We start from the raw sequence: 72089 nt of genomic DNA on the forward strand, positions 1-72089 counted from the left end.
GGCCTCGCGGTTTACCAACGTACATGCTATACCAATTTTCGTAAATTCTTCCATTCTCATGGATAATCCAAACTCATTCATAAACTGCCTTATTAGCTAGCCTCCTTACACATCAACACTCAATTTCCTACCACAAGCCATGTGTAAGAGTCAAAGAAAGCAAACAAATAAGTATCAAAGAAAGCGGCGTGTTGGAGTCTTACCTCAAAGAAGATTCTACACGAGCACACCTTTAGCCCATTGCCCATGTACGCAACACCTGCAATATACATATGGGCTCTCCCTATAATGGGTACACCTTTAGTTGTACAACACCTACAATATACACACGGGCTCTGCATGCATAATAGACACATCTAGCAAGGATAGGAAGAATCAACAATCTCAGGAACGTGCACGAAGCCTTATTGTGGACAATTTCTAGATGGGCATACAATGGCTGGTGGCATGGCCCATGTTATGACCTATCATCTAGATTCTTCTCTAATCAGCAAGACCCTTCCATTTCCTCCTCTTCAAACACACCAATCATGAGTCTAAATAGCCTCCTCCATCCCCAATGGTTGACAACGCCAAATCCCTCAAGCAATGGAGATGTCTATCTCTATTGTGAATTTGGGCAAAGTCAGCATCAACATCTCTCAGCCTCTTAAAAAAAGAGACATCAAGTAAATATCAAGGAAAGCAGCCCAAAAGAGTCAAAGAAAGCAATTAAAATGGAGAAATCTTTGAGTTTGGAGGAGTACACACATAGGGCACACCTTCACCCATTTTCCATGCACATCACCTTCAAATTTCACTATGGGCATCACATTTTCTTTACCTCTTGCACCTCACGACATGCATGGACAATTGCACCTGCACAATTGACCTCGTCAATGCCAACCCTCCAGGCACATATTCGGACATACGGGGACCATGGTGAGTGTAAGGGTGGCCCATGGTACAACCGATCGCCTCAAAATCCATCCACCTTTCTTGCAAGAAGTTTCAAATCAACTCCTTCACTAGACAATAGTATTACTAACTACAACGTTGTTCACAACACTATGAACAATGTATTGCGCTAAGTCAGAATCCTAAATCCACCTTGCATGTCACTTTAATGGCTAAAAAAGGCATGAATATTAAGCATATTTTGCACACAACAAAGCCCCAAGTTATATAAGGATACATATCAAATGAAAGAAAACCATGACCTTGCATGCACCATGTAACTTATTATTTACTACATATTATTAAAGGTTTAAGTTCTTTATCCATATTGTTAATAGAAAATCTTCCCTTAGCTATTCTATATCATGCAAAGAAGAGAAACACTTGCGTCTTAATGATAATCTATCAAGGAAAAAAGTGATAAAAAAGGATTGTGAGGAGGTGTCATTTTTCACAATGTCCAGACTTCTATAAAACACTCTTCTTTTAAGGTACATTTTAGAAACTATCAAGTGCATCATCAACTTCTGAAAAAAAAACTTAGTTGTCAAATTAATCAGTAACAAACCTGAAAAAAAAACTTAGAAGTTGTCAAATTAATCAGTAACAAACCTTCTGACATTCTTGCTTCCATTATATTATTAACACTTATGATGCCCTTAAACATCCTTAAGGTTCAACCCTTGTTTGCATTGATAATCTTCATGAAAGGAGAAAGCAAGGAGCACCTTGTGAGTTAAGATGTTGAGGGTTTGGGAGACGGAAGCAAAGAAAGAGAAATATAAAGAGAAGGCCATAGATGTTACATAACTTAAAAACACAAAGATGGGTTAAGGGAGAAAGGAACACCTTGTGATGTGGGATGTGAGGAATTTGGGAGAAGGAAGCAAGGATGACAAACCCTCCGAGAATATTATAGATGCTACAGAACTTGAAAATATAGAGATGGAAGGAGGAAGCAAGGAGCACCTCATGAGTTGGGCTATGGATTCATGGGGAGGAGAAAGCAAGGTGGGGAAACCTTAGGATAAGCGAATGGATGTTGTAGAAATTTAAAGCATATAGATGAGAGATTTAGGCCACAAAAACACATAGATGGAAGCTTGGTAGGAGATTATGGGACTTAATTGTGGTTATGAGGACCAAAAAAGCTTGAGATCATAGATAGGCATGAAGAGGCTTTTGGAGGGATTTATGAAACCTTCTAGAAGGAAAAGCAAAAAGTTAAAAAATTTTAGGACACGTTGCTAATGTGAGATCCGGCCCATAAGAAGACTGATTTGAAAAGGTAATTAGGGAGAGTGACAAAGGCAGAGAGAGAGAGAGAGAGGTGGAGCGGGTAAGCTAGGGAGGACTAGAGGGACAAACTCATACTCTTCTAGACTGTAGGAAACACGCTAAAAAAATTAGGCCAATGAGCTTTATAGTACTAGTGCATGTGCACTCCACCTCTCCTCCCACTAGTCCACCACAAATCCCTTTCCATTAGTAAAGGAATTAAGAATTAAGCAAACATGCCTTTTTAGCATCCATATTCCCCATAATGAATTAACTTTTATATTTCTTAAGCCTTTTCTCACTAGGCCATGCGAGTGTAAGTGGCATGAGAGTGTTGACTTCTAGTTCTAGTTCACTTTTCTCATGTTACAAGCTTCATGCCTAGGGTGTTTAGACATGCTTTAGATGTTTATAAAAAATCAAAGATGCTTTTTACAATTAAAATGAAGAGATGAACAAGGCAAACACATCTTCTAGTTCTAGTTCAATTTTTCATAGACTTGGCCTTAATTGTCAATTTTCTCATGTTACAAGCTTCGTGCCCAAGTTGTTTAGACATGCTATACATATTCACACAAAGCAAAGATGCTTTTTACAATTAAAATCATGAGGTGAACAAGGTAAATACGTCCCTGTGGACCTAAGCTAGTCATTGTGGATAGAGCACTGCCAATCTTAATCCAAGTGATGAAGTGACGTTAGCAGATGCAAGTCTATGTGTTGGAGCACTTCATATAAACCAAAGTGTTTATTGGACCAAGGAAGATCTCTTTCTTGTGATTGTATTCTAACCAATTTTGCCCCTCCCAAAGAGTATTGATATAATTCAAAATGTAACTCCCTTTAATGAACCCTTTCTAGTCCTCTCATAAGATCTTTCATCCAATCCCTAAGTCTCAATGCCAAGACCTTGGCAATGATCTTGTCGGAGACATTGAGAACAAAATCTTTCATCCAATCCCGAAGTCTCAATGCCAAGGCTTTGGCAATGATCTTGTAGGAGACATTGAGAAAACAAAGAGCTCCCCAATTGCTTATAGATTACTTACTATCTCCTTTCTCTAGGAGTATAATATCCCCAAAATGCAACCCTTTACAAAGCTCGATATTCTTCAAACTTCAGAACGAACACCCTCCCCAAGCACTAGTATTTGTCAAAATTGGGCTTAATTATACACGATTTCAAGACGAGTTATTTAATGTTCCAACAAGGTATATGCTTGATACAAAAATGCCAAGTGTTAAAAATTACCAAAAATTGTGAGAAAAAAACAACCAAGCGCATAAGAACATGGAACTATTTTTTTGTGTGATTTATGCTTCCTAAATTGGTCTCTTGTTTGTCCTGCATACTTAGGAGCCATACAATTTGGGTATAGTCAAGGTCTTTCATGGGAGATTTCCTACATATCTTATTGTTGCTCAAGTTGTTGGTACCAATTCGGCACCCCTAGGACTTCCACCAGGCTTTGATACCAATGTAACATGCAGAAGAACTGCCTGTTTTAAGAACTGTGCAAAAATGCGACAATCAACATAGTGTTATCAAATCCATTTCATTGGGCCATGCAACATGGACGCAATTTTTTTAATATTGCCACCACAATCATCTACAACCTTTGCCGTGTAATCATACCCCTTTACGTATATGTTTTTTAAGGGTTGCCATATATAACAATATATTAAAAAATTGAGTATCCCCAAGTGTTGCATTATTTTTGTCATTTTAAAATGTCATGATCAAACCAGCCTATGATCCCTTTTCAACTAATTAAATCACAATTTGGAAGTGCAGATAGCTATGATCCATCTCACAAAGCAAACCATTACCCTGCTTTGCCAATCATTCTAATTTGGTTTGCACCCACAACCAGAACACACCAACATTACCCTGCCCCACAATGCCATTTGCATGCACACACTGGTGCAAGGCTTTGGAGAAACGCATCTGAGCACACACCAAAAAGCTATAAAAGCTGTGAAAAGTCATTACTTTATAACCAGCGATTCCAAAAGGTCCACTAGCTTTTTTCTACTATTTAAGAATAAGCCAGCATAATACAGACTGCTATAATGCAACTTCTTCTCATCAGGGTTTGTTTGATGAGCAAATCTCTTTCCACAAGCTTTCCATTGCCAAGACAACCGTAACCAACCAGTGTGCGCAGGATGACCAAAAATTTGAGACTGCACAATCATTTCACTCTCATATAATGTCCTAGGAAAGTGACCTTTTATAACCAAGAATGCCAAAAAGTGCATAGTATTTACGAAATTTTATTGCAATCACCAGTGAGCCTTCATATCTACACATGTTTTGCAATTACGGCCTTTGGTTAGCACAGCCTCCCACTCCTCACCTCTTAACTAGGACTTCTTGCTTTCTGCAATTTGGGACATGAACAAATAAATCAATAATAAAAAGTCTGTCATGGCAGTGAATGGAAACAAGATAAGACTTTCTGCCTACAGAGAGAGAGAGAGAGAGAGAGAGAGAGAGAGAGAGATTGTAACTAGATGCTAGATTCTTTTCTTTAGCAACCTTTCTATGTGGTTTCTTAGCACGAAAGAACTATCCTTTTATGAAGGCAGGCCAAAAAAAGAAATTATTTCAGCAAAATTAATTAGAAACGTACAGGTGAACGTGATAAGGAGTGGGATCTAGACGGCGGGCTGCGGCTCACGCTCCGTCGGCTGCTATGCCCTTTTGATCTCTGCAATCATCATCTCAACTTCATGCACACTCGAGCGTACAAAAATTTACTTGTTCAACTTAAGGAAAGAGCATATAAACTAATCCACTACAACATTATAAAATGTCTTTACCTTGGGAGATGGCGACCTTGACACAGACCTGGAACAAGATTATATGATTAATTGGGAGAAGAACAGAACTTGCAGCTGCCTTCACCTTTTTTAGTGTATGGCAAGAGCTAGCCACCAGAATTTTTCCATTTACCTGGAAGTTGACACAGAACGTGAACGGGAACGTGGCGAGAGAGAGCGCCCACGAGATCGGGACCGAGACCTTGACCTTGATCGGGAAACAGATGGGCCCCGGCTATCAGAACGGCTGAAAATGTGGCAAAAGAAATCCATCATTTCGAACTCCAAGCTAGCTTACTTCACAAACACCAGAAAGCTAGCTTACTTCACAAACACCAGATGGCCAGCCTCTAAAGTGCAAGCAAGATCCAACGACAGAATGTGTCCGGGTAGCGGGCGACCCCCTAAGGATAGCTTGCAAGACCTCCATTACTGAACCCGACCTCAGTTTCTATGGTTCTGGATGGCACCTTCGTCCAACAGAAAAGCTGCGAGGTCCAATGGTGGAGGTTAAGTCCAGGTCGTGAGCGGTTGTGAACAATCCCCTTGAGGGTGTCCATGACCTCATGGACAGCAGGCCCGGATGCAACCTCAATTTCTGAACCTGCTCTTAGTTTCTATTTAAGACAAGTATCCACACTTCCTGCACACACACACATCCATGCACACAAAATGCCACTGCTAGAAACTATGCACACAGGCACCGAAAAAAACTAAACAGCACTAAAGAAATGCAAGTAATGGTCGGGTCTTTAAGCTAATCATTTCTAAACCTAAAGTGAGGATGTGCTGAATAAAGCTTACCTTCGGCTAGGGCTGCCTGAGTAGCTTCTCTGTGAAGCCCCTCCTCTATCTTCATGTACCTGAAAGTGCCCATTAAATTAGCTTCAAGGATCTGTATGATAACACATTAGTGTAAGTAGATTATCTCCTCTTCTAGAAGCAGATCACAATATAATCGCATACCAAAGACCCAAAAAGGAACTGACCCGAATGAAAGCACGGGAATATCGATTGCGGAACTCTGAATCATCAAGCTTTCGAATCTGGGTCACACACGAAAGGCATCGTTCAACTCAAGGCCACCCTTGCCCAAAGTGGAGGTAAAGCATTCTGCCCATTCAAAAAGAAGCACCACAACCAAACACCACCCCCCCCCCCCCCCCCCCGCACATGGTGGCCCCCTAGAAAAAAAGGTTAAAAACAAAATAATTTACTTACTGCATATTTCATGTCTTCGTAGTTTGTGTAATCCACTAGCCCCTTGGTGCCTGTACACAGTTCAATCTCCTTAGCATTTACGGAAGAATTAAAAAGGAATTAATAAATGATGCACCATCTGTTTCAAGCAATGTTGAGTCTTTTACATTTATTGCATCATGTATACTGTACAGGAACCTTCCCTATAGTATTGTACATACTGTATAGGTTAGGGGGCTAAGTATGAGAATGGTATGCAACTAACACTTGTTGACACAACTTACAGTAAAACAGATCCTTCAGTCGTATTCTGACTTCACTACCTCTATCCACAACCAACAACAGGAGCATCATCCGACTTCATGGAATCTTCCTCGTAATCCATGTTTGGGTAACATCCTGAGCGACCTAAACACACAAGTATCATGATGCATGGAAGGTGGTCTCAGTAAGCATTTCTGTTTTGCTTTCCGTGAATTCACAAGAACTAGGTTTCCTCGTAATCCATGTTTGGGTAACATCCTGAGCGACCTAAACACACAAGTATCATGATGCATGGAAGGTGGTCTCAGTAAGCATTTCTGTTTTGCTTTCCGTGAATTCACAAGAACTAGGTTTTCTTTACGCTTTTGTGCTAAGGTTGATTTGATGCATACTCGTTGAAGGCTTATCTCTACGCTACGCCTAAGTTTTCATCTCGGGAAAAAAGTTTATGCTTTTCAGGATTTTGCTGACATGTTGGGGTACATGGTTCTGAGAGAGGGGGAAAGACGTGAGAATCACGCATGTAAGTGATGTAAAGCAAAAAACCTCAAGAGAACCTTATTCCTCTCGCGTTTGCTTAAGCTCAAACGCCCTACTCTTGACATGTACAGGTTGTGTGTAGGCAAGGGGTGAGTTGGTGAGTTGGTGGCCTCAAAACCGTGGCAAGAGGGCCGAATGCAGCCTCCGCAGTGGCTTGTGTAGGCGGAAGATGGTGTGATGTGAAGAAAAGCATAACATGCCAGCTTCTTACAGGGCAGCAACATGCAGATGTGCAGCTGAGCATTGGGAGAGAGTGAACCAGGGTGGCCAGCAGAGGGGCGAGCAATCAAATCATGCACATGATGTGTGCAGGCGTTCGGGTATGGACTGGACATGGGGACTGCTGGGCGCTACCTGCAGGGAGAGAAAAGCACAAGTTGCAATTATTAATGATGTTTCAAAAAAAAGCATGCATGTTGTTTTTCTAAGAAACCTTCTAAAACAGGCCGATTATAGCTAACTTTGGGGGCGCCTGTTTTTTAATAGAAAAAAGCAGCATGGGCTGGGCTTTTTTTAATGGAAAAAACTAGAGGCTGACTCCTTTGTTAAAGCATGGGACAAAAGCGCCGAGAGGCGGATTTTGCAACCATGGGTAAGTTTTTCCTTGCCATTATTTTCAGATTTTCACATGTGAAGTATGTTTGTTCCTCCCGCTTTTTTGTGATTTCCAGAATCAGCATGTATTTTATTATGACACGCTAGCAGTAGAAGGATCCCTTTTCTCCTTATTCATGGCAAAGATTACCTCCCTTACTTTCTGAGATGATCTTTTTTGATCATGAGAAAGAACAGATCGCTGCTAGGGAACTCCGCCAGGATGTTTAGGAAGTAACAACGGGAGATTCAGCATCTGGTGCGCTGAGAGGGAGTGTTAGCACATTCATCCCCAGTTTCTGCCCATGTTTGGTGTCCTTTTGGTCCCTTTTGCATGGTCCTTGATTGTGGGCTAGCTACCCCTTATTTACATATTTTTCTGGGATTTTTCAAAGCCTGGATGCATTTTCCCAGTCAGCCAACTGTCAGAATATGCAGCGGAGATGATGACCAAATCTGGGAACACAAGAGCAAAAACGCAGGCAAAAAGACAGCACAAGAGAGAGACAGATGTAGGCGTGTAACTCTGCTCTATATACACAAGAAGATCCCGAGATATGATACAAATAAGGCATGGGGGCTGAGGACCTATATATACCTCCCTGGAAGGGCAGTCGGCCAGCACTAAAAGTGTCCACGACTGAGAAAAGAGGTCCACGACTGCATAAATGCAGTCGGCCAGCTATCTGATGCCCACGACTGGTAAAAGGCAGTCGGCCAGCAGCCCTGAAGCCCACGACTGATGAAGATCCAGTCGGCCAGCACTGGGGTGCTCCCGACATCATCTGGCAGCCCTCCCAAGCCTCAGAAAAATGGGAAAAAGTAGGGGGAAAATACGGAGAGTGAGGAAAAATGGGAAAACACCTCATAAGGGCGGGCACACCCACAACAAAGGCCCTGGTGTATAAATCTAGACAGGAGATGACTTCTAACACCCCCTCTCAGCTCCTGGCTGTGTGACCAACCACTGGGAGCTGGGGTGCAGCCTGAGCAAATCCTGAGAGAGCGACTTCGTGAAGAGGTCCACTGTACTGTCCTCCGTCGAACAGAACCCCAGCAAGATGTCATCAGCAACGATTTGTTCACGAACAAAGTGCCTCGGGATGACCATGGGTTCCTCCAGTGGAAGCCCAAACCTGCAATGTAACCTCCTCCTGCTCCGTAAAACTGCTCCTGGGCCATAAGTAGATCTCCTCGTGTCCGGATCTCCTCCCCAAACCGAGTCACTCCAACCGTGGAGTCGGACTCCATCCAACAATCCCCCTCCTGTGTAAAAGAGTCTCTGATCCTTCGCATGCCGCAGAAACCACAGGAAACGCAATCCTGCCTCCCAAAGAGACATCTGCAACCAAGAGCTCAACTGCCTCATCAGGAAGCTCCCGTCCAATCCGGTGTCCATCAACCAGATCAATGAACCATACAGCTTCTGAGTCACAGAGACATCACACTGCTCACAAGGATCAACACCTGTTACGGTGCACAAGCAAGTCCTGAAAACCTGATGAAACCTGTCAACCACCCCCTCTGAATCCGGAACCACAAAGCCTGGAGAAACCACCTCCTTCTGCAAGTAAGCACCTGCCACCTGCCTGGCTTTCCGAAAGGTCCCCGTGGAAAGAACATCCTCAACTACTGGAAGTTCTATGTCCCGAACACGACGAGACATCAGAGCATAAGTGACCTGTTCAGCTTCCTCTGACTCACGAACACAAGAACTACCAACCTCAGTACTGGAAAGTTCCTGCCAACTGCTGCCATCTACTGGTAAGCTATCCACCACCTGGTCTCGGAAAGCCCGTACCTGCAGCGTATCCACACTTGAGTAGCCATTACCAAACTGCCACTCATCACAATCCTGAGGACCTGGGAGAGAGAGTGCTGAAAGCCTGTAGACTCCATTCTCCACTCCGCCTTCCCAAACCACTTGGCCTGTTGCTTTGTCCCGGAGAGCAACAAAATGCTCATCAAACTCCACCCGTACGCCAGTCTTGCAAACCTGATGCACTGACAACATATGAAAACCAAGAGCCGGAACATACAACACCTGGGAGGAATGCTTCCCCCCTCTGCCATCGGGAACTATCTCCATCCTGCCCTCACTGTGAACTGGGATAGTGGACGTATCCCCAGTAAGAATATGACCAGAACACCTGCAGAGATCCTGTAAACTGGAACGGAAAGGAGTCATGTGCCTGGAAGCACCACTATCGAGAATCCACTCCCGAGTATCCGTTGCGGAGAGTCCTCCAATCTCCTCCCTGCCTGAAGAAAATGAAGCATCGGTGTCCATCACCTCCAGGTGCACAAAAGCCGGAGTCTTCATGATTGCTGAGGAGTCTTCACCCTTCTCGGTCTTCCGCTTGGGACACTGCCTCCAGTAGTGGCCTTTCTCGCCACAATCATTACAGGTCCTCTCTGCCTTTAGTTTCTCGCGGTCAGCGTCGGACATCTTCTCAAAAGACTTCTCCGATGAAGCCTTCCCCTTGCCCGAGTTACGGCCTTTCGACCATTGGCCAGTAAAGGCCTCCGAACCTCCACCCTAAGGAGGGTTCGTGAATCGTTCCTCCTGGTCCAGGACCATGGGCACAAGCTCCTCCCACGTGATGGTGCTGAGCCTGCCACTGGTAATCAAAGAGGAGTAGAATGCTGAGTACGAAGAGGGCAAATGTGACAGCAACGTGATGGCCATGTCCTCTGACGATATCTCCTTCCCAGCTTGGAGAACTTCCTGCTGAAGAGCCTGCAGCTTGTTAATATGCTCCCGCATCGTCGACGACTTTGCAGGGCTCATAACCCGCATCTGTACTTCCAAGGAAATCCTCTTCATGGACGATACCCTGTTATAAAGTGAGGCCAAATGCTGCCATATACCTCTGGCCAGCGTCATGTGCTTTACATGATTGATTACCTGTGGTGTGCAGTTGAGGAAAATAAACGAACGGACCCTGGCGTTGACGCGATCCCACATCTGCGTCTGGGCCTCCCGGTCCTTTCGGGTTGACGGTAACTCCCCTTCCTCTACTTCCGGCCGTGGAACACCAACCACGACGAAGTCGGCGAGATCGTAGGACTCCAGAACGGATTCCATCATCACCTTCCATATGCCGTAGTTGCTCCCGTCCAACTGACGGTCCACCGGAAACGTGGGGAGTGTCGGGATCTTCACATGTCTCTCGGCCATCTCAAACAGATCTGCCATAGCAGGGATGTACTCTGAAAAGGGTGGGTGGGTGGGAACAAAGAAGAACTGATACTTGCAAGTGGCTGTCCAGCAAATCAGCCCGCCTTCCTCTTGCTTCTCCTCTTCCCGATCAGCCCAAAACAGTCCACCAATCAGCCACAAAACAGCCCCCCTCTTGCTCACACCAATCCCAAGACCTATCTAGAGCCTAGGCTCTGATACCATGTCAGAATATGCAGCGGAGATGATGACCAAATCTGGGAACACAAGAGCAAAAACGCAGGCAAAAAAACAGCACAAGAGAGAGACAGATGTAGGCGTGTAACTCTGCTCTATATACACAAGAAGATCCCGAGATATGATACAAATAAGGCATGGGGGCTGAGGACCTATATATACCTCCCTGGAAGGGCAGTCGGCCAGCACTAAAAGTGTCCACGACTGAGAAAAGAGGTCCACGACTGCATAAATGCAGTCGGCCAGCTATCTGATGCCCACGACTGGTAAAAGGCAGTCGGCCAGCAGCCCTGAAGCCCACGACTGATGAAGATCCAGTCGGCCAGCACTGGGGTGCTCCCGACATCATCTGGCAGCCCTCCCAAGCCTCAGAAAAATGGGAAAAAATAGGGGAAAAATACGGAGAAAGGGGGAAAAATGGGAAAACACCTCATAAGGGCGGGCACACCCACAACAAAGGCCCTGGTGTATAAATCTAGACAGGAGATGACTTCTAACACCAACTTTATCATGCCTAGTCGCCTAGTTGTAGCATGTCCAGTCGGCCAGCCCTTTCTACCTATAAATAGGTGGGCTGGCCTCTCACTTATTCATCTTGCCTAGTCTATCTTTTGCTCCCTCACTTATGAGACTACTTCTGTCTCTTGCTTGGGACTCTCTCACTTCAGTATATTCAGCATAGTTGCTCCATATCTCTCTCTTGCACTCTCTACTCAGCACACTCTAGTGCTCATTTGCTTCCACTCTGTGCACTCTTTCACCTGACCCTCCAAAAACACATTCCTCCAAAAATAATGTGGGCCCCCCCCTCCAAAAGGCCACGACTCTCAAACAAAAGCTTTTTTTAACTTTTAAGGTTTTTAAAAACCTTTGTTCCCTCTTATGGTTTTAATAAAACCTTAGTCCCCTCCACACATGGGGTTGTTTTAATAAAACCCTTGCCCCTAGGATCACCTTGACCCCAAGTATGAACATTCAAAATATGTCTTACACACCATGCCCACACATATGCTGCACAAATTCAGAGGGTCATGACAATTCCCAACTGGATGGATCCGGGGAGTGTCAACGCTTTACTCTATCGCCGCCCACAGTCAAGTCCAAATTTAGTGGGCCCTATCTGAGGTCTTCTCCTACAACCTCTAGAGGGAAGCGAGACTCCTACACACTCCTCTCTTGCTCTCAAAAAGTGATGAATCTGTCTCGGGCCACACTATGCAAAAGCAATCCTGTTGGGAAAATCGGAGTTCATGTGTTGAACAGCTCTTAGAGGTGTAACTGTGTAAGTATGTGTGAACAGGGGCTTAAAGCCCCTAGTGTGTTTGTGTGTGCCAGCAGTGATGCCATTGGTTTAGCCAAGTGTCATTGTCCCAAGAGTAGAGTGTTGAGAGAGAGAAGGCATTCAACCTATAAAAAGGCAATGTACTTTGAAGGTTGACATATAAATCGTAAGCATTTCATTGTACGTGCAATACTCTCTTGAGCTTCGTTCTCTTTCTCTCTCTACTTCTCTCTCTCCATCTACATGACAGTCATGGATATCTGCTTTCATTCTCCTTAGCTTAGGCTTCTGTAACACTAAGCCTAAAGACTACAATTGGTATCAGAGGCTACCGCCTTTCTGTGCATCCGCACCTTCTAGCCGTCCTCACGCTTCTCATTCGTCTGTCTACCCAGCCCGCACTCGCTCAACACCTTCTTCGCCGTCGTCCCTGGGCGGCACTAGTGCCCACAAATGCTGCACTGCCGCCCAGCCTGACTACCATTCGGCCAAAGCTTGTGATAGCGCCATCCAACCCAGCCGGCTATCTTGGGAAGGAGAGGGAGGAGGAGGTGGGGGAGAGTTTGGGCTGAGCCACAAGAAGCACCGCTTACTAATGATGCTTTCCCAGCGACAACCAGTTTTCAGCCCGTTGGGAGTTCTTTCCATATGAAATTTGTTTGAGACCTCTTAAACGAGTTCAGCTCGTCACAACCTCTTCGGCATCCTCTTTGGCGGTCCAAACTACCTCTGTGCCGAGCCCACCTCGTCGTCCATGCTCGTCGTCTACTACATGCCTTATAAAATGCTCACTCTGCCTTCCATGTGGCTCCGTCTGCAACAACCCTCAGTCACATGGCTACCACCACATCTACATATAGCACTCAAGACTCCTGATATGTTGCACGTACAACCTCTCCAACGGATGCTTCCACGCCTTTTTGATATGATGCTTCTACACCATCTAGTTGCTTCTGCTACATTCAGAGATGTCATTAGTACATGTCCAAAATGAAGGGGAAAAGCAATCAAGTGCACTTTCTGCAATTGAAGATTCTAGAAACTGAAGATTCTTATGTGTGGTCAAGCCCCATTTGCAAGCTTGATTGTGATATGTTGCATCATGTCAGGAATGGCCATTGGGATCTTTTACATCACGTGGTGCTAGTGAGCCCAAATCACCTTAAGTATGAAGGCATATTCCTCACGACACCACCCTAACTCCGTAGGGGGGATTGTTGGGAATATCGGAGTTCATGGGTTTAACACCTCTTAGAGATAAAAGTGTGCAACTCTGTGAAAAGGGCTTATAGCCACTAGTGTGTTTGTGTGTGTAAGCAATGATGTCACTAGTTTAGCCAAGTCTCATTGTACCATGAGTAAAGTATTGAGAAAAAAAAGGCATTCAGCCTATTAAAAGGAATTGAACTTTGAAGGTTAACATATCTATCATAAGCATTACATTGTAGGTACAATAAAATCTCTCTCTTTAGCTTTGTTCTCTTTCTCTCTCTACCCCCCTCTCTCTATCTACACCACAACCATGGATTGCTAAACTCGCGAAACTCAAGATACAGAAGACGGTGTGAGCATTTGTGTGACAGGATCCTCCAATACGAATACTTCCGCTGCATGTTACATTGGTATCAGATTCAGCTTGTCCACACACACCGTATCCTAGCGTGAGGGCATCCTTGGATGGTCAGATTGCGTTCTCGCACGATCACCGACTTCAACATCATGTCTACAAAGGAGAGTACCCAACCATCAGCCGGAAGAAGTCTCCCCCGAAGGAGACCTTGCTCTTCTGACTACAACAGACACCACAGCTCTTCTTAGAGCTCAGAACTAGCTGCCCATGGACCGTCTCCAACTCTTGGAGGCAGCAGCAGCACGTCCTCCTCCGCCTCCAGCAGCCCCCAACTACATCTCCCTCTTCTTTTAGATGGAACAACAAAGGAGAGAAGACGAGGCCCGAAGGAGAGAAGAAAAAGCAGAAGCAAAAGCAGAAGCACGAAAGCAACAAGAAAAAGAAGAACGACGGGACTATGAGGAAGCCCAACGCAGGATCGACGAAGACCGGCGTCAGGCTGAACTCGTCGCTCAGGAGCACCAACGAGAGCTCGATCGAGAACGTATCTTACTCGAGCACCAAAGGGAAAAGGAGGCCAGCAGTCCGCAGCATCAACTACCATCATTCGCAATCAACCAAATTTCAGTAAGTATGATGGTAAGTGTGATTATTTGGCAGTTCATCAATTTATTCATCAATTTACTGCTCATTTTCCATTAGCTAGGATCACGGATTCTCAAGATAGAGTCCATATAGCGGCTCCCCATCTCACTGGTGAGGCAGTCACTTGGTGGCAACATTGGTCTAATCTTTGTACAGACCAGACCACAGGTGGCACAGCTTTTAGCTGGGATACATTTGACCATGACCTGAAGACCAGATTCCTCCTGCCCCAGTACATGACCGGTCAAGCAGATGAGTTCTATGGACTCAGACAGAACGGATCCCCAGTGCTTCAGTTTTTCGGCAAGGTTATTACTTTAGCACAGCAATTAGAGCTCTCTGTGCAAGCCAAGATGGAGCAATTCATTCGTGGATTGGATCCTAACATTCGGTTCACAGTTTGTAACTTTGAACCCAGTACATATGACCGGGCTTTGACTCTCACTCAGAATGAAGAAATGAAGATGAACGGAGACAAGCCCAAGCAGTCATCACAGTCCTGTACCAAACCCCAACCGGGGAAGGGTAATTCGTCTTCTAAAGACACTAAGACAAACAACAGTCCTAGCTCTAGTTCAGGGGGTAAGGAAACCAAGCCTAAGAAAACCCCGGAGGAAAAGACTCAAGCAGGCATCACTAAAGGCTATCTTTCTCCAGAGGAGCAAAGACAGTATCACTCAGAAAACCGATGTTTTTTCTGTCATACCATTGGGCATGGTAAGAGAGATTGTCCAAAAAGGCAAGCGGAGCAAGTCTCCAAAGAGCCTTCTGCCACAGTTGCCGCCGTATCCCCCGCTCCTCCAGACCCGCTTGCTACCACCAATGCGGTTCAAATCTTACCTTCTATGCATCCCATGCCATCCGTCGTACTTGATGCTAAGCAGGAGGGTGAGGCGACAACCACACAGAAAAGCCTGATTCGAGCTTATGGCTCTGCCAAGGACCGACATTTCATAATCCTTTTTGACATGGGCAGTTCTGAGGACGCCATCTCTCCCCAGTTGGCTACCAACATGAGCTGTACCTTAGTGCCCTATCATTTGGAGGTAGATGGGTTTACACCTGGTCTCCGCACCCACATATCTCAATGGGCACAAAAGTTTTCTTTTCAAGTTCAAAAGGCCTCATTCCAACAAGATTTCATTCTCTCTCCTCTTTTAAGATGTGACATGATCTTAGGAATCCAGTGGTTCCGTCAGTATGAACCTATTCCCAATTGGGGGCAGGACACCTTTATTATCTCTAAAGGTTTTCATAAGCCTGTCATGATTCAGGGGGATAGGAGCATTCTTGGCATTCCTATGATTTCGCATCTCCAGGCCTGATAAGCTATCCGCAAGGGAGCAAAAGGAGTATTGTCTCTAAAGGTTTTCATAAGCTTGTCATGATTCGGACGGATAGGAGCATTCTTGGCATTCCTATGATTTCTCATCTCCAGGCCCGATAAGCTATCCGCAAGGGAGTAAAAGAAGCATTGATTTATACTCAGACAGCTTCTATCTCATCGATAACCACTGTCTCATCTTCTTCAGTCCCTCAGTTGGCAGATCTCCTTTCTCATTCAGACATTTTTAAGGATGATCTCCCACCCAGTATCCCACCCTCTCGTCCTGTGGATCATCATATCGATTTGGTCCCTAGGACAGAACCTCCTAGCAAGTTTCCCTCTTGTCTCTTGAAGACTTTCAAGGGCAAGCTAGAACAACAGTCAGTTCTTGAACATTTGAAACATGTTCCTTATGGACGCATTTTCACAGTCACCTCATACCACCAAGCACTTAAGTGGCTCCCAACAATGCGAAGTGCTCAGTGGAGTGATCAGCACACTAGACAGGGTCAACTCTTCCACCAGGTTGGAGTAATGATCAAGTACATCTCTGGTCAGTATAACCCAGTAGCAAATGTTCTTAGTAGCAAGACCAACATCCAGACCAATCAAGAGTCTACCATTCTCAACATCTCTGAAAAAGACTTAAATAGCATAGAAGATCAGTATGTCGATTCCGTTGAGTTTGGTACTCAACCCAATTTGGCCCTCAATTTTGAGTCTGGCCATTATTCAGTTTCACATAAGTTTAGACGAGATGTCCACTTCAAGGAAGGGGATTGGGTCTATCTACGTATCATGAAACAAAGATTGAAACAAGTGGGCAAACGTTGTCCCAAGCTTTCATTCCGTAGTTTTGGACCTTTCCCAATAGTTAAGAAGTTGAGTGATGTCTCCATGAAGTTAAAGTTGCCTACCAGTTGGACAATGCATGATATTTTCCATGTTTCTTGGCTAAAACCATATGTTGGACCATAAGTGTTTGATGTTTCAGATGAACAGCAACCAAACATGGTAGACGAAGCAGAAGTCATCAAGCCCGAGCAAATCCTTCTTCATCGTTGGAAGCATGGTTTCGGTCGACGGATCCGTCAATTCTATACGAAATTCCGAGATCGAGGTACCAACGAAGCTATATTGCTAGACGAGGAATTCTTTCAAAAGTACCCCCAGTTGTTGGCGGACTACTTGGAAGCCAAGAACCTGTCGCCAAGCTAAGCAGGAGGGAATGTGACATGCACTCTGCACTATAGTGCATGGTGACAAACTGGCTCATCATCATTAGTGCAACATTGTAACAATATTAGTACCATTCAGGATGATATTTGTCGTACGCCGCGACCCCATTGCAATCCTCAGTCCACGATAAGTCATGCACGAGCTACGTAGGTCATTCTCAGCCATAGCAAGTCAATCAGTCAGTCTAACTCCTTTAACCCACTTAAAGAGACGCATTCATCCATATACACTCAGTAGAAACCTTAGGGTTTGCATTAGAAAGCATCCTGCATATTGCACATCATTCATGCATAGCATCTAGACCATTGCAGAAACCCCAGATATCATCGAGTATTTATCAAGATATTTACTAGAACTTTTCTGGTATTTTTTCCATCATTTTCAGCATTTTTCACATCATTTATGCATGTATGTTGGACATGAGCAGTCGGCCAGCTCAGTAGCCAGCCGACTGGCTCCTTGTGTCCATATAAATAGAGTCTTTGCATAATCATTCACTCATTCAATCATATTCAGCAATCAGCATTCAGGCGCATCAGTCTTCAGCCTTGCATTCACTTCAGCCCTACGCGTTTTGGAGAAGCGTGTCATCCTACAGCTAGAGGAGCATCAACGCTTGTGCATTCAGCCCTCCATCAGCAAACGCGGCAGTTCTCAACATTCAACCATCAGTAAACCTTGCGTTTTCTGCATCCATACAGTTTTCAGCATTCATCATATCATCGTTTTGCTCCAACCACTTGGTGAAGGTAAAACGCAGCATTCATATTCATTTACAGCATTCATACTCAGTCTAGAACAGTCCCAAACAGCCCCTCTCTCAGCCCTAGCTTTGCATCCCTCCCTCATACCATTGGGAAGAGTGCATAAGCTCGAGATTGGACATCTTTGGTGTTTCTACAGCAATGTACAATTGAGCCCAACACTTGGTCTTCAGAGGTCTTGCGTTTGGCTTATCGTCAGTCACACCGTCAATCTCTTTAAAGATAATAAAGCAAATACTATCTCGGTAACGGGATAGAGGGCCCTTCAGTGGGTAATTCAGGACCCCATACAGAGTACAGTTCTCATATCTCTCTGAAGTTTGAAGTATTAAAGTGGACTGCTAAACTCACGATACAGAAGACGGTGTGAGCATTTGTGTGACAGGATCCTCCAATACGAATAATCCCACTGCATGTTAGAACATGTAGTCATGAAATATTTATGGTTTAGCTTCCTATGTATGTGTACGCTAGTTGTATCTATGAGATCCTAGCTACAAAGAAGCATGTTAGGCATTTGATGGACCTTGGAGAACCAAATGCATTACATAATGCCATGGACATTTGATGGATCTTCGAGAGCCAAATGCCATAGCTTTTGTAAATTTCAAGTACATGTAAATAGATGCGGTTTCTTCCAAAATATGTGTTCAAATGTATACTTTTGTATGCATGTCGTATTTTTATTTGCATGTATTGTTTTGTTTGCGTAGACAATGCCTGGATTTTATTGCATGAGAAGCTCATGGATTTGGAGACGCCTGGATTGCACCCATGGGTTAGTATGTTGCATAATCTATCATCAGTTAACTTGTATTGATGGGTTGGTACAGGAATAGTTGCTATTTTGAAGACAATCCACACTTATGCGAATTTTCTATCTCCATACATGCATGCATGACAATTTAGCTATGTATGGTTGATGATCTTCTCCATGATGAGAAACCCGCATGCATGCAACATTCATGGTCAGGGACACGATGCATGTGACATGCATGGCTAGAAACTTCCAGAAACCCCCATGCATACAACACGCAAGCTTTTCCAGCTACATGCATGCATCATGCAATACTTTAACTTTTCATGCACCTAAAAGTGTGCAAGGCAAGTTTACTTTTCTTAAAGTAAAGCATGCAAGCTCACTTTTCCCCAAAAGAAAGGCATGTAAGTTAACTCAAAAGAAAAAAACTAAACTTTTTCTCATCTTTAAGCTACACGAGTTGCTCTTTCAATTATAGCCATTCTTGTTCATCCAAAAGTTAAGCTCAAACCTCTCCCTACCACAACTTTTTATGAGCAATATCTTCCACTCCTTCTCTTCATCTAGGCACCTCCTCCTAGGCTGAATACAGCTCTATATATTCAGAATCTCAGCCCCTTTTCAACACACTTCTTGGCCTTTGTTTATTGCTCTATCGAGTGCACTTATTGTAGAGTATTTTTCCAACCATACCATAGTTTTTTCTCTCTCCAAAACACTAAGAAGCTGGTTGAATTCTGATTTTTTTGAGAATTGAAAGTCTCCGTTCAAGCTAGAAGAAGAAGACTATTCCCAAAGATTGAAGTTGTGGAAGAATCATCTTGGCTCTAGTTGCTCCAAGTTCTATGCGGGAGAACCCTTGCGAAGTGCTGGGCATTCTTCTAAGGCTAATTTTCAGCCACTAGGTGGTTGATCTTATTGAAGTTACGCTACATTTCCAGAAACCAGGATTGCTAGGCAATCTCGGTGAAGGGTGTTGAGCACCATATTGCTAGGTTGTAGTTGGGCTACTTGTGGGCAAGTAAAGTTTTTGTAAGTTGTTTTCATGTTCAATCATTTTGGAAGAAAGAGTGGTGTATGGTGGCTGGGCCAAGCCACCATTTTTATGTACTTGTGAAATTCTTACTCCCTTAAGGCAATACATATCCTTCAAGGGGGGGGAGGGAACCAACCCATCTTCTGCTCCCTAGTGCAATATCATTTCTTTTCAGTAATTCCAAATTGTATAATCAATTGTTATGGCTATGTATGCGGGATCTGGCAGAGATCAAAGTATGATGATCTCATGATTTCAGTACTAAATTCTGTATAACCATGCACCCGTTTGTGTGATAGTGGTATCAGGGGTCCAGTTCTCCTACTTTGCATAAATCTTTTTACGATACTGGATAAGACCATGAAGGAGTCATTATTCGTGAGGGGGGTTGGGATTCTAAGGTAGCCCTCGTCTTATTGTCACACTCCGAAAGGAGGTACCAACGGTTTTGGTGGCAGTGAGCGTGTTGGAAAGACCTTGTGGCCCTCCTGTCCGTGTAGGGGAACTATTGAACCCTTGCGGTCTATTCCGTATCACATTTAGACGCGAGTAGAGACTGGTCTTGGGTGTACAGAATTGTGTTGCAAGCAAAGCATTGTTTTGGACGGCTTTGACGGTATTTTCTTTTTTTTGAGTTGTGTTCCCTTACTCTGCTGAGGGGAGGGCAACTCCAACAGCCACCATGAGCAATTCTCCACATCACAGTGAGGCTATGTTGCAACAACTACAGTCTGAAGTGGCTGAATTGAAGTCTATTTTGGCCATCCCAGAAATTCAGCATACTCTTGAGTCTCTAAAGAAGAGGCATAGAGAACCAACACTTCATGCCTCTCAAGAAGCCTCTTCAAGATCCCATACCCACTCTCACTCTCATGCCCATAAACATACTCCGTCACCTAGCCACAGTTCTTCTCCTCGTAAAAGCCATTCTCGCTATCATAAAAGCCATGCCGAATCCAAAGCCCGTTCTCCTTCTCCCACTAAAAAGCCCTCAAAGAGATTGAAGACTTTCAAGGCTAGGGATAAAGATGTTAAGTTTGAATCTTATAATGGTAAACGGGATAAAGCTCTTTCTTTTATTAGACAGTTTGAGATTGCATTTGTGAATGGCAATTTTGTAACTCCCTTTATGAAGATTTGTTAATGAGGAGAAGATGTGAAAGTTTGAAAGTGGTCTCCAACCTATTATTAGGATGAGCCTGAAACTCTATCCTAATAATACCTTACAACACATGGCAATTATTGCCGAAACTTTGCATTCAAAGGGCACCCGCAGAGAGCAAGAGTTTAGCTCGTACAAAGCTAAACAGAGGGAAAATCAAGAGTTGTCCAAGGGTGGACAACAAGCTAGAAGTGCAGAAACAAAGCAAAAAAAGAACGGGTTTGACAAAAAGAAGCCGAGGGATAGGAGCAAATCAAACCGCCTTAGTTCTGAACAACTTAAGGAGTACCGTGAGTAAGATAGATGCTTCCAATGTGGTAGCAAAGACCACATGACGAGAAAATGTCCTCAAATTCTTAATGATGAAGCCACCCATGCAGCCCCACCCTCTTCTAATGCAGTACCAGATATTCGAGGCAACCTCAGCTGATCCAAATAGCTCCACTTTGTTAAAGTGCTTGGGATAAATTGCAAGATAAAAATGCTTTGTTTTTGTTTGATCCGGGTTCTACTGACAATTTCATTTCTATTGAGATGGCAAAAGCACTTAAATTTTATACTGAGCGGTTGGGTTTGAGTATGCATGCAAAGTCTACTTTTGAAGGATTGAATGCACATGTAACGCTAGGGGTTGGCAAGGTTCGCATTCAAATTAGAAACCACGGTGATCATGAGGAGTTCCTCAAAGGTCCCACCTCTTCGGGATATGATGTTTTACTTGGCATGCCTTGGCATTTTTGCATGCTTCCAGTACAAGACTTTAAAAAGACGCTTACACTTACTCATAAGGACAAGCAGTATTGTATTCATGTATGCACTACTGTTTCAACTATTTCCATTGTAGGCCATATTGCCATTAAAAAGTAAATAAAGAAGACTATTTGTTCTTACTTGGTTTTTATCAAAGAAAATTTCAAATTAAGTCTAAAGATAAAAGCATGTCACATCTAGACAACACTAGGGCAGATTTTTTATATCATTATGAAGATTGTTTTGCAGATGCCTTGCCTGGGCAACTTCCCAGGCAGCATCCAAAGAATCATTGCATTGATTTGATTCCTGGGAGCTCACCTCCAAATCAACCCCCTTATAGGGTAAGTGCAAGTCAACAAGAAGAAATCATGACACAAGCCAATGATCTTCTTGATAAGGGTTTAGTAAAACCGAGCTCATCACCTTATTGCTCACCCGTTTTGTTGGTACAAAAAAAAGATGGTTCATATAGAATACGCATTGACTACAGGGCCTTGAATAAGATAACCATCAAGAATCAGTTTCCAAAACCAAGAATTGATGATATCTTGGACAAACTCCAAGAGGCATCTGTTTTCAGCCGCATTGATTTGAAAAGTGGTTATCACCAAATAAGAGTAGCTCCTCAAGATGTACACAAGACAGCTTTCAGGACTACATTTGGATTGTATGAGTATTTAGTGATGCCTTTTGGTCTTACTTGAACCATGTTAGACATTTGATGGATCTTGGAGAACCAAATGCAATACATAATGCCATGGACATTTGATGTATCCTGGAGAGCCAAATGCCATAGCTTTTGTAAATTTCAAGTACATGTAAATAGATGGGATTTCTTCCAAAATATGTCTTCCAATGCATACATTTGTATGCATGGCTTATTTTCATTTGCGTGTATTGTTTTGTTTGTCTGGACAATGCCTCGATTTTATTGCATGAGAAGCTCATGGATCTAGGGATTAATGGATTGCACCCATGGATTAGTATGTTGCATAATCTGTCTTCAATTAACTTGTATTGATGGATTGGTACAAGAATAGTTGATATTTTGAAGGCAACGCAGTCTTATGTGGGTTTTCTATCTCCATGCATGCACGCATAACAGTTTAGCTAAGTATGGTTGATGAGCTTCTTCTCCATGATGAGAAACCCCCATGCATGCAACATACATGGTCAAGAACTCATACATAGTTAGAAACCCCCATGCATGCGACATGCATGGCCAAGAACTTCCATGCATGTGACATGCATGCCCAAAAACCCCATGCATGCAACATGCAAGCTTTTCTAGCTACATCCATGCATCATGCAATACTTTATCTTTTCATGCACCTAAAAGTGTACTATGCAAGTTTACTTTTCTTAAAAGTAAAGCATGCAAGCTCACCTTTTCTCAAAAGAAAGGCATGCAAGTTAGTTAACTCAAAAGAAAAGAATGTCAACTAAACTTTTTCTCATCTTTGGTCTTTCAACTATAGCCATTCTTGTTGATCCAAAAGTTTACCTTAAACCTCTCCCTACCACAACTTTTATGAGCAATATGCTCCACTCTTCTCTTCATCTGGGCATCTCCTTCTAGGCTGAATACAGCTCTATAAATTCAGAATCTCAGCCCCTTTTCAGCACATTTCTTGACCTTTGTTTATTGCTCTAAAGTATTTTTCCAGCCATACCATAGTGTTTTTCTCTCTCCAAAACACTAAGAAGCTGGTTGAATTTTGATTTTCAAAATTGAAAGTCTCCATTCAAGCTAGAAGAAGAAAAAGAAGACTATTCCCAAAGATTGAAGCTCTGGAAGAATCATCTTGGCTCTCGTTGCTACAAGTTCTATGCGGGAGAAGTTGAGAACCTTTGGGAAGTGTTGGGCATTCTCCTAAGGCTGATTTTCAGCCACTAGGTGGTTGATCTTATTGAAGTTAAGCTACATTTGCAAAAAACGGGATTGCTGGGCAATCTTGGTGAAGGGTGCTATTTCTAGCTTGTAGCTGGGCTACTTGTGGGCAAGTATAATTTTTGTAAGTTGTTTTCATGTTCAATCATTTTGGAAGAAACCGTGGTGTATGGTTGGGCCAAGCCACCCGTTTTATGTACTTGTGAAATTCTTACTCCCTTAAGGCAGTACATATCCTTCAAGAATGGGGGGGGGGACAGCCCATCTTCTGGTTCCTAGTGCAATATCATTTCTTTTCAGTATTTCCAAATTGTATAATCAATTGTTATGGCTATGTATGTGAGATATGGCAGTGATGAAAGGATGATCATCTTGTGCTTTCAGTACTAAATTCTATATAACCACGCACCTGTTTGTGACAGAGAGTGTCCCATATTTCCTCTTTCTGCATGCCGATCCTAGTGTCTAAACCAAACTCTTGGGGATGTGGACACCATGTTGTCGGTCATGTCACTAGGGGTCATCAAGGTGAAGGAGGATAGAGGCATGGTCAGATACCATGGTGCCTGCAATGATACCTAGCATACCCCCCCATTGCATGTCAATGGTTCGATGAACTGGACACATCATAGCAGACAGTCACACGAAATCAATTTCACGCAAGTAGAGATGTTTACACATGCATTATGCGAAGGATATTTATCTTCAATTCCGAGAACCTATAAATAGCACGTCTTCTCGAGCACGGAACTAGCTCAATGGGAAGGCTAAAACTGAGATCCTTGACAATGGGTTCCACATCCTGGCAACACTATAGGTATCATGAGGCTTGGCCTTCCGTAGGTGACACGAGTATTGGCCTCCGTACGAGAACACGAAGCTCCTTGGCCTCCTGTACCTTGGCATAAAATAGAGGAGAGCCACTTGGACAGCCAAATGGTAAATCGGACATCAGATAGTAGCCAATAGGTAGAGTCGGACAACATAGAGGACACGTGGCATTGCCATGTTGCAATGATGATGTGGCAACGATGACATGGCAATCCAGTTCAGGTGATTGACAACAGTACTACTTGCCGACTAGAAGCATTGGTGCATATATATACGTGGATAGCCAAATCATCATATTCATCTACTTTCCTCAGTGTTGGCCTTCACAAAGCGTTTCTCTATAGGCACAGTAAGCCATAGGGTTGTGATTTGACGTCTTCATACCCAGCCACATCTTGTACTTGAATTTCAGTTGTATTACTTCTTCTTGTACATAATAAAAGCAATAGTCCAAGATTCTTGTGTGTGATGCATGTGTGATTCCACCACACTCTTCTTTCTATCTCTGGAAAACCCTAGCATATAGACACAAGTGTTCTACACTCTCTCTCTCTCTCTCTCTCTCTCTCTCTCTATATATATATATATATATATATATATATCACAAACACACGTGGTGATTCAACTTGTTGGCAATCCTGATTTGATGATAGCCACTCTTCAAATCTATCTTAGAAAACCATTCCTATTTATTAGCTCAAGTTCCCATACAAGCTTTCATTAAATCAAGTTGATCAACTACTTATTTTTGCAATATGTATTCGACTCAGGAGAAAGAATTACTTCTGATGTCAAATAGGGTGATCCTCACACTAGGCCACATAAGCTGTGATGCTATAAGGCAACTTGACCCTATTTTTTTGCAATGGTAGCCTTAAAATCATAATCAGAGTGTAAAACTATCCAGCTTACTTCCTCCTTCACGATACACTTGAGCAAAAGTTACATCCCCTGCTTTCCTCATGTGATCCTATTAAACCAAAACACAACAGCATCATTCAGAAGAGATCGTAATGGACAGGCTTTTAGGTAAGCTCAAGCTTTGATTAGACCTCACCTTCAAATCTTGCCATGAAGCTGATGAGGGCAACCTGGACACGTACACTGTGGCAACAGACAAATGATCAGTTTTAAATGCATTAGCACAACTAGATTAAAAAAAGTAAAAGTGGACTTGTAACCTCTAAAATCTGATCGTCGAGGAACAACGGAACGACCACTATTGTGACTATTGTTGCGATCGCTTGATGGCGGCAACCCTCGGCCTCCATGGGCAAGTTCAACCTGCAAGAATCCTCAAATGAATCAATTTTACTACGCCTGAAGTAATAAAGCATAGTATTATGCTTCACAAGAGACAATTTTAAGGCTATAAATCAGACAAGCATCTTAGATGCCTATGTACAGGCGGATTCATGTTCAGTCGTAGAACACCTTGCATATGGGAGATGTCTGGCGTGACATTAGCAAAACGTTTCATGTATGGACGGACAATGTGAAGTTGTCAATGCATGTAGCGGACATACAGAGCTAGCCTAGGCAATGAATGAAAGACCCTTGTGTGAACACTGAAGAGGGAGAAAAGAAAGCTAATGAGCCGGATAGTTTCACATGAGGCCCATGCAAAAGAAGGGGGCTGTAGCTTCCTTCATCATTTAAGCAAGAAGAGCAATCAACTATAGTTTCCAACATGAAAGGGGGTGCAAAGGTAAAAATTCTTTCACCTGAAAAAATGTTTTGCCCAAGAGATGATGATCTCAGATGGGTATGGTGGATCTCTAAGCTTCCATAGTGCATCTTCTCTAGCTTCTCTTCCTGCACACTCTTTAGCGCTCCCTTAAAAGCTACACAACCCTGCAATCTTTCTGTCATTCAAGGCTCTGGATAGGTGTCCTACATTGCTATCTATAGGAGGAGGCTTCAATTGCCATAGACTTATGCTGCTAAGGTCAACAGATTTAAAATGATTCATCAGTTTGCATACATCCTTCTCTTCAAAATGGGCTGCTCATTGGAAATGGCGCTGTTCTCCAAACTCTATGCTTAAGGACATGAGAACCAGTTTGTGCTTCATGTTCTTGACAACCATGACAAAAATCCCTTAGAAGACAGGGCAGACTTGGTCCATAGTGGATGTAGCATGAGGTTGCCACAAGGATCTTCAGAATTCACATAATTAAGATAAAGAATGGATGTAGATGTCTGATGCATGTGTTCGCTGTACATGCTATGTACACCACTTTACGGGCCGAAGATGGGCCAAACTCCCCCTTCTCGTTTCTTTATTCCAATAGTGAAGATTCCTTTACAAAGCTCTATGGGCAACCAATCACCCAGAGTCCCAAATTATAACATAAATAATACGAAAACAACTTTAGCAAATCAGCTTTAAGTCGATACAGAGTTCTCATGGAAAATCTTGTGGCTCTAACTTGAGAGCAGTTAACTGCAGTGCAACTCCCCACTAAACCAACTCACGGTCCAAGAGCACACCATCTTTGTAGCTTTTCTTTTCCCAAGCTACAATGTGTAGTTTTCCCAACAGAGCTTGAGTACTACCTGGAGACCTTCGTAATTGTAGGAAAATCGGAGCTGACAGACTTCATGTTTTTATGCTATTGGAGCGGCCTCTAGGCCGACTACATAATGTTTGTAGTTTGTGTGTGAACAGCCTCTAGGCGGGACATGTATTAATGCTAGTGTAAAACGTGTGGGAGTGTGTAACATGTGAGTGGGGGGCATGCATCATGTGCTGGCATGGCACATGTGTACTTTATTGTACTTGATGATTCATGTATACCTCTATGACCGCTCATGTATCATGTGAGGATAGCCTATAAAAGAACTTTATCAGAGCAAGATCTCCTCGCTCCTCCCCACAGTCCATAGCTCACGTGAGCATCTTTTGCTGCTTACGTGCAACAGCCAAGGCACCCATTTGCATTATTATTTGCACCCCTCAAATCTGTCCGCGTTAATTCACAATACAGCAGGGCTTAATTTTTTCGCTCAATTTTTGAAGCCCAAGTCTAAGGCTTGAAGGTGTCGCGCGTCTTCAAATATGAAAACTATTGCAGCTTAGCGTCTTCAAATCTAGAGCCTACTATCCGTAACCCCACATACGAGTGCTCTAAAACCTGCAGTAACCCTAAACTCGCTGATGCTTGCCTAAAAACCCTTATTTTCAACCTTTGCACTCGGCCATGACTCTACCGGCATCGTCTATGGATTTTGGACTCCATACGGCATCAAACAGTTTGGTGCAACTTGTCCTGATGCGGCAAGGATTGTGGAGCATTGTCAAAGGCACTGAAAAGAAGCCTGCTGCTAATGCTAGCAGCGACCTTGCACCCTAAGATACATCTCCACCCAAAGCATCCACAAAAGCCTCTCGGCCATGAACACTGCTACGACTGTATGCATGCAACCTCCTGCAAACATCTTTAACCTCTTCTAATACATTTGTGTAAGGCCCCACACCATGGCCAACCAAGCCCAACATGTGTGCCCGAATGCGTAGCCGACCTCCATCCCATTAGAAAAGCTTACATGGAGCTTGTAAGCTCTCCTTTGGCTTGAGGGATTGAGGGTTCTACTCTTGTTTGAAGCAAGAGTGGCCACCAATTCACTTCAGAAGGGGAGGTTCTTACACCTGCACACCTCAAAAACTGGAGGGAGGAATCTTACAAAAAAAGCGTTGATTTCCTCAGATGATTAGATCAATGGCTGTGCCTGATTTCGGTTAGGAAAAAGCGTTGATTTCTTTTATTTCAGAGAGGGGAATAATTATAAGATCAGAAGGGGAGGTTCTTACACCCGCACACCTCAAAAGCTGGGATAGGAATCTTACAAAAAAGCGTCGATTTCCTCATATGATTAGATCAATGGATGTGCTTGATTTCGGTTAGAAAAAAGCATTGATGAGAGCAATAATTGCATTCACAAGTGAATTGCCCTTTCCCAAGGGCCTTCACATGGGTCACATATTGTCACTCCAGACGCTTGGATCGGCCCATCTATAAAAAGACCGATTTAGATAGAACTTCGTTAGAGGTTGAGGAGACCGACATTGGACAGAAAATTGTACATTCAACAAACTTCAATGACGAGTCTTGACTCTTGAAGTATGTACTATGATAGTATGAAGAGGACTCAGGGGGAAGGCAATGGGCACACGTAATGGTTCTTGATTATGCATACCAAAGAGGGTATACAAGGACTGTATTGGAACACAACAATCTACTTGCTTTTATACATGAATGATGTAGCTCTTAAGACACTCAGTTGAAGATGCCCAAAACCTATGACTCTGCCTTGGAACAATTATAAGCACAGTTTGTTAGTCATCGACATACAGAAGGCCAAAGTCATTTTGGTCAAGAACAAAAAAGGAACCATTTCCCACTATATTTTGCCTACCTAAGAAAGAAAGAAAGAAAGAAAGATTTTATTAACGTCTTCCAAAAGACCGAACTCGGCCTATGATCTTCCAAAAGACCGAACTCGGCCTATGATCTTCCAAAAGACAGAACTCGGCCTATGTCTTCCAAAAGACCGAACTCGGCCTATGTATCTTCCAAAAGACCGAACTCGGCCTATGTTATCTTCCAAAAGACCGAACAAGTACCTAAAGGCTAAGATTCTGGACTCTCGCGAGAGGGGGAAGGGGGGGCACTGGTAGAAAATGCAGGGCGGAGGTAGAAAATGCAGGGGCGCAGGCTGAAAGCCTAAGGGGGGCGCAAGCAAAAAAAAGGCACGGTGCACAGTACATAGGCTACATAGTAACAAGTATGATAGTGCAGTTGTTGCCCGTGGGGAAAAAAGCTTGTACATTTTATTACCCAGCTCAACTTCGAACCTCGAAGTTTGCTTTGCTTGGGGGCCTCAACACAATCACGTACAGCCGCGCAACGCAACATCACGGAAAGCCACACACGTCAAATCGGCATAGCAACAAAAAAATTTTGGAAACCCCCAATTTTTAGGACATCGTACGGAAAAACATTTCATAAGCTGATGGACGCGGACGTGGATGGACGTCCGGAATTCCTGGCGGACGCGTGGAAAAAAAAACTATGTAAATTGCTTTATTGAATGATGAAAAGACTGACTTTCTTGGAGATCTTCCTTGGCTAAAAATGTAAGCCCAGCGGGGCGTGTAGTGACAGATTCAACCATGTATACAAGTCTACAAGAGATATAGAGAGAGAGAGAGAGAGAGAGAGAGAGAGAGAGAGAGAGGGGTAAAGGATTCTTGCACAATACACCACACTAGGCAGGGAACAGGCCCTGCCTCCTTTCAAGAATTTATTCAGGAACAATCCACGGGCTTTTACAAGCCAGGATCAATACAACAAATGAATACAATATCAAACAAGTATGTCGATGAAGAAGTCCGGGTTGAAGGCACAAGATCTTTGATGCCGAGCACACCACAAGAATGACTTCACAAGAGTATCTCACCGGGCTAGAACCAAAATCCAGAGTATGATCGCAAATCTCAAAGTTGAACAAGAGAACTTAATACTCAATCTGTAGAAGATCCTCAAGAAAGCATTTCGGAAGAGCAAACACTGAGATGGCATTGTAACCCTTTTCCTTATGGGCAGGAGTTTGCACCAAAATCAAACCCCTTTGATGAAAACAATTCTAAGAGTGCTTCCGAGAAAGACTGGCACCTGATATTGCTAATGCTGCAGGTGGCAGAGCAAGGGTGGACAGGCGATGCAAGAAAGGTGGCTCTGTACAGTGCCAGTAAGCGTAATAGGGGCGGCGCCAAGCAGCAAACGACGACGGTGCAGGAGGGGCTCTGGACAGCGCAATGCTTAGGCAAGGCGGCACAGCACTCAAGCGGGGCGGCGCTAAAGAGGCAATGGCGCTGCAAGGCGGCGACGGCATCGCTGGCAAAGCAGGACGGCACAAGGCGGCTATCCAACGGAGCAGCAATGTTGATGAAGATAATGGTGAAGAACTTTTTGCTGTCCACAAGGTTGCTCTATATTATCAAAAGATATCCATGCTTCTTTTATACTTGAAGAGGGTCCCTACTTTTTTGTCACGATTTGCTTTTGTCTTTTCTCTTTTTAATATTTTAATAATAATCAAATATGGCCAAAGTTCTTGATTTATGCTTTTCTAGCTTCAAGGCCATGCTTTTTGGCCTTGGAGTTGCTTTTTGAAAAAGCAGCTTTTAGCTTTTTCATCCGGCTCAGTCTCCTCTTTCCAATGGTACCCTTGGCTCGCGGTCAACTCAGTTTGACTTTTTTGCTTTTTCTTGCTTTTTGACCAAAACTAGTGCTTTTTCTTGAGCCAACTTCAAGATCCCTATTCCCATGCTTTCATGATTCTGTCCATGTGTCCGCGCATGAGTTCCACCATGTGAAAAGAGCTAGGAGGGCCAAATAGTTACAGTAAATCTACAGTCTAAAGATGGCCTAATTCTTGACCTTCAAGTTCACCCTTGCTTTAGACTCCCCTTGGTTGTCCCGGCCTGTGACGCGTCCGTCAGTTTTCGGCCGTTTTGGCTAAAAACGGCAATTTCGGCCGTTTTCCGTGACGCGTCACGGGATTTCTATCCGGAGGGACATGGTGCCCGAGGGGTATGCTAGACCGCCCCGAATATAATGCATCTATATGGGGAGGAAGTGCTTGGAGAGGCAAGGCATGGACCCATGTAGGCACCTAGACGCACTCACGCACCGGGTAGGCACGTTAGGCCTCCCGCGTTGCGAGTGGGATTGCTAGGGAGCCGAGTGCCCCGGGGGATGCCCTCCCAACCTTGTCGGAGTCGGGACCGAAAGCGCCGACGGGACCGAGAACGGTGGAAAAACGGCCGCCCGCCGAGGCCGGCGCGCCGGGCCCTGCCGACGGGCCGCGATGGACCCTAGGCCGGCGAAGCATGGATGGAAGGCAAGTCCCGAGCCGAGGCCGAGGGAGCCGGAGCCGGGCATGAAGGGCAAGTGAACGGTGAGACCCGCAAGGCAAACGCGCGAGACGCGCTCAACGGGCCCGTGGAGCCGAGTCATGAGCCATGAAGAGGCCGCGTGCGGCAAAGACGTGGTGTGTTCGTGCCGGACGTCCGCTCGTACTGGGCTTGCGTCCGTACGGCCATCACACTTGGTATCAGAGCCAAAACGGCAACAAAACGTCAAAAACGGCGAAAACGTCGAAAACGGCAAAAAGGCCAAAAAACGGCGAAACGGCGAGTTGAGCCTATGTGACGGCCACGAGCCGAAAAACGGCACAAAACTGCCAATTGAGATTTGAGCTAGCAAACGGTGGAATTTGCCCGTGGTGACCTTTACCGACCTCGAGGAGCGGGGTGCAAGGCAGAGGATGGCATGGTCGGCCGGCCCCGTCGGGACCCCGAGCTGACGGCGCCGGGGGGTCGACCGCGCAGCTCCCGTCGGCGGCGGGTGCCAAGACGAAGGAATTTGGGGACATGTTATATATGAAAAATGATCATTTTTCCGAGGGGATCGCAACCGCGTGGTCCTTTCGAAGAAATTCCGGAGTTGGCCGACATGTTTTGGGGTCAATGGACAGTTGGGTTCCAAGCAAGGTGAGGTCCCGGGTGCAAAGACCAACATGCGACATTGGCAAAGAGCTGAACGAAGGAAGTATCAAGCTCGATCCTTGTGGGGGCCGTCAGCACTTCCAGCAAAGGGAGAACAGCGGGTCTCGGGATCTTTCAGAGTTACCACCAAAGGCAGGTGAAGCTTTGAAGAAAACGGCGAGGCTGGCTAGACAAGGGTGGCGCATGGACCGGCAGCACCTCAGATGAGGACCGCGGGCTGGGAGTCACTCAAGGTCAAAGATGAAGACAAAGACAAAGGGGCCACGCATGCGGAGGCAGCGTCGGGAATGGGACCGGGTCCGCTTATGCTAAGAAACTTGAGGCGGCGGGATGGGACGTCGTCTCGGTGTGGTGCCCATGAAGAGCAGAATAAAGCCGCCAAGCCAATCTTATGGGAAAAAGCAAGCGGCAAGGTGTCCGCTGAGGCCATGACGCGCCTCGTGGCAAAGGAGCCACCAACCCTCAACACGAAGCAACAGGTCTAGGCCGGAAGGAGCCGAAGCCTCGTCAGATCAACCCAGGATCAACAAGGGCAAAGCAGCAAAGCCGAGCCCGCACTCCTTCGCAGTGCAAAAGCAGGGTGAGACCAGAAGGCGTCAATACCCCTTTCCGGCTATGAAGAGCCACACCCCGAACCTTCGCGTTCCGCCTGGGGTGAGGGTAAGTCCTAAGAAGAGGCACCAAGAGCCCTGGGTCTTCTCTCCTCGTCTCCGACGTTCTCTGCCTGGGTGAGGGTGAGTCCTAAGAAGAGGCACCAAGACCCATGGGCTTTCTCCTCCTTGTGGCCGTGCCGCCCACCGAGGCCAGCACGCACGCGTCACCCACTCCTCCGAGTTCTCCGCCTGGGTGAGGGTAAGTCCTATGAAAAGGCACCAAGACCCCTAGGCTCTCCGAAGACCCGCCTGGGTGAGGGTAAGTCCGCGCGACGGCACCAAGACCCCTGGGCAACCGATGCAAAGACGGGCCCCGTAAAGGTCCAAAAGATTCATCGTGCCGAGGGCACACACCGGCCCGAGCTGGAGCAATCCGGGGTGATGGGGAGAAAACAGAATTAGGGTTAAGAGTTATGTGGGAGACATACACAGAGAAGCACAAGGGAGAGAGAGAGAGTTGTGGGGATAAGTCAACTCATGAGGCATGAGTGTGTGACTCCCCTATCACACATGTATATTGCACTAGTACACATAGTGCACTTAGTACATTAAAAGTACTAAGTGTACTATGTACTATAACTTATGGGCTTGTACACACTATAAGGGTGGGCATAGTGCCTTTACCCCGACAACCTCCCACTTAAAGGCAAAGTGCCCTTAAATGAAGGAAAAAGAAAAAATCAGCATGTACATGATAATATACAAGGCCATATCAAGGCTGAAAATGGCCTCATCCAATGCCCATCAAGTGTCTGCAATGAGCAAACCGCTCCGGAGGCAAACTCTTCGTCAATAGATCAGCCGGGTTGTCATCCGTATAAATCTTAACAAGCTGAATTTGCTTGTTCTCTATCACCTCTCTGATGAAGTGATACTTCACATCCACATGCTTCGTCTTTGCATGAAAGACAGGGTTCTTTGCCAACTGGATGGCACTCTGACTGTCACAATGCAACAATGGAATATCCCCTGTATAACCCAAATCAACCACTAACCGAGATAGCCATAATGCCTCCTTGCAAGCCTCTGTGGCTGCAATATACTCGGCCTCTGTAGTAGATAAGGCTGTGCACTTCTGCATCCTGGATATCCATGACACAGCACCTCCTGTGAATGTAAATACATAACCGGTAGTAGACTTCCGGTTATCTGGATGACCGGCATAATCCGAATCCGTGTAACCATGCACTAATGCATCCTGTTTGCCAAAACAAATGCACATATCCTGTGTGCCCTTCAGGTATCTCATGACACCTTTCACTGCTTCCCAATGCTTCTTGCCAGGGTTGGCCATGTATCTAGAAGCCACTCCCACTGCAAATGCAATGTCCGGCCTAGTAGCAACCATGGCATACATGAGACTGCCACAAGCTGAAGCATACGGAATCTTGGCCATATCAACCCTGTCTCTATCCGACTGTGGGCTGTCCATAGCACTGAGTTTCACATATGGAGGCAAAGGAGTACTAGTCTTCTTCCCCCCGTCCATATTGAACCTCTGCAAGACTTTGCCAATGTATTCCTTCTGAGACAAATACAACACATGCTGATTTCTGTCCCGAAGTATCCGCATACCCAAGATGTGATTTGCATCACCCAAATCCTTCATATCAAAGGTTTCATGCAGCCTCTGCTTCAAGGCATCCATCTCTTTACGAGATTTCCCGGCAATCAACATATCATCAACATACAAAATGAGAATCAATAGACTGCCATCCAAAGCTTTCTTGGTGTACAAGCAGTGATCTATGTCACTTCTCCTGAATTTCTGTGATTTCATGAATGTATCAAATTTATGATACCATTCTCTTGGTGCCTGTTTGAGCCCATAAAGACTCTTTTTCAGCTTGCATACAAGCTTCTCCTTTCCACTTACTGCATAACCCTCTGGCTGCTGCATATATATCTCCTCATGGAGATCACCGTGAAGAAAAGCAGTCTTCACATCCATCTGAATCAAGTCCAGATCATCATGCGCAACCAAAGCCAACACAGCTCTAAGTGTGGTCATTTTGACCACTGGAGAGAAGATCTCATCAAAGTCCACACCATATTCCTGCTTGAAGCCCTTAGCCACTAACCTGGCTTTGTATCTTGGCTTTGCATCTGATGCAACTTTGAGCCTGTATACCCACTTGCATGGCAAAACCTTCTTGCCTGCAGGCAAATGCACCAACTTCCAAGTTCCATTTTTATGCAGAGAATCCATCTCTGACTTCATAGCACGCTCCCATAGAGCCTTGTCTGCCCTCTGTAAAGCCTCTTTATAACATGATGGCTCCCCACAGTCAGTGAGCATCAAGTAGTCAACCCCTGGAACAAACCTGTCAGGGGCTCTGGAGGGTCTAGTGGACCTCCGTACCCAATGACCATCATTTGCAGGTTGCTGTCCAGCCTGCATATCACCCATTGATGGCTCCTGTTCCATGCCATAAGGCTGAAATATCATGCCCGGTATCTCCTCCAACTGTGGTATATCCATAGGGATATCTTCTGCCATCTCTGGCTGTCCATTTGGACCATTTTCAGCACCATTTAAGGGCTGGTTTTCCTGCTGTAATGGCTGATTTACAGCCCTTTGTTGTTGTCCATGATGTCCATCATCATCAAAGATGACTCTGCCAGGCTCCTGTTGCCTTGCAGGCTCCTTATACATGCATGTTTCATCAAAAATGACATCATTGCTGCGTATGATCTTTCTATTTATGGGATCCCAAAGTCTATACCCCATTTCACCTCTGTCACCATATCCTAGGAATATGCATTTGTGAGACTTAGGATCAAGTTTGGTGCGCATTTCCCTGCGTATGTGCACGTACGCAACGCAACCAAACACTCTCAAGTGCTTGTATGACGGAGGCTTCCCTGTCCATACTTCTTCTGGCACTTTCCCACCAAGCCTCGTGTTAGGAGACCTGTTTATAAGGTGAACGGCTGTCATAACAGCTTCAGCCCAAAAACCATGAGGGAACGGACCTTCTCCTGTATGGTCCTGTTCATCCTCTCTGCTGTCCCGTTTTGTGGAGGATCATAAGGAGTAGAGAGCTCCCTCTTGATGCCTTAAGCATCACAAAAGTCCTGAAACTGTTTGGACATATACTCTCCACCATTGTCGGAACGCAAAGCCTTCAGTGTTTTTCCAGTTTGATTCTCAACAAGAGCAACAAACTTCTGAAACACTGAGAATGTATTACTATTCAAACGAAGAGGATAAACCCACACCTTACGTGTGGCATCATCAATAAAAGACACAAAGTATTTTGCCCCTCCCAAAGAAAGCTGAGGCATCTCACATACATCTGTATGCACAAGCTCTAACTGAGCATCTTTCTGTCCAAGAGCTTTCTTGTGGGGGCACTGGAGTTGCCTGCCATATATACAATGCTCACAAAACTGAAAACTTGAAAACTTTAGAGAAGGCAAGTAACCCAAACGAGACAATTGCTTTATTCCTTTGACACTCATGTGTCCCAACCGGCTATGCCACATAGAGATTTCCGGCAGCTCGGTTGCATTTACATTAGCATGGTGACAAACACCTGCATGCATGAAATAAAGAGTGTCCACCTTAGAGCCTCTGGCAACAACCAGTGAGCCCTTACTAATTTTCCACTTTCCACTACCAAATGTGGTAACATAATCAGCATCATCAAGCTGTCCAGTAGAAAGCAGAGTCTTCTTGATCTCAGGCACATGCCTGACATCATGGAGCATAAGCTGTGAGCCATCTGAAAATACAAGTCTTACATCACCTCTGCCAAGTATCTTGCATGCATGGTTATCACCCAAATAAACCACTCCTTCATTGCCAGCAGAATACCTGACAAACAAGTCTCTGCAACCTGTGACATGAAAGGAGGCACCTGAATCAATGATCCATGAGTGCATACCATGACCACCTGTAAGAAGTGAATGGGCATCAAGTGAAGAAGTAAATAGGACCTCATCCTCACTGCCACCTGCATGTGACACATTGATTTCTTCAATCTTGACTTTACTTTTGCCCTTTGGCTTTACATCTTTGGCTTCATCCTTCTCTTTGTCTTTGCCTTTTCCCTTTTCTTTTTGATCATTTTTCCATTTGTAGCATTGCTTTTTGATGTGTCCCTTCTTGCCACAATAATGGCATTCCAAATCCTTTTTGGAGCGAGACTTGCTCCTTCCCCTCTTTGCTGGGATCTCCCACGTGCATTCATTGCATTGGACTTTCCAACAGAGTTGTTTTTCCTGTTCATCTCTTCTTGAAGAAGAGCACCCTCAACATCTGCATATGACAGCATAGCATGCGAATTGCTAGTGGCTGTCCTGAATGTGTCCCAACTCTCTGGCAAAGTGCATAACAGAAAAGTGGCTTTGAACTCATCGTCCATTGCCAGCTTTTGATTGATAACTTGGCTGACAATACCATTAAACTCATTGAGATGGGCTGTCATAGACGCCCCTTCCTTCATCTGAAGACCTATGAGTTTCTTCAACCAATACACTTTACTTGAGGCACTTTGTTGGGCATACAAGTCCTGCAATCTCTGCCACATTCCCCAAGCTGTCTTCTCTTCACGAATGCTGAAAAGTAATGAGTCTGACACAGACAACATGATAGTAGATCTTGCCAGCTCATCCATATCTTCCCACTCTTCAGCAGTAAGAGAAGCGGGCATCACACCCCTTTCTTTGATAGGCTTGTGCTGCTTTTTCTGGAGCAACACATTGTAGCACTGGGTTTGCCAAATATCATAATTATGCGAGCCTTCAAGCTTCTTGATGTGAAGCAATGAAGAGCTCTCACCTGTGGTTGCCATAGCAATATGCAACCTTTAATGCCTGACTCCCTGCAAATGTGCAAACACTGCACCCAAAGCACACAAAGTGCTCACTGTTGTTCTCCCAAGCTTTATCTCCCACTGCGGAAGCAAGAATGCAACTTTTCTCCCACTTTTTGTGATGAAAACACCAAAATATGGTTGCTGCAGATTTTGGACAGCACTTTAAATGTGCTCTTTTGCCCCTCCAAAGTACTGTACAGCAGTACCAAGTGCTCACCAATGATGTACCAAACCTGTACCGGCAAGTACAGCAGCTGAATTTGAACCTTTTGGTCACTCAAAACAGTGTACAGCCATGCCAAAACAAATGCACATATCCTGTGTGCCCTTCAGGTATCTCATGACACCTTTCACTGCTTCCCAATGCTTCTTGCCAGGGTTGGCCATGTATCTAGAAGCCACTCCCACTGCAAATGCAATGTCCGGCCTAGTAGCAACCATGGCATACATGAGACTGCCACAAGCTGAAGCATACGGAATCTTGGCCATATCAGCCCTGTCTCTATCCGACTGTGGGCTGTCCATAGCACTGAGTTTCACATATGGAGGCAAAGGAGTACTAGTCTTCTTCCCCCCGTCCATATTGAACCTCTGCAAGACTTTGCCAATGTATTCCTTCTGAGACAAATACAACACATGCTGATTTCTGTCCCTCTCTCTCTAGTTATGGAGTTCTTAGTGTGGTTTAATCCACCTTAATCTTATGCTTAATCTATGTGCTTCACCATGACCAATCCCATTTCTAGAATCTTAACACGGGGAGGGCCATGCTGAAGGAACGTGCCATATCAAGCCACCAAGGGGGCTGCAGGGGCACAAGAGCTGTGTGATTTGGGAAAGCAGGTTTGAAGAAGGGGACTACTTGGGAGCTCTGGATTGCAGCCTAAGGACCGTGGTGCCGGGCAGATAGCACTCTAGATGAAGGAGCAAACGGGTATAGCTAGACTCACTCCTCGTGGACTCAAGTTGTGCGGCTCACGAGTTCAAGGGCTGTGGAAAGCGAGCTTGATGAAGGGGACTACTTGTGATCGCTCGAGTTCAGGACATGGAACCGTAGTGCCGGAACATAGCACTCTAGGTGAGGGCGTGACCTTGTACAACTGGAGTTGGGCAAGTGGACCAGAGTCATTTGGCTCTCCAAGGTCACCTGAAGATGGAAACAGCTGGATGTGCAAGTGGCATATGTGCATGCAGTTGGGTGGGTCAAGGTGGCAGCTGGCTCACTGAAGTTCGAAGGCGTCTTTGGACCAGGTTACCAGAAAATGGAAACAGCTGGGTGTGCAGGTGGCAATGTGCATGCAGTTGGGTGGGTCAAGGTGGCAGCTGGCTCACTGAAGTTTAATGGCAGCTTGGATGTGGAAGGCACTCAGATCTAGCCAAAGGGCAAAGCAAGTGCAAAAGAAGAAGATCCGGCCCGAGACGAAGTTCAAGCAAGTAAAACTTGGCTCCTAGCCGTCCAAGCAGAGCTTGTTGGGATGACGTCAAAGAAGACTGGCGCTTCGCAGTGCGGCATGACACATTCTGAACGTCAAGGTTCAAAGTGATGGTGCAGAGTCAGGAAATGAAGCCGTGTGAAAGTCATCATGGTGTCATGGGGGCTTGAGCAAGACTAAGTGGAGGGACTTTGCGCCCTGGTGGACAGGAACAGGCAGATTCTGGCGTAAAGGTCAAAACCGCCTGAACAGGTTGAGGGACAGTTTGGCTGGAGCATGGCAAAGCATGTCTTGGTGTCAAGGCAAGCTAGAGCACTCAAGTCAGGTGAACCGAAGCCGAAGAAGTGCAAAAGTTCCAATGCCAAAGGTTCGCGGTGGTTTCACTTGGAGTCAGGTGGGCCAAAGGCACTTTGTCACAGAGAATGGATGCACTTATGTACTGAAACAGGTTGAAGCAGGGCATAAAGGTCCAAGACAACAAAGTGCAAAATTTGAAGTGGCACAAGAAGAGGCAAACCAAGCTGGCGTCAGTGAGGTGGGCAACTCTTGTCCATTAAAGATTCGGCACAAAGAGCTCAAGGGGCATCGCAGAGCATCAAGGCTCAAAACAAAGCTCCAACGCAAAGGAATGTGAAGTCAGATTTGAAGTAAAGATCTTGCAAACCAAGTTGGCGTCAACTCGGCAAACAAATCTCAACTTCCATGAAGACTCTTACTTTCCGGGCAACGCTGCATTGCCTCAGGTAATCACTCTTAATCAGCTCAGACAGGAGCTTCGACGAGACCACGCAGTCACCTCGCCAATTTTGTGGGGATTGGGGGACTCTCAAGCGGGGGCTTGAAGTCCACGCCATTTAGATGAAAAAGACAAAAAATTTAAAAAAATGGCAAAAATACAAAAATATACACAATTCTTTTACTTTGTAAACGGGACAGACACTGACCTTGCTCATGGCTATAAAGCAGGGTAAAGACCTCCCGTCCTTCATTATATATTAAAACTTTGCACAGATGCATTATATTAAGGTCATACATCCAACCTTTGGTTTCAAAAGTAATTGACGAGGGCGTCAATTCTAAGGGGGGGTGTATGTGACGCGTCCGTCAGTTTTCGGCCGTTTTGACTAAAAACAGCCGTTTCGGCCGTTTTCCATGACGCGTCGCGGGGTTTCTATCCGAAGGGACATGGTGCCCGAGGAGTATGCTAGACCGCCCCGAATATAATGCATCTATATGGGGAGGAAGTGCTTGGAGAGGCAAGGCATGGACCCATGTAGGCACCTAGACACACTCACGCACCGGGTAGGCACGTTAGGCCTCCCGCGTTGCGAGTGGGGTTGCTAGGGAGCCGAGTGCCCCGGGGGATGCCCTCCCAGCCTTGTCGGAGTCGGGACCGAAAGCGCCGACAGGACCGAGCACGGTGGAAAAACAGCCGCCCGCCGAGGCCAGCGCACCGGGCCGTGCCGACGGGCCGCGATGGACCCTAGGCCGGCGAAGCATGGATGGAAGGCAAGTCCCGAGCCGAGGCCGAGGGAGCCGGAGCCGAGCATGAAGGGCAAGTGAACGGTGAGACCCGCAAGGCAAACGCGCGAGACAGGCCCGTGGAGCCGAGTCATGAGCCATGAAGAGGCCGCGTGCGGCAAAGACGTGGTGTGTTTGTGCCGGACGTCCGCTCGTACTGGCCTCGCGTCCGTACGGCCATCACACGGCCCTTGTGAATAATGAGATGCTATGACCCTTGCAAAGCCTATGCTTATATAGGTCCAAAAGAGACTGGTCGCTTTGCTACAGAAGCTGTCAGCCTGCTGAATAAGCTCCACGACCTGTATTTTATCACCATAAAGATGGCGCCTTAACACACGTGGGCCCCCATGCTGCTAGCTGACTGGAATGTGGCCCTCCCATGGGTTGGCCGCCCATGGCCCTAGCCACTATGGGTTGGCCGACTTGCTGCCCAGCCCTTTCATGGGCTGGTTTGGTTGGGCATGGGGCCTCCTTGGCCCCTAGGGTGGCCCACAAGGGCTACCCACCTTGTCGGCAAGGCCCTTAAGGACTTATGGGGTGGACCACATGGCTGCCCTTGGCCTACCTGCCCACATACTAATGTATGTCTGCAACAAGATTCCTAAACCTTGGCATCACACTGTGTACATGTGGCATATGTGGTGCCTTGTAAAGGGGGGTCTCTCGTTTTTATGTGGGTCTCCGCCATGACCCAATCCTGCTCATCAACAATTGGTATCAGAGATCCTTTTGACTCACGTCATCTTGCAGCCTCTGGTTTGGCCCACCATCACGTGCTATGGCATGCTCCCTCTACAGATCCGACATGCACTCGCCCTCCAGTCTTTCCATCTTGTCTCCTCGACGTTCACTAGGCCTGCCCACTTATCACACTACTCATCCTGAGTTCCAGAGTATGGTGGTGTAGCTGCACAAACGACGACTCACAGACTGTAGTTGAGCTGCCGTCATGTGTACACCATCAGTCTGTCCCCCTCCATCCGGCCACCCGGAAGGGTAAGGATCTGGGCGTCTCAGCTCCCTCTCCGTCCCTTGCTGGCCGCACTCTGCCTTCCCCACCTCTGGCCTCCCTGCCTGCACCCTTGCCTGGCCCCCAGCTTCGCTCTGGGCCTCTATGCAACGCGCCCTCTGCCCAGCAACTCGCAATACTCATGACCTCCAAGCTCCATGTTCGCAACCCCGGTCTCCGCCTCCTGTTCAAGCCTGCCTGCAAGGCACAGGCTCCAGATCTTGCCGGTTTTCAACTTTCGCTGGACTGTGGCTGCCCGTCCTCTGTGCCTTGCCATGATTTCGTTTCTTGGTCTCAAATCATGGATGCCTGATTCTCTGGTCATGAGTCTATCCAAGCCCCTGCAGGCCTCGCCTTGTCTGCTCCAGCCCTCTAGTCTCTATGGCCCTGCCTCATGTGTCTCTGCCCATGCTTCCCAGTGTCTTGTTTGTGGCCTACTGTAGTTCTTTTCTGTTGCGACCTTTCCAATTCATGTCGAGGGATCTCCACTAGAGACTTCCATATGAACAGATCTGTGTGAGGATAGATTGTGGTGGAAGAGAGAAGATTAAGACAAGAATAGAAGGCCGACAATTCAGCGTCACCCGTATAGAGATTTTTCCTAAGAGACTTAGAGCAAGGATTGATTGCTTTAAGCATCTTTATCGGGGGAAGTTCTTTAACTCAGAATATTGGTCTCGTGGTAACTAGGGCCAATTCTGGTGAAAGGGGAGAGATTTCTGGTCAGCCCTTGATTAGGTTGTTGATACAGAGGGATCTGGTAGTTAGACAATCACAATCAGTTGACTACTATGATTTGATATATACCTAGATGAATCCAGGAACATGCCCAAATTCACCTTATAAGCAAGTGCAATTTATAACCTCATGGTAGTCATCCACAAGACAATAAACCATCAACACCATCATGCATAGTATGGACTAGATACTACGACATCCCTACTAACGTCATCAATACTCAATAGTGGGTGTAGAACTTGGTATTAATATATGCTCCCACACACACACACCCCGCGTGCGCGCACATATAAAAGCATACATTAATGTAACATGACTACCATGTAAAAGCGTGCTTAATGATGATTAACGCAAAGCAATTAAGATTAAAGCTAATCACATGCTCATGACATAGAGAAGTAGAGAGAAGGAGAAGAGAGACTCTTTACCTAGCCTACTCCTACTATATAATACTAAATGAATGAGTAATTACAATGATTGTCATACATCCAATGTAGATCTAGACTATGAATGCTATGAATGAACTTAGGCTTATTAACCTCCACTGTGCGTTAATGGAAAACGCAGATTTGGAGATGTACTTGGCTGATCCAAACTGTTAGACTGCATGCTCTTGGACTTTGGCTCTACAATCTCTGTCTTTGAATGGCCCCCCCCCACCCCCCTTGGAGTATTTTATTACCCAAGGAGAAAATATCATGAACAAGCTTTGAGGGCCTTACTCTCCCCATAGGAGATGCTGGATTATCCATATACAAATGCCATAACACAGCCCAACACGAGGCAACCATAAAATTCAGCCGGTACACCAACTGTAGAAATGCCAAGCCAACAATATAATCCAAATACCTCCGTGTGGGTACTGATTCTTCCACAAGTCTTCATGCAACAGAGCTGGTTCAGCGGTACAGCTCTCCATTCAGCCGGTACAACAATAACATGCATTGGTACATTAGGTACAATGGCTGGTACAAGAAGTGCAGTGACTAGTACAACCAATCCAATGGCTAGTACAATAGGTACAATGGCTGGTACGGTAGGTACAATGGCTGGTACAGCAAGTACAATGGCTGGAAATAATAATAATAAAATGCTTAAATACCCTTGCCTTCAGTGGTACATCAGGTACAATGGCTGGAAATCATAATAAAATGATTAAATACCCTTGCCTTCAGTATTTCTTTGGGATGGAAACCTTCAAAACAATCACCAACAACCGGTATACTTCATGAGCAGCCTTCAAGAGAGAGAAAAAGAGCACCATCATTAGGGCAGCCTATAATGGTGGTAGAGGCTAGTGTGCAACAAGACAGCCTCCCTTGCTGAAGAGAGAGGGCTCCAATTTATAGATTTGGGCCTCCCATGAGCTAAAATGGCAAGAGAAGGCTATAATGACAAGTGGAGAGCCACACAATAGCTGAAGTGCCAAGTGTGAGGCCACTTGTCTCACTTTGATCCACTTTCTAACCAATGTCAGGCCAATTGTCTCACTTTGGTCCACTTTTTTGCCACATGTCCCAATCTAAGAGATGGATCCTTCCATAAACTTTATCTCTAAAAATACCCCAACTGGTAGCCCTTTGTCATAGGTACTTTGGCAACTCTTGGTATTTGCTCAATTCCATACATAATGACGCAAACAAAATTTCCACCACACCGAAGTTGAGCCAAAAATAGCAACTCTCCTAAATTTTAGGAGAGTGATCCTTTGTATTCGAGGATAATCTCCCATTCCCAAAGCTTGTACTTTCCAAATATTGAGACGTCCTGGAGTCCACCAGACTCCTTTCATACCAAGAAATGTCCAAGCTTGTGATAATTCACGCTTGTGGAAATTACTGTAATCAAATATTTTCACATCATCCATGTGCTCTTTTGTGCAAGGCCCTCCTAGATGTGTATTTGTGTCATCGCGAACCTTAACCCTTGACATGTAGGGCTAGCAAAGGTGACCATCTTACAAGAGACAAAGAAGAGTTCACAATCCATGAGATGGACATTAGTGATGTTCATTGGACGATTCAACGAATAGCAAGGTCAAGTGCACTGGGTTCTTGCAGAAAACAAAAAATAAATTCATAAGTCCATTTCTAGTACAGGGTTGGATAAATCAGTGGGTATAGGAACTCCAAAATTCAAAGCAAGGAGGAACACACGTGGGGCTAAAGAATGTGTACTTTTGGTTCTATGCACATGATGTATGCTTCCAATGCTTTAGGGCATGTATCATCGCGAGGAGCTCCCCGTCATAGACTGAGGAGTTCTTTTCTGCAAGAATCAACTTGCGGGATATGTAAGCGACTAGATGCCCATTCTGTTGCAAGACCGCTCCAATAGCGATTTACTCGCATCGGTGATCACCTGGAATGGGTCACCCCAAGAGGCTAGGGCTAAGCAAGTAGCCTCAAATAATGCACCCTTAAGGTCCAAAAAGCCTGTAATCCAGGAGGGGTCATGTGAATTCGTTGTCTCCATGTCTTGACACCTTTTAGCAGATCAATGAGAGTTGCCAAGACGTCATAAAATTTGGATGTAGGTGGAATATGCTTGGCAAAAGCCCACAAATGACTGAATATCATAAGCAACTTCCAAGATCTCCATTTCTACCACCTTTGCAGAATCTAATCAGATGCCTTCGGCACTAATTATATATACAAGGTAATGAACCTTGTATAGGTAAAACTCAGATTTTTTCTCATTGATATACAGCTCATTGCTTTCCAACAATTTCATCACTTTCTCTATGTAAATGTCATGTTGCTCTTTCGTAGCTGAAAAAATCAGTATGTCATCCAAGAAGATGAAGACACAATTGCTGATCAAGTCCCAAAACACCCGCATCATCATGCGGTTAAATATAGCTGGGGCATTTGTCAGAACGAAAAGCATGACCCCCGATGGTCATATCCTCATGAGACCGTCCCATATGATAATGGTCATGGCAATCATGAGATCATCCTTCATGAGGATGGCCAAAAGAATCCTCACAACGCCGAGCATGGCGAACTTTCGAACATCCCTCATGTCGGTGGTCAATGGTCATGGTAACACACTTGTTGACTTTCAGTGTGGCTCGCCACAAGGCAGTGGACTTTGCTTCCTGCGATAGTGTCCCTTGCCTGAGACTATCCCAATCCCTAGGCTCTACTAGCACAAATCTGACTATCCCAAACCCAAGTGTGCTCTCCTAACACTACACACCGCTTTCCTTGTTAGGCAAACAAGGCAAACGGAATTGTAGGTAAGAAATTTTTTTACAATCCTAGGCTTTGATACCAAACGTGGACCTGCTAGCGCTAGGAAATTGCTAACAAAGAAAGATGAAAAGTTCTAGAAGTACATTCATACACAAGTAATCTACTCTAACGTGTATTGAAGAATGAATAAATTACACGAATTGTCTGGACAACTAATGTAAGCGTATCTCTAGAAGGTAATCAATCCTAGAAATAAACCCTAGTTCAATAAGAATGTGCTTCTTCCCTCAAATGCTGGCAACCTCTTGCAGTTTTCTACTTCCAATAGCACACTCTCTGGGCACACAATTGATGAAGATGAAGCCCCACTAAATTGATTGATTGATTGATTGAGGGGCTGAGGGGGGCTATTATATGCTACAGCCAGGGCCTTCCAAACTGCTATGTGCCCTGATCTGTCCGCACAGCCTGCTGCCCAGCTTGGGCCATTCAAGTCAAGGCGGTCTGTATGCCCACACAAGTGCCCTACCTGCCTATACGACGATGCACATCTCTCTCTCTCTCTCTCTCTCTCTCTCTCTCTCTCTCTCTCATGTTTGTGATTGCTGTTCAAAATATTGGCCCTCAAGAGAAATTCAGCAATCACACCTCCTTCAACCAAACCGAAAAGACATTTCTCATGGAAAAAGTGCTTCTCATTAACGCACCCGGAGATAGTATCCATCAAAATTATAGCCATCCCGACCCCTTATTGCATCATCAGCATCTCGAGGATCTTCAAACTGTAAGCACATGGTAAAGAAAAACTACTATCAGTCTAGAAATAACGCTACCAAGATGATTACCAAGGTGAAGCTGAAAGGCAAATCAATTGTCTTGCAGACATGCTTTTAAAAAAAGACATTGAAGTAAAGAAAATAATAGAACGTAACTTGCCTCGATGAAACAATAGCCAGGAGATCGAGGAGGCAGTTTCAGATCAACATCCACAATTGGCCCATACTGCTCAGAAAGTTCCGGAAGTAATTAATCACTAACCAAAAGTCATACTTAGTCCCCCAAGCAGCTTCAACACTCAAAAGGGATTGATAAATAAACCCATTACAACTGCAATTAAATTTTTTTATTCTGCTTCAGAAAGTAGCCAACCTTTCGAAACAAGTCTTCGATCTCATGCTCCCGTGTATCCCCAGGTAAGTTACCAACATATAGGGTACAGCTTGCACGTCGGCTCATGTTTGCTGCAGTCCACTATATTCTTTTATGTACAAAAACCTTCATTAAAGGACAGCCATGTAAACCACAAAGTAATACAGACCCTGAAGTTAAACAATCATTAATGAGACTAAGTACAAATAGCACAATACCACAACCATACACATGAAAAAGAAAACAAGCATCACACTAGGGCCGGAACGGACCAGCCTCCCCCTAAGAAATTTATGTATTCCAATAGAGTGATTTACAAGGTACAAGCGAGAGGGTGCCAAGCACCAGCTTTCCAAGTACAACAATGAAAACAAAATCAAACAAATCCACCGTCCAGGTCCATGGAAAGCGGAGTTTCCATCTTCACACCAAGCCTCGTGAAGTCTCACAAGAGTTGCCCGCTCTCACATAAGTTCTCTTGTGGGGATCTCACAAGCTTCCCCCAGTCTCACCTGGTTGGATTCTCTAAACAACAAAATCAGGAGCTTCCCACCAACAAACTACCTTACCTAGAAGCCATCAGCATCTAGGGCACCCGGAGCACCGTACAACTGTCAAACAGGTCGTACCTCCTCAAGGACAACTTGGGCAGGTGCTCGGCAGATATAGGGGTTGGCAGTAAGCTACCCGTAGAATGTTGTACAAATCCATACAACCATACAGAGGCTGTACAGCAGGTCATAATCACATGGGACGCGAAATGGGGACGGGGAACTGGGACGGAAAAGATTGAGAATGGCCATGGCGACTACTGTATTGAGGGGGGAGTAGTTTTTTGGCCTGCTGCAGAATTGTACCCGCCTTCATACCCGCTTGTGTGTTGCCGTGTACCCGCCTACAGTACCTGCTGCAGGCTGCCATCTCTGTACCTGTTGGCTGTCCTTTAGACCCACCTGCTGTTGTCTTCTGTACCCATCGGCTGCCAGCACTGTACCCGCCTGTTACGACCCTGTGTTTTTCTCTGGACAAGATGCAGATGTGCACGGGGACATGGTGGACAGTGTGAATGGCATCAGGTGGGAGTGAAGATGGAAGCCCATGTGTGGATAACCCCATGTGTGAAAGGGGGCAAAGGAATTTGAGCTTAAAAGGTTTAAAAACCTTTGTAGTCATTTATAAAGCTTTTCATTAAAGAAACGTGGCCCTTATGCTATATTTGGGGCCACGTGTGCTTTTTGGGCAGAAAAAGCAGGAGGCGCCTTACTCTTGTGGGATGCGCATGTGCTTTTTGGGGAAAGAGGAAGGCTGGTGGGCAGCGCATGAGAGAGGGAAGCTTTTCTGAAAACAAGGCATACAAGCTGGTTGCAGGGCTGCTCCTCGCTTCCTCTTGCCTTTGGAAGGACTGTAGGCGGGCAGCGCTGAATTCAGGCCTGGAAAAACAGCTAGAGGGAGCTCTGCGCTGCTGGTCACAGGTGACTTTCTGGAAGGGCTGCAGGCGGGCCGTACGACTGAGGCTAATCAGGGGCAGCCTAATACTCCTTTACGCATGCTTTTAGGAGATTAAAGCTGGCTGCTGTGCTGCGCTACAGGGCAGAGACACGGGCCAACTTTTCTCTCTCTCTCTCTCTCTCCCTCTGCTGAAGAGTAGACAAGGGCTGGTTTCTCTTGATACAAAGGTGGACAGAGGTTGGTTTTCCATGAACATAGACATCATGTCGATGGCGTTCAACTGATGGAACTTTCAGCTTCTCTAAGCTTTGGTACAGGACTGTTTTGGGACAGTTTATGGGCTGATTTTATTTGGTAACAAATTCAGCTATGTGCTTGGGTCTTTGGCTTCGAGTACAGGTCTTTTGGTTATGTTTCTTGGCATGGGAGTGATGCAAGCTCGCATGGCTGCGTGTTCATGGAGCAGATTGCTTTCTTCCTGATAGAAAGGAACAGTGGGAACTACAATTATGGGCATCTCTATGTTGCCAGATGTTTCATGAGGGAACAGGCAACTAGATGTATGGAAACAGGACATGAGTTTCAAAGGGAACAGGCCTAAGGGTTTCATGTGGGAACAGGTCGTAGGTTTCTCGAGGAAACATGTTTTTGGGTTTCTCCAGGAGACAGGTCACATGCAGGCAGAAGGTACAGGAGTGGACACATGTATGGTACAGCCTTGCTACTGATTAGACAAGGGACAGGGAATCCATGACAGAGATGGATAGTACCCTTGGATGGTAGAGAGGGTTTGTACAGGTGTGTCGAGGACTGTATGGTATGCTGTGCTGTGATACTCTTTTGAGAGACAGTTTGGGAGTCTGTGTTGTGATACAGGAGCACTGGTTGGTCAGGGTGTGATGCTGTTCATAGTGTGAGAGGCTATGGATGGTTGTGGCAGCCCTGATCATGGGAGAAAGCTTCTGTATGCAGACTCAATGTGAGAGAGTCTTTCGATGTGAACAATGGCTGGATTTATTTGTGGATGCCGTGCGGACAAGAAGCCAGATGCAGGTTCTTTGCAGGCTTCAGGAGTTCTACTGGGACGGCTGAATTATCAGCCTTATATTGTAATCAAAGCTCTTATAATCAATTAAAGAAATACCGCAAGGGGCGCCACTGCGATTTGGGGCCAATCGGTGTCCGTGTACTTTTTGCAGGAGCACTCTAGCTCCCCCTGTTTGTTTTCCTTTTCTAGGTCCTCAATGGTGTTGAAGTGTTTTATGTGCAAATGTTTGTTCCACCGCCCTTTGGCTTTCTGAAGGCCGGTTTACAAGGTTCCGGTTGCCGGGACACATCGTCGACTTTCTCAAGTGGGCGAGTCCGTGGTTGCTTTGGTCGGGACAATCGCCAACTTTCCTAAGGGGGTGAGCTCGTGGTTGTCTCATGAGAGTCACATCGAAAGCTTCAACATGAGGAAAGTGAAAAGGAAGTGCAGGACACAGTACAGGATTTTGTGTCTTTGCCTATATGAGGTGAAGAGCAAGAGCTGAAGATGAAGCTCAGGAGAAAAGACACCAAGGACAAGAAGTAGTCGGCCAGGAACAAGAAGCAGTTGAAGTGTTATGGTGCAGGAGATGCGTTGAAGGCTATGGCTTTCGACAGTTTGTCACCGGTGGTATCTTCATAGAGGCTTCATGGGTTCGGAAGACAGTTTCTTTCTATGTTTGTGGTGATCTACTATGCTTCATCGAGGACTTGTGCTTATCACTTGGGTGGAGTGCAAGCAGGTTTTGGGTGCCTGAGAATGTATCAGATGAGGCTCAGATGGAAGTGGAGGAACTTGACGAGGTTCTTATTCCTGAGCATATACTGGCACATAAGGAAAGAAAGGTACAGGGTAAGGTTTCCCATCGCTATCCTGTGAAGTTCAAGAGTTGTTCACTGATGGATACGAAGTGGATGGAGGAGGTTCACTGATGGATGCGAAGTGGATGGAGGAGGGTGACTTAGCAGATTCACCTCAGGAGTTGCAGCTTTATCTTGATGCCTATGAGTTGGAGTCGACTCTTGTTACGGCTCATTCAGGTTCAGCAGAGCATGGGTCTGGAGCATTGCCTGATGCTCAAGAGGGGGGTAGCACCTCCGCTCCCTTGTTACAGACAGGCTCAGTTGTTATCTAGGAGCCGCTTGGTGACATCTTTGTATTCACCCGAAGGTACTGAGGCTGACAGTACATCTGCTTATGGGACTTCTATGATATTGTGTTCTAGACACATGAGATGGTGGTTGAGTATGGTTCACAGTCGCGCGCACCTGGAACTATAACTGCAACTATGGATAACTCTATGGAGGACATAAGTCTTGCGAGCAGTCCTAGAGTTGGTTTGGTTCATGGAAATATGGATCGAACTCTGTTTGTGCATGTATGCATACACTTTTTGAGGTAGAGGTATTTTTGTATTCTGGTGCCATTGGATCTTGGTATCATTGAGAATACATTGGGAAAATACTCTGCATTGTGTCATATGCTGCATGTATGTTGGTATGATACATCAAGTGCTTTATTATGTTCATGGATGCACCACTGGGTGTGACTCTTGCGGGATGGCCATGAAACATATGTGGGAAAGTACTTAGTGGATGTAGTGTTTGGATGCATTGAGTGCTTTCATATGCTCATGTTTTACCTTCAGTCGTGGGTCTTGCGGGATGCCCATGGGCGTAAGGCTTGCGAGCAGCCCTTAGACTGTTACTTTGGAATAGGTAGAGCATTTTGAGGAGCATATTGTTTGCGAATGCATATGTGTGTCATGCATATGTGTGCCATATGTAGAATGATGCATGGTTTTGTTTTTGGCTAACACAGTTAACGTGTTTCCATTTGGTTTTAGACTTTTGCTGTAGGTTCTGAAGGAACAAGCAAGAGGACAGTGTGGCTTATTGTGCAGGATGATTGTTCTATCATCCAGATGCATTGGAAGGCCATTGTTTCTGCCATATGGGGTATCTTTGCTCATGAGATGCTTTACTGTGCCATTGAGTGCAATCGAGGACGCTTGCCATTTTTCAAGAGGGGGGTATGTTACGACCCTGTGTTTTTCTCTGGACAAGATGCAGATGTGCACGGGGACATGGTGGACAGTGTGAATGGCATCAGGTGGGAGTGAAGATGGAAGCCCATGTGTGGATAACCCCATGTGTGAAAGGGGGCAAAGGAATTTGAGCTTAAAAGGTTTAAAAACCTTTGTAGTCATTTATAAAGCTTTTCATTAAAGAAACGTGGCCCTTATGCTATATTTGGGGCCACGTGTGCTTTTTGGGCAGAAAAAGCAGGAGGCGCCTTACTCTTGTGGGATGCGCATGTGCTTTTTGGGGAAAGAGGAAGGCTGGTGGGCAGCGCATGAGAGAGGGAAGCTTTTCTGAAAACAAGGCATACAAGCTGGTTGCAGGGCTGCTCCTCGCTTCCTCTTGCCTTTGGAAGGACTGTAGGCGGGCAGCGCTGAATTCAGGCCTGGAAAAACAGCTAGAGGGAGCTCTGCGCTGCTGGTCACAGGTGACTTTCTGGAAGGGCTGCAGGCGGGCCGTACGACTGAGGCTAATCAGGGGCAGCCTAATACTCCTTTACGCATGCTTTTAGGAGATTAAAGCTGGCTGCTGTGCTGCGCTACAGGGCAGAGACACGGGCCAACTTTTCTCTCTCTCTCTCTCTCTCCCTCTGCTGAAGAGTAGACAAGGGCTGGTTTCTCTTGATACAAAGGTGGACAGAGGTTGGTTTTCCATGAACATAGACATCATGTCGATGGCGTTCAACTGATGGAACTTTCAGCTTCTCTAAGCTTTGGTACAGGACTGTTTTGGGACAGTTTATGGGCTGATTTTATTTGGTAACAAATTCAGCTATGTGCTTGGGTCTTTGGCTTCGAGTACAGGTCTTTTGGTTATGTTTCTTGGCATGGGAGTGATGCAAGCTCGCATGGCTGCGTGTTCATGGAGCAGATTGCTTTCTTCCTGATAGAAAGGAACAGTGGGAACTACAATTATGGGCATCTCTATGTTGCCAGATGTTTCATGAGGGAACAGGCAACTAGATGTATGGAAACAGGACATGAGTTTCAAAGGGAACAGGCCTAAGGGTTTCATGTGGGAACAGGTCGTAGGTTTCTCGAGGAAACATGTTTTTGGGTTTCTCCAGGAGACAGGTCACATGCAGGCAGAAGGTACAGGAGTGGACACATGTATGGTACAGCCTTGCTACTGATTAGACAAGGGACAGGGAATCCATGACAGAGATGGATAGTACCCTTGGATGGTAGAGAGGGTTTGTACAGGTGTGTCGAGGACTGTATGGTATGCTGTGCTGTGATACTCTTTTGAGAGACAGTTTGGGAGTCTGTGTTGTGATACAGGAGCACTGGTTGGTCAGGGTGTGATGCTGTTCATAGTGTGAGAGGCTATGGATGGTTGTGGCAGCCCTGATCATGGGAGAAAGCTTCTGTATGCAGACTCAATGTGAGAGAGTCTTTCGATGTGAACAATGGCTGGATTTATTTGTGGATGCCGTGTGGACAAGAAGCCAGATGCAGGTTCTTTGCAGGCTTCAGGAGTTCTACTGGGACGGCTGAATTATCAGCCTTATATTGTAATCAAAGCTCTTATAATCAATTAAAGAAATACCGCAAGGGGCGCCACTGCGATTTGGGGCCAATCGGTGTCCGTGTACTTTTTGCAGGAGCACTCTAGCTCCCCCTGTTTGTTTTCCTTTTCTAGGTCCTCAATGGTGTTGAAGTGTTTTATGTGCAAATGTTTGTTCCACCGCCCTTTGGCTTTCTGAAGGCCGGTTTACACCGCCTCCAGCTCCAGCCCACCTGGTTGCTGTCTACTGGGTACCCACCCGTCGTCGTATTGTACCCGCCTCTATACCAGCTATCTGTCGTTGCCTTGTGCCTACTCCAATACCCGCCTGGTGGTTACTCCAGTACCCGCCTGTGGTGGCTGCTCCTACCAGTACCAACTTGTGGCTGTTGTTGCCCTTGTGTTCGCCATCAGTACACGCCGACTACGGCTGTCTACACCGACCAGGACTACATTAAAAAGAAGGAGGGGGAGGGGGGCGGGGACAGTTTCCTCACCTTACATTCCAAATTTGAATCTTTATCAAGTACTTGTTTCTGTATTTCAAATTCAGAAAATATTAAATGTAAATGTTGTTTTTCCAAGTCTTATGCAGGCAAGCATCACCACCAGTTTCCTTCACCATGGAAGGCCATTGGGATGGTGACTTTTCCCATGATTACCCTGACCGCGCCCTCACATTTTGAGGAGCCAGTGAAGGTCATGTGGGTGTAAGGAAAACTAGGAGCAAAGTTGACTTGGGAGCACCAAGTATTACTCCCTCCATGGTGCTTCACCCTTGCCGAGCGTTAGTACGGGCGTGCCTATTAGTGCACGGTCCTGGAAGACCAATGAGGGCACGTGTTCACCCAGTGAAGGTAGGAGACTACCTGTGTATGGTCTACTCCAACAACTGATTCTTCTTCGACAAAATTTTATTGTTTTTCAGCTGTACTCACTCCATGTTATGAAGAAATCTGGCCTTGAGGCCCGTGAACACTTGTACATATAAATACTCCAAGAATTACAAACTGTATTGAGGGGGGGAGCGGCCCTTTCCGGCCCTAGTGATGGTGTCAAGTGTTCTTTGTCATTTTCAGTTTTAATGTTGCAAGTATTGTCCAATGTTTGTATTAGTTAAGTGATCTAAAAATGTGTATTTTATCTTCCGATTTGTAGGGAACGGTTACAGCTCTTCTCATACTAGGATACTCTGGATACGTATGCTCCAGTCATCGTTGCATTCCATACTCGTACTCATCTGTTCAATACTTTCAATACGTACCATAGCGTTCCGTACCCATACTTTAAAAAAAGTTTAAAGTGACTAGTCACTAATAACTACTAGTGAATACATGGTATGTAGGTTGATGTTGAGAAGCTCAAGCATTACAATTAGTAGCATGTCGAGGAGAGCGACATAGTACATGATGAGCAGGAGGAGATATACAGACAACTTCACAGAGAGCTCGAGGGCATTGACAGACGAGTCACTCGAAGCTCGGTCTTGAGCTCTCACGACCACTTCCCTCACTTTTTCAACGTAACAAAGCCGTCCTTCCACCTCTAATGGCACCGGGTTGTATACTCGTCATGCACATTCGAGAGAGAGAGCTGCCAGAGCAACCAGTAGAGGTGATCTAGAGCACCAGATGCAGACTCTTCTAGAGAAGAGACATGGACCCTCTACCATCGTTGAGGAGATATCAAATACTAATGTACCAAGTGATGTGGTGGAGTAGGAGCTGCTATATGATTTGATGGGAATCTCCTCAAAGATGAAGACTACTCATCATCCTCATCTTCAGGCTTGGATGATGATGAGTAAGTGGTGACTCATGAGACTTGATTTATTAGCCAGTGGCCTTGTGATAACTAGTTGCTCTTACTAGTTAGCAGTTAGCGTATCAGTATTTATTTCAGTAGCAACCATTGACTAGTCATATATTCAGCTTGTAGCTACTAGCAGCTAGCCTCACACTTTCATGATTTATGATCAAACATGTATCATGTCATATTATTTTGTGCTGGCTATATGGCTATTGGCGTTTGTACTAGGATTTCAAATTCAATAGGACTTCATGTTGTATGCTCGCAGCTCATTTGACATTTATAGAGCATAGATGTTTGAATTTCAATTGTTTTTTGTGCAATTGTGTATACCGGTGTTACTAAATTATATAATATATATTTTTTATTATATATACATTATTTTAAAAAAGTGAATATACTTAAAGTACTTATCCCAATGCGTACTTTACATTCTCGTACGCATATCATACCTAAAGTACGCAACCACTATGCTCCTAGTCATACTGGTGGCACACCACTGCCAATCACACTAGACTCTCATCTAATCATATTGCTAGTCATATTATCTAAATCAAGTCATACTTGACGCATGAATACTACTCATACTAGCAAAGCCCAAGGGAATACTTCTCATAAAAGTAAAGCCCCCAGCTCTAGTCATACTAGAGTGCCAACTACTAGTCATACTGGCATTAAAGAACACCCTAGCTAGTCATACTGGCACCTCCACATGGCATGCATACATAGCTTTTGGATACACATGATCTCATACTTCCCAATGGGGATGATTAGGAAGCCAAGTGGTGACAAAAACCTGACCTGAAATCATCCCCAAAAAAAAACTATGAAAGCTATTGGAAAAATTGCATGCCACATTACAACTTGAATTGCATATCAAAATCTTTCATGCTCAACCAAACATGTCACGTGCAAAGCCGTGGACATGGCTAACCTCAGATGTAATCCCTGATTAAGGTAGTATTTTTGGGATAGATTTAGGGCACTAGCAAGCTCAATCAAGGAAGCAGCAACAAGTCCACCATTATCAGAATTCAAGAGGTTGGCCGACAGCAGGTGCTCGCACATGGGTACCATCAATGCTGGCCAACAAGAGTATTAAGGGCTTTTTAGCATTTTTGCTTCAATCAAAGACGATTGGAGTTGGCCGACAGCAGTCGGCCACGTTACAAGACATATATGAGCCTATAAGAGGCTAGGTCAGCATTCAGTCATAATCATATGTTCCCCACTTGGGGAAGGTCACAGTCCATCATTAGATAAGTCTAGTAAGTCATAATTCAGTCCTCTATTGGAAGGCCAAAGGCCATTGCAATTGTACAACCGTACACATCTTTTTGTACCATATCAATAATACTGAAAATATAGTTCATCTTTCTTTCCTCTCTGTTGTCCATTCATTGTGATTGCATTAGTGTTTCTAATCAGTAGGCTTAGGGCTGGATCAACTAAAGCAAGGCTTCTGCACATGCAACATTGGTACCAGAGCATTCAAGCTCCGCCATCTAAGCACTCAAGTCTCAGCTGTCCCAAGAAAGGTGCACAGATGCATGGAAGAATGCAGCAAAGGTAGCATCTATGAGGTGGTCCGCAGCAGGCAAAGACAAAGGAAAGCATTCCCTACGAGTTGTGTGCCCAAATACATTGGCTCTCAGATCAGTTCCAAAGGTGGGGCATCATGCATGATCATTCTCAACAAGTGACCATAGTTGTGTTAACGGAACGGGATTACAATCATGGGGACAAAGTGGGACATATGCTCAGTTCTCTAACCAAACTTGGAGTGAAATCAGAGGAACGACAAGGTTTTCAGACAAAGTGTTAAGAGGTCAAAGTCAGTAGTCCAAGGAGGAAGAATGACAGGTTTCTAACCCATCATCAAGTTTAGTAGGAGGGAATAATGACCCTGCCCCTTCAAAACTGATGGCTTACAATGGTTGCTTTGTCCCTACAACTACCATGTAAATGGCCATAATATGCATCTAAGGGCTGATGCACGTGGCAGCCATCCACACACAAGAACAAGAAGTCAATGCTCAGCCTAAAGGTTGATTTGGTCTTCGAAATGCGTACAACAACTTTCACTGAGAAATTCCCGTAAAGATGTACCTTAGTAGTAATACTTATCTACATATGTATCTACCTACCCGCAGCCCAACCATAGGCCTATTCATAAACAAAGCTCTCTTGTACACGAGCCTCACATGCCAAACCCTAACCATATGCCCAACCCTGGGCGCATTCATCAACAAAGCTCTTCATCCATGCGCCCACTGCAAAACCTGAAATGCACCCCCACCACCATCAACAAAGCTTCCATGCACAAGAGCCTAATATTCTGAACACTGACCATAACCCCACCCGCAGTAAGCGCATTCATTGACGTAGCTCTCTCGGATAGGAGCCTCATATTTCAGACCCTAGCCATACCCTCTTCTCCATCACCTGAGCCTTCCGCCATACAGCCAGATACACTTTGTGGCCTCTCGCAGAGATTCTAAGGGACAATTCAATAATGGGGAAAAAATCACAGACATGCTGGAGAAGCCATCTCTCTCTCTCTCTCTCTCTCTCTCTCTCTCCCCGCTTCTCACCCTTAAATTTAAAACAAATAAACCTCGAAAATCGCGCACCATCAGAAAATCGGCAACTTACCAGTACAAAACAGGAGGCCGACGCGAGGCGATCAAGAAGAACGCGCTTCCGTTGTGTGGGAGCTCTGTAGAAGACGCAAATAGTTAGGGTAAATAGTTTTAAAAAACTAGGTCTCATTGATTTAAATATTTTTATTAATAAAAACGTGGGAAATTAATCCTAAGGAGTCACTTTTTTTTTTTAAAGCAGGTACAGGAAATTTTGTAGAAATACTCACACACACCCCCAACCCCCGTATGGTGGAAGGCACCCCCCTCGGGTATGGCACAAGCCGGGGCCGAGGCCGCCCACATATCAACTTTGGACTTATAAATCTCCCAAGGGAGATGATACCACATGAGGCCCCCACAAGATTCGAACTCACGACCTTGGGGATTAGAGTCCAACACTCTAACAGTTAAACTAGCGCTCATTGGTAGATAAGGAGTCACTTTAGGGTGATTCTTTTTTCTAAATCTTTTGTGCTCGTATGCCTCTATGCGGCAGTCAACACAACAGCTAGAAAGTTTGGAACCTAGCACCTCTTGCATGGGACTTCAACACCTTACCAGCAGGCTATATCTTCATTGGCATTTTAGGGTAATTCTCATTTATAATCATATTCACTCTCAACCACACTCTCACAAAAGGTTAAGTAAAACTAAACCAAACCATGAAAAATGTTTTTAAGATTGGATTTCTCACACAGGGCTTCGTTGCATTTATCGAATCCCCCAACATTTAATGCAGTAGTTCGAAGATGACTCCCTTGTTTTGAATTCTTCGAGTGAGACCCTATGCATTTCATGCTGTGCAAGCGGCCTTTGTACGAACTTCCCCTAAGCAACAACATCAATTGTGTTCACCTTATTTTTAGCATGTAGAAGGTTGCCCTACTCTTTTTCATATCGTACCAAGAATACTCTCTCATTTTTATGGATTAAAACATTTATATAATTATACCACCCCTAATAAGTGATTTAAAAATAATATACTTTGTGTGAAACGTAGAACTTTTATTTGCCACAAACTAATTATCCATAACCACTAGTCTGTAAGATATTTCCTTGCTCACACCACTCGAAGATATATCCTTGAGATGTGAGCCCACAACTTTGTGTGAGTCAAGTTACTCCAAATTCACATGTGCCCACCAAACGTGAGCCGTGAGGCGTGGAGGCATGAGGAGGCATAAGTCAACAAAAAAAAAGCTTCAAAAAACCAAAAAAAAAACTTATTTTTTGTAACTTGGGTAAAACACACGTGTTATACCTATTTAGACATGCTTCAAGAAGCGCTAGAGAGAAACCCTTTGATGTAATCTCAATCCGTACTATTTGTGGAAACGATAATCCAGTTGACTGTAGTACAACAAACTATACCTCTTCAAACCAACCCCTAGCCTTCAGTTCCATTAAACGACCAACACTCAACATGTGCTCCCCTATTAACAAAATGCAAGGCTCCTTTAGATCTACCTCAAGTGAGAAGCTTTGGGATAAACTGAGCTATTTAAATGTAGACACGTAAGCCAAGGAGTAGTGGAGCCACCCACGATCTTTTGAGTCCCAAATTCACCAACTAAATTAGTAAACAACACCATTAACTTTGTGAAAAGGGCATTAAACCACCCTATCTCTTGGTAAAGCTCAAGTGAAGGAGCAGGAGCAACACCAAATACCTCAAGGCTCAGTCCCTCAGGAAGTGCACAAACCATGTCGAATGCCAAACTGTTTCAATTGTTTGGTGTCGATTATGAGATGGGTTAGCCATGGCCAAGTATCCCAATAACCTACAACAACCGGAACATTAACCTTTTTATGCTACCATTAGGGATGAGCATTCAACACTCAACAAGCACACATAGTGCAAGCAGGAGACCCACCTTCTCAAGTATCCCAATAACCACAATTATAACAATTGAGACATGAACCCTTTTTTTGTACCATTAGGGATAAGCACACACAGTGCAAGTAGGAGATCCATCTTCTCAAGAAGCGCATTATAGAAGCTTCTTTACCATGTTCTTCAACAAGGTAAAGAGCCAATGATAGGGACTACCTCAAACCCAATGAGTAAAGAGCCAATGATAGGGACTACGTCAAACCCAAGGGTAAAAAGGCAATGATAGGACTCCCTCAAACCCACCAGGGGTATAAGAGCACTCACATGATGTATGCTAATAAAAGTTAGGGAGTAAACTCATAGTGATGACTGATGAACTGTGTGGAGAAGGAGTTGGTCGTGTATCTATATAGGCTTGTATACACATGGGGCAGCCCTAACATGATTGTGTAGGTTGTGTAGGTCCACGATCATAATCGGTGCCACAATCCACACTATAAAGTCGGTCCATAAAGATGTACTAGTGATTGTGTAGCAGAATCCCCACCTCCCACAACCATCCGAGCTTATCTTAGGTCCCATGAGACAGGGTGTCCAAGAGCAAAGTCTACCTAGCCTATATGTGGGCTTTAATCAGATAATGGTCCATGTAGCATATAGCCTATTTGGTAGTGTGCCAAATCTAATCTAAGCCATCTTTAAACCACGTCTAGCCTCATAAGCCACATTCCCGTGTTAATACAGGGATGCCAATTACCCTTGGGCTGCTCAACCATGGCTACTCCTCATAATGGAGGCCATACAAACATGAGCTAGCCTGCTTGTTGGACAATACAATACAATCTCTGTCCCATCCACTCTTGTTCCGAGCTTTTGTGGAAGAGCTTCCATGGTTGCTAAGCATGAATCCGATCCTCCGAGTCATCAAGCTCAAGAAGAGGGTCATCAATGACTTGTTGCAACATTTACAAATTGTTATGGGAATATATTTTAAGCCCTCTTAAAAATATTATTCTACCCTCTTAGATAATTCAGGGACACTTGGATTATCTTTGCGTCATGCCAAATAATGTTAATATCATGGGTGATACCATTATAGCCTGCTTGTTGGACAATACAATACAATCTCTGTCCCATCCACTCTTGTTCCGAGCTTTTGTGGAAGAGCTTCCATGTTTGCTAAGCATGAATCCGATCCTCCGAGTCATCAAGCTCAAGAAGAGGGTCATCAATAACTTGTTGCAACATTTACAAATTGTTATGGGAATATATTTTAAGCCCTCTTAAAAATATTATTCTACCCTCTTAGATAATTCAGGGACACTTGGATTATCTTTGCGTCCTGCCAAATAATGTTAATATCATGGGTGATACCATTATAAATATTAATACGTTTGGTGGATATTGACGTATGCTTGGGATCTCCAATGTTTGTTTTAGTTGGTTCATATGTAGAGATGATTCCCGGGTTACTTACGCCTAGCAAACATGTGTGTGATGATGGTTTGTATGCTTATGGGAATATTTATTTCACTAATTTATTGTTGGTTATTTTATAGGTGAAGAGGATTCTGAGGATTGAGGAGAAGTCACACCAATTTATTTTACTTGGCACACCATTTTTGTAAACAAGCTTGTAAATATATGTGCTAGCTTGTGCAAATTTTGATTTATTTTGTAAAAGCTATCGTTTATCAAGCATAGACTTGATCTTTAATATTTGGTAAAGCATGATATGCTTTAAACCCAAGCCTCAATTTATGGGTACTCTATTTTTGAAGATAAGAGAGTGTCTTGCAAGAAAAGCACCCTTTTTTGTATTTTTAGAGGCTATGGCCTAATTTAGAATAAAATATCTCGTAAATACTCGTGTGGAAAAAATAGGCCGTACACACGAGGAGGGATGATTGCACCCAATCTTGGAGTCACATCTTTGTGAGCTAAGTATTTTCAATTATTTTTAAATATTTTAATCATGGTCATGTGATGTTTGATGACTTGTTGAATTTAAATCAATTTCTTGTAATTTATTTGATTTCTATCTCCTTAGAAATTTAGATCAGTGATAGTGGTATCAAAACTAGACACCTAGGGAGAGAAGGGGATAAAATTGAGTGGAAGAAAGCTCCAAAGGTTAAACAAAGGGTAATAACCAAAGGTTAAGAGGACGGTGGTAAACCATTTTCAAAAACCCATAAAACCACTCTAAAAGCAGTTTTGCTAGATTCTTAACCTCTTTCTGATCTATCTTAATGGATGAATTCCAAAATAGAGAGCAAATCTTGCTTAGATTTTAGGTTGCTAAACCGATGAAGGAGGAAGAAACCTAAAATGGACGGTGTATAGATTCCAAGAGTCAATTTATAGAGTATGTTTACGGTGGGAAAAAAATTTCAGAAAATAGACTTGATTAATTAGAAAAATTTTCCATCTTCTTTCCCTTTACAACTCGCGGCCACGAATTGTCAAATGCAAGGGACATTTTTTTTCCTCTCTCAACTCCACGATGGTCGGCTGGCGTTGCGAGAAGAAGGCGGCGGCTGTAAATAGCGCTAAGAATATTGGGTTGATTAGCCTCAAGAGCTTTATAAGCTTTAATTAAGAAAGCTTACATTAGATAAAAGCTTTATAAACTTTAAAAAATAAAATAAAATAAAATAAAATAAACCTACGCAGGGAAGTTCTGCTTTTAAGTAAATCTGCGCTCGATTATGCCATAAAAGCCTTGTAAGCTTTTACTACTAAGCTTAACTAAGCTTTCACATAATAAAGCTTACAATGGCTTTATTAAAATAAGCAAGCTACGCTGAACATTTTAATTAAAAAGCTTTGTTAAGCTTTAAGATTAAAGCTTTGATCAGCTTTTTACAACAAACTTTCTATATATATATATATATATATATAATACCTTATTCCATTACCATTTACCCTCTCTCTCTCTCTCTCTCTCTCTCTCTCTCTCTCTCTTTTTGGGTGCATTTTTGTAACCAAAAATTCGAAGAGGGAAAACCCACAACTTCTTGAAAGCAAATAATTGCTAAAAGGTTTTTAAAATTCCCATCCTCATCCCTTCAAAGGAAAATTTTTCGAGAAAATTCATCACTTCCCAACCACAAAAGGCAACTATTTAGAAAGAAAGGTTGCAATGGCTGATTTACCAATTCCGCCCACAGTTTAAGAACAAATCTCAGCACTTCAAGAACAAATTGCTAATGAACGAGAACTCCGACGCAAATTAGAGCATCATGTCAAGCGTACCAAATGTAAACGTGATGCTTTTGATTCTTATGACTCAGATGATGAGGAAAGTGATCAAGTTAGACGCACTGTTAAAGCTACATTGCATGCTCAAAATTCTAAGAAAGACTCACGAATCAGCCCGAAAGGCATTCACTTTCCAAAATGATGATGGCAAGAAGGATGCACGAGTTCTCATTGCTTGGATTAGCCAACTAGATGACTATTTCTCTGGCGAGAAGTTATCTGAAAAATATAAAATTAAATGTGCTTGTAATCATTTAATTGAATGTGCGACTGTTACATTCCCGTAACGCCGCTACGGGCATTACCACAAGAGGGGACGGCCTCTGGCTCACCACCCAGCCATAGAGGAAGAATGAGGATTGCCCCTCATCCCCCAGGCTATATAGTGTGTGGCCTGCCGTCCACACTAGCCTGGCCGTCCATGACTTTGCATGGGCGTCCTCTCCCACTGAACCCCGGACATGGCCATCCGGTCTGCCGCGTCGATCACAGGCATTACAGCCTACGTGACATTACCCCCCCTTAAGAAGAGTTTTCGTCCTCGAAAACAAACTGGGGAAACCTTTTGGAAATTGCACTACGGCGTTCCCAGGTTGCCACCTCCTCATCCCTATCGGTACACTTTATGTCGGGTTTGTCTGTCTCGATACCCAAGAATCCTTTCCGGTTCATGTGGTATCTTTGGTGGCTTTATCAAGTCCACCAAAATCTCTGGAGAAACTGCGTTCTCTAACCCGTGAACTAATTTCTTCAGTTTACTGACATGGAAGACAGGATGGACTTGAGAACTCTCCGGTAACTCAAGTTTATATGCTACGTCCCCAATCTTCTTAAGGATTTTAAAAGGACCACAATATCTCGGAGAAAGTTTATCACACTTTCCCGTTTTCATGGTTTCTGACTGCGCAGGAACCTTGAGGAATAAAAGTCACCTTCTACAAAGGTCACCTTTCTTCGTCCTTTATTCGCAAATGTGTTAGCGCGATCCTGTGCGCTACGAATGCTCTCACGTGCGGCTCTGAGCATATCATTCATATCTTCAAGGAAATCCTTGACAGATTGAATCTTCTCCTTTTCTAGGCCTGCAGCCATCAGAGATCTCGGCTGGAATCCATACATTAACATGAATGGTGTAAATCCAGTCGTCGCTGAATGCTTGGAGTTGTTATAAGCAAACTCCAATATGGGCAAATATTCTTTCCAATTTGATTGCTTCTTACTTACATAAGAACGCAACATATCCTCGAGTATTTGGTTAACTTTTTCAGTTTGACCATCAGACTCCGGATGATCTACCATACTCATACTTAGAGTAGTATCCAACTTTTTGAAGACTTCCCTCCAAAAATGACTGTTGAACTTTCTATCTCTATCCAACACTATATCTGCGGGCAGGCCATATAGCTTGTAGAGATGTTCAATAAAGAGTTTTGCCAACTTTGGCGTTTTAACAATTTTCTTCGTGGCAATAAACTTTGCCAATTTAGTTAACCTGTCCACTACCACCCACACCGAGTCATTCCTTCGACTCGTCTTGGGTAAACCAGTAATGAAATCCATGTAAATGTTTCCCATTTCCCTTGAGGAATCTCCAGTGGACGGAGTAGTCCTCCAACCTTAAGACGTTCATGTTTATTGACCTGGCACTTACTGCATTTCAGCACATAAGTTTAGACGTTCGTAAACAAACTAGGCCAATAAAACTGTCTTTTTACTAGTGCATAGGTCTTCTGAATCCCAGGATGACCCACACTTGGACTATCAAAACTATACCCCGAAGGCTCGGCTAGCCTTTGCGGACTAACTCTCGCCTCGCTACCCGCCGCACCTACGGCCAGTCTCTCCGGACTAGCATTATGTGCCGGCGAGGAAGGTGGGCGAGGCTGTGACAAAGTGCGTACGCGTACAGCGCGCCAGACCTCTGTAAAGACAGGATCATGCTCACACAAGCCATGATTTGGTATTTCAACCAAAACCCCAAGGCAAATTTCATGCCTTGATTTTGCATCATGTCATTAGCACAGAAGCTAATGTACTGGAGAGCATTCTAGTAGCGTAAGTTCTTAGACTATGCTACTAGATATTTGTAGACTACGCTACCATGTTGCATCACCAACTTGTTAAAACTTCTCCTTGGAAAGCTCTACGGCCATAGGAGAAATAAACTAGAGCCAATCTAATCATGCATCACAAGGATTAGTTCTAAAGCTGAGAGATACTTTCTCTCTTAGAGTAACATCTTTACACAAGCATATGCTCTAGAATCTTGTTGAGTTTCTAACTACCATCAATCTACGGATGGTTAAACTCCACTCTAAGTCAGAGTAAATGTAAGTTTTGAAAATTTCCCTTCAAATATAACAATCAAACTTCCTATCTCTTATGCCATACTATATATGCGGGCAGACCATATAGTATGTGGAGATGTTTGATAAAGATTCTTGCACCACTACGGGTGTCTGGAGTTACATCTAATCACTTACAACTCTTTGTTGCTATTACCAGACACATCCCTTCAAGTATTGTCTGGACTTACACAACTATTCAAGTTTATGTGATATTTGAGGATATCCCTTTTTTCCCTCAAGAAAGGTTTTTGTCCTCAAAAACTCTACTGTCAAGTGGACTACGCGCTAGTGTCATAGGTCCAAGAACAAATCTAGACCATGTTTAATATCATATGTTATATTCTTGAGTCCTTCCAAGAAACTCTTAAACATCTTGCAATGAAGATGTGGTATAGTGTCTACGCACATATGGTGGTACTATTGATAAAATGCTTTGCAACAGATCAGTGCAACAGATCAGTGGTTTCACACTTGTAACAAAGTGCTTCATTGTTGCATATTATTACCCTTCATAAGCGTTACACACTTATGAATCATTTGGGTGGGTTGTACCATCTATCAAAAAAATTCCAAACTACTAATAACCACATTATCAATCCACAGATAATGACTGAGCTTGTTGCGAAGCCATAGGTTGCTAGATAATTGATGGTAATTACACAAGCCCAATGTCTCATTACATCATACATTCAATATAAATGCAAACATCACAGTACTTCGTGATGATGAACTTAGGAATTTCATCCTATCCCTGTTTGGTGTTGCTAGATAATTGATGGTAATTACACAAGCCCAATGTCTCATTACATCATACATTCAATATAAATGCAAACATCACAGTACTTCGTGATGATGAACTTAGGAATTTCATCCTGTCCCTGTTTGGTGTTGGTATGAAGTATAACTATGAGAACATTATTTGCTGCCTCCTCATCATAGCGGCAAGGCTACCTACCCATCACAGGTGGTAATCTCTACCAAGCTATAACCAATGACTAGCAAATAAACGAGTACTCTTGTAAGAACTTCATAACCATATCTCACACCCAACTCATAATCACTACGGATTAAATGCCAGGGCTTACAAAATTGAATAGGTAGAGGGGATCATCAAACTACGGATGACCTTGACAACTCCACTCTCCTTGCTTATTCCATACCATCGAACAAATCGGTCCCTCGATTTGAGCAACGTCAACATATTTATGAGTACCTCGATACTCATGGATTGTGGTTCGGTAATTTAAAATGTTGATCTAGAGTATCTTTCACTCAAGGATCTTAATTTTATTAGCAGCTATGTATTAGTAGTGAGTAACTACGTACCCACTATCATCACACTAGTAGCTCCATACTAGTCTGTGAGTAACTCCGTACCCAATGGCGTACCTCCCCCGAGTGGGAGTACCATATACAACCATCTATAACAAGATGCTTAAGTCACTTGCTGCTAAGTGACTACACAAATTGACCCCTTCATTGCACATTGCAGTACAATTTCTGGTATTACAACACGAATTTTTGGACGTCCTTATCATAGAGGTCAACTTAAAACTAGTGCATAGGTCTTGTGGAGTCTCGGCTGACCTAACTACACCACTGGTGACTTCCTAAAAAAATGTGGCGCCGAAGTCACCACCTATGTACTTTAACTCCGTAAAGTACATGGTCTTCATCTATCATCTATGGAAAGTTGTAAAACATTCCCGCGATGGATTTTTATCACCCTAAAATTATTGTGCACTATTTTAGTGTGAAGAGCTTTTTTCCTGGGTACCATGGTTCACCCCAAGCTCATCTTTTGCTAAATTCTCCGATTTAACAAAAGATATGTCTGCCTCCGAACACTCCAGTTCAGTCCCAGACTTTGAGTTTACTTCTTAACACTGGTTAAGTCAAAACTCACCAGATACAGTAGGATTTACCACTAAGCTCTTCGGCTTAGCCTTCTATCCTAACTCAGCCTGAGTTTATGTACACTACATATGTCGGATCCAATACTAACAACAACCAGGCTCATCTGGAGTGAGATACTACTCACTATTGCCATGTAAAACCTTATTAAATCCTAGAAATGCTCCACTCATTTCCCAGGGGTCATACGACTTATAGGGTTTACACGCACATGAACTTTGTAAGCAAAATAGCCTGTCATGCAATATTACAATTGCTTATGTAGGAAAGTAATATATTTCCCAAAATCATATGGTAGCAACTAAAATGTGCTCACAATCGCACACTTATGTTGAACATAGGCAAGACTACGCTTGCAAAATGCGCTTGCAAAATGCTATAGGGCGTCCCCCATGCATGAAACTGTCCAACCAAACTAGTCTTACTGCTAACCTCTAGATTTAGATCACTCCGGAACTAAATCACTCTGTTAGCACTAGCACACCATCATGGTCTTGCTACCTAGAGCTTCTCCGAACTCTGTAACTGGGTTTTATCCCAACTTATGGCTATATTTGGTAATTTTCAAAGTTCAAATTTTATCTTGCACACTTTATCACTACAGACAAGTGTACATGCAGACCTGCCAAAGAGTCAAGTTACATGCACAAGCCTTGGCGTCCCATTCCACCAAGACTACAATCGATTTCGTGAGAATTTGATGTCCCATACCATCAAATTACCACCAAACCAATTGATGTGATATAAAAAAAAGGCTCTTTCCCCCCTCGAAAGATCACCACAAACTCTCGGGGATGTCGACGCATGGCAATATAAGAAGAGAAAACCATGCTAGTAAGTTTAAGAACAGTTCTCTTCGATCAACTTCTATAAGGGCATTGAGCATTACATCTCAAGACATACCCCTTCAGATTTACCTTTGATTTCTACAAATCAATCCTAAATCTGCTATTATTATCTAGGCGTATGCTAATCCTTCAGATTAGTACTCCTAGATAAACCATTCAATTGAGTACTGTTAGCAGCACTACTAGTCCCTTTATCTCAAGTAATACACACCTTAGGGATTACTTTTACAAGGCAATCTACGTGACTAAATCAAACTAGTCACCACTCTCTAGGCCCAAGTAGTGACACTATTTTGTTACTACCAACAAGGGCCAGCTTGCCTCTACGGGCCAAAGCTCTCTTGTTGCTACAAACAGTAAGTAACTTGTTTGGACACAAGGCATAACCACATCAAGACTACGCTTGTACATGGTTCTCATTTGCCAAAGTTTATAACAATCTTCTAGCAACTGTTAAAAGATTGTGAAGGGTTATGAGCACTACGTCTCAATTATGCTTACCTAGATTTCTCGTGATAAGCACTTCGTTTAATTTGGGCACAACTGACGCCATTGCCGGTCCTCCTAGCCTAAGTAAAACACACCTCAGTTTCAGATTTACACTAGCCAAACTACGTGACTTTGATGGTCAATACTAAGTCTATGCTCAGCTCAAATTTAGTCTCTCTGAACCAAATATGTGATCACCATAGTGCTACCCTCGCGGCCCTACGGCCATAGACGTGTTCACTAGGTACAACGGTCATAGAACGTCTTTCTCTCGAAGAACTCGGCACTACGGCCGTGGGATTTGTCTCTCTCTTAGCACGCGGCGCTACGGCCATGTGCGGTGGGTCTCTTTCGTGGAAAACGGGCACTACGGCCACACGGCACGACGGCCGTGTTGGGTTTGTTTCGTGGGGTGTGCCGTTGTTTTGGGTGTTATTTTTATTTTAAAAAAATAAAATAAAATAAATAAATAATAAATAAAATAATGGGCCGGGCCGGCCCTCGCCGCTTCGGGCGTGGCCGCCCGCCCGTGGGGAGCGTTCTTAGGGCCGAGTCTCTGGCCGCCGTTTTGGCTGGTCGCCTGCTAGGCTGGCCGCCCGTTTCATTTTTAATGGAAAAAAACGAACCATTAAAATATATGGGTTTTTTTTTCTTTTTTTTTTCTTCTCATGTGGCGCTTGCTGGGCTGGTCGGCTGCCTGGTGGTCGTGGCCGCCGCCGCTTGACTGGCTTGGCTGGCTGGCCTGGCTGGCCACGTAGGCCAGGTTTACAGGCAAAGGCGCCCCCCCTCTAACTACGCCTGGGTGTTTTCGCTTCACAGGTCGCACATAATGGCTCTTCGCCGACAGTGGCAGTTCCACACGCCTGCGTAGCCGCCTGGGCTGGCCATTTGCCCCCTTCAAACGGCGCTACGTTGAACACGCAGATTTACAACGGCGCATAGCTTCACAGTGTGTTTATGCCTCACACACAGCAGGCTCCGTGGCCCCCCCAACGCTCTTCAACGCGGCCCTCGGCTGCTTTCGCGTCCACACGCAGGTCAATATTACAACGGGCACATTCGCTTTTCTTCACACATTTGTGCTCTTCTCCCCAATTCTCAGATGACGACTACTAGACGCAGTGGGGCTGCTCTTCGCCCCCCCCACCTCCCCCACACACAGTATAGCAATTTTTCTCTACATCGAGATTAAAATGGCGCAGACACATCAATTTCGAAAGGGAAAAAAAATGAAATAGCTTACCTGCGATTCGTTTGCTGTGTGTGACGGGGGGAGAGAGAGAGAGAGTGTGTGAGAGAGAGTTCTTCCCCTCCATTCTTCCATGGCCGCCTCCATCCACACCCTCCATTCGAGATAAGGATAAGGAGACGAATGGTCGAAAACCATCGAGTGGGCTCCGGTCCCCCGATCACGCGCGGACTCTAACGATCCCCTTGAACCACGCTCTGATACCAGTGTTACATTCTCGTAACGCCGCTCTACGGGCATTACCACAAGAGGGGACGGCCTCTGGCTCACCACCCAGCCATAGAGGAAGAATGAGGATTGCCCCTCATCCCCCAGGCTATATAGTGTGTGGCCTGCCGTCCACACTAGCCTGGCCGCCCATGACTCCGCATGGGCGTCCTCTCCCACTTAACCCCGGACATGGCCATCCGGTCAGGCATTACAGCCTACGTGACAGTGACCTTATGGTTGAACGTGATTAAGCAAGGTAAACATCGACCTTCAACATGGAAAGAGTTTCAGAAACTCTTAAAGAAACATTTTCGACCATCACAGTACAAAGCTAAGTACAAAGCTAAAGCACGTCAACGATGGGACACTCTTTGCGCTAGATTGATAAAGAAAATGACCAAGCTTATTTCGACAAGTTTTGGGATATTCTCTTACAAGTTCAAGTCATTGAAAAAGTCAAGGAAAAAGAGCAACGTAGAAAATTCATTGCAGGACTTAAGTCTACCATTAGGGCTGATGTTAACATATTTCGTCCACATAACCTTAGCACTGCTATGGACCTTGCCCTAAATTCAGAACGTAAAACAACTATATCTAGAGATTTCAAGATTTAGGATAAATCTTTTACAAAATCTTATTTCCCTACTAGTACCTTTGATAAATCCAAGATGCAAAAGGGTAAAGATGTGGCTAAAGGAGGTTTTCAGAAGAACAACAACAACAAACCTTCAAATGGACAACCAAAGTATTGAATCTTCAGATGCTATAATTGTTATAAGAAATGACACCTTGTGCAAGATTGCCTTGACAAAAAGAAGAATTCCACATCGTCAACGTTATTGAAGAAGACAACAAAGATTCTTTCAAGTAAGAGGGTAACTCTGATCCCGATTATTCAGATTCAGGTAAGTCTTCAATTCATGCTTTATTGAAAATTCAAGGAAAAATAAAAGGAAAATTAATTTCTATATTGTATGATGATGGTAGTTCGCATGATTTCATTTTTGAGAAAGCATTGAAATAACTTAACTTAGATGCATCGTACTCTAGTTACAAAGTAAAGGCTACATTTCAAGGTATTAAGTACAATTGCACCAGGGAGGTTAGAGATTTAGAATTCCAAATGGGTTCACTAAAAGAAAAGAGAACATTCCTAGTGGCACCCTTACAAGGGTGTGGATATCATCTTAGGTATGCCCGGAGACATGAGTATATCCCCCATATTGACTATGACACCCATACCATGTGGTTGATAAAAGATGACCAAGAAATTTGCCTTCAATGCCAAAACAAAGGTGAGTTAGGCCCATTTTTGACTCATACTCAAGCAAAAAGTGCTGTACGGAAAAAGGAGAAGACGCCGAAGATGACTCCAAATCAAAAATGTCTCATGACCCTTTCATATCTAAATTCTCTAATTGCTTCATAGATGACGTACCACCTAGCTTACCCAAACCTCGCCTAGAAGACCATAAAATTGAAATAATTCCTGGTAGCTCACCGCCATGTAAAGCTCCTTACAGAGTTAACATGCTAGAACAAAAGGAAATTCAAAGACAAGTCAAAGAACTATTAGATAAGGAATTGATTCGACCTAGTAGTTCCCCATTTGGTGCTCTAGTTCTTCTCGTTAAAAAGAAGAATGGTATATATTGATTGTGTATTGATTATCGAGCACTAAACAAAATTACTGTTAAGAATTGACATCCAATACCTTGAGTAGATGACTTGATAGACAAACATAAAGGAGCCCGAGTCTTTAACAAGATCGACGTAAAGTCTGGTTATCTTCAGATTTGAATGGATGAAGGAGATATGTACAAAACTGCCTTCAGAACCTAAACTGGTCATTATGAGTTTTTAGTTATACCATTCAGTTTGACTAATGCTCCAACTACTTTTAACAGAATGATGAATAGGATATTCTTGAAATATCAAAACTGTGTTGTAGTGTTTCTCGATAATATCTTAGTTTTTAGTAAGAATCGTCACCAAGAACATGAATAACATCTAGAAAAAGTATTCTCACTTCTTCAAGAGAATCAACTCTATGCTAATCCTGAAAAGAGCAAATTCTTCCAAGAAGAAATTGAATATCTAGGACACATTGTCTCTGTTGATGGCATTCGAATAGATCCTAAAAAGATCGAAAGCATTACTAATTGGCCTAGACCACGTGATATTCACAAACTCCGATCTTTTCTTGGATTATGTAGCTACTACAGGAAGTTCGTTAGAAATTTTGCATATATTGCGCATCCTTTGATTGAACTTCTTAAGAAAGCTAGACATTTTGATTGGACTAGTCGACATGATCATTCTTTCGCTAAACTTAAGAAAGCATTGACCCATGCACCAGTTCTTACATTACCAAATTTTCAACGACCATTCTTTGTTGTAATTACTAATGCTAGTGAACAAGGCTTTGGTGCTGTTTTTATGCAAGATGAACATCCAATTCTTATGAGAGTCGTAAGCTAAAACCAGGAGAAAGAAATCACAGTACATATGACAAAGAATTAGCTACAGTTAACTGTCCACGCTTTAAGACTTTGGAAACATTATTTAATGGGATCTGAATTCTTGACAGACCAAAAAAGCATTCGTCATTTGTTGACTCAACCATTAATTTCTGATCGACATATCAAATGGGCTTCATTTATCCATATTTTTCAACCCATGATTCAATATCAACTAGGTAAAGAAAATGTTGTGGCCGATGCTTTAAGTAGGCGCCCCAGTCATAGCATTTCTGTTATTCAAAGTCAACCATTTAGTCATATGAGAGAATCCTATGATACAGACCCAATTTTTTTTGAAATTTGGACTAATCTTAGAGACAATAATTGGAACCCTATTGGTGATTACTCATGCCATGATGGTTATCTTTTCTTTCTTTCAAAAAAGATTGTGTATTACACAACCTTTCAGACAATTCATACTGGAGGAAATGCATCAACCATCATACATGGGTCATCGAGGAGTTTCAGGTACCTTA

The 72089-nt window shown here is 44.3% G+C and overlaps 1 protein-coding gene across 6 annotated transcripts; it reads right to left on the minus strand.

Moving 5' to 3' along the window:
* Window positions 1-4191: 4191 nt before the first annotated feature.
* On the minus strand, window positions 4192-57077 carry LOC147603342 (serine/arginine-rich splicing factor SR30-like). 6 transcript variants are annotated; one of them, XR_015265621.1, is made up of 15 exons: window positions 56946-57054; window positions 46419-46520; window positions 46206-46271; window positions 45977-46051; window positions 25498-25600; window positions 25374-25420; window positions 25229-25286; window positions 6262-6311; window positions 6030-6086; window positions 5845-5903; window positions 5174-5287; window positions 5041-5068; window positions 4851-4928; window positions 4505-4598; window positions 4192-4401 (listed from the first exon to the last, which is right to left on the minus strand). XR_015265621.1 is itself a non-coding variant. In XM_086796602.1 (14 exons), the coding sequence occupies exons 2-14, from the start codon at window positions 46503-46505 to the stop codon at window positions 4578-4580; spliced, it is 843 nt and encodes a 280-aa protein (XP_086652728.1). In that variant the 5' UTR covers window positions 46506-46510; window positions 56946-57077; the 3' UTR covers window positions 4192-4577. The 6 variants fall into 6 exon arrangements, 5 of the variants coding, with proteins under 5 accessions (XP_086652728.1, XP_086652725.1, XP_086652727.1 ...); XM_086796602.1 differs by having other exon boundaries at window positions 4192-4598; window positions 46419-46510; window positions 56946-57077; XM_086796599.1 differs by having other exon boundaries at window positions 4192-4598.
* Window positions 57078-72089: the final 15012 nt, after the last annotated feature.

This window comes from Cibotium barometz, chromosome 64, assembly GCF_041138505.1.
Source record: "Cibotium barometz isolate CiBa-2024 chromosome 64, ASM4113850v1, whole genome shotgun sequence".
Taxonomy (NCBI): Eukaryota; Viridiplantae; Streptophyta; class Polypodiopsida; order Cyatheales; family Cibotiaceae; genus Cibotium; species Cibotium barometz.

Excerpts from the sequence above, each read along its gene's own strand:
- LOC147603342 (XM_086796602.1), bottom strand. The coding sequence starts at position 46,505 with ATGAGCCGACGTGCAAGCTGTACCCTATATGTTGGTAACTTACCTGGG. Across the intron at positions 25,421-25,497 it reads TCGACGATCAGATTTTAGAG|TGTACGTGTCCAGGTTGCCC; the intron begins GTTACAAGTCCA and ends CTGTTGCCACAG. Across the intron at positions 6,087-6,261 it reads ACGAAGACATGAAATATGCA|ATTCGAAAGCTTGATGATTC; the intron begins GTAAGTAAATTA and ends TGTGTGACCCAG.